Source organism: Brassica napus, chromosome C8 (genome assembly GCF_020379485.1).
Source record: "Brassica napus cultivar Da-Ae chromosome C8, Da-Ae, whole genome shotgun sequence".
Lineage (NCBI taxonomy): Eukaryota > Viridiplantae > Streptophyta > Magnoliopsida > Brassicales > Brassicaceae > Brassica > Brassica napus.
This window is the reverse complement of record NC_063451.1, coordinates 18,556,047-18,628,135: the sequence shown is the minus strand read 5'-3', so window position 1 is coordinate 18,628,135 and position 72,089 is coordinate 18,556,047. Positions and strand designations below refer to the sequence as shown.

General features: G+C 33.4%; 2 protein-coding genes, 2 long non-coding RNA genes and 1 pseudogene across 6 annotated transcripts in view; 2 read left to right on the top strand and 3 right to left on the bottom strand.

Moving 5' to 3' along the window:
• Positions 1-14,982: 14,982 nt before the first annotated feature.
• Positions 14,983-16,834, bottom strand: LOC125591538 (extradiol ring-cleavage dioxygenase-like). 2 transcript variants are annotated; one of them, XM_048765935.1, is made up of 3 exons: positions 15,940-16,834; positions 15,387-15,763; positions 14,983-15,303 (listed from the first exon to the last, which is right to left on the bottom strand). In XM_048765935.1, the coding sequence occupies exons 1-3, from the start codon at positions 16,174-16,176 to the stop codon at positions 15,294-15,296; spliced, it is 624 nt and encodes a 207-aa protein (XP_048621892.1). In that variant the 5' UTR covers positions 16,177-16,834; the 3' UTR covers positions 14,983-15,293. The 2 variants fall into 2 exon arrangements, with proteins under 2 accessions (XP_048621892.1, XP_048621891.1); XM_048765934.1 differs by having other exon boundaries at positions 14,983-15,763; positions 15,940-16,832.
• Positions 16,835-22,115: 5,281 nt separating this feature from the next.
• On the bottom strand, positions 22,116-27,710 carry LOC125591652 (annotated as a pseudogene).
• A 24,867-nt stretch (positions 27,711-52,577) lies between these two features.
• LOC111216056 lies at positions 52,578-54,777 on the top strand. 2 transcript variants are annotated; one of them, XR_002664789.2, is made up of 3 exons: positions 52,578-53,267; positions 54,067-54,153; positions 54,277-54,777. It is a non-coding gene; the product is annotated as an uncharacterized LOC111216056 (long non-coding RNA). The 2 variants fall into 2 exon arrangements; XR_007327884.1 differs by having other exon boundaries at positions 52,616-53,102.
• Positions 54,778-58,266: 3,489 nt separating this feature from the next.
• On the top strand, positions 58,267-62,645 carry LOC106359574 (indole-3-acetic acid-amido synthetase GH3.17-like). Its single transcript, XM_013799248.3, has 4 exons — positions 58,267-58,608; positions 60,214-60,315; positions 60,409-61,244; positions 61,752-62,645. Exons 1-4 carry the CDS (start codon positions 58,313-58,315, stop codon positions 62,330-62,332), a joined length of 1,815 nt encoding a protein of 604 aa, XP_013654702.2. The 5' UTR covers positions 58,267-58,312; the 3' UTR covers positions 62,333-62,645.
• A 4,159-nt stretch (positions 62,646-66,804) lies between these two features.
• The window catches only part of LOC125591777, a 6,891-nt gene continuing 1,606 nt past the window's right edge, over positions 66,805-72,089 (bottom strand). The window contains exon 2 of the long non-coding RNA XR_007327886.1: positions 66,805-71,769. This is a non-coding gene — a long non-coding RNA (uncharacterized LOC125591777). The remainder of the gene's footprint in view (positions 71,770-72,089) is intronic.

Sequence of the window (72,089 nt, the reverse complement as noted above, 5' to 3'; positions counted from 1 at the left end):
TGGGTTCGACACCAGGCCGAGGCGAACTGCTCATCCATGTCACCCACACGGATATGGACCTATGCTTTAGGGCTCATTTGAATATCCAGAGAGAGAATCCGTGGGCTGCACCTCTCCTTGCGGATTAGTCTGGACCTCTCCAGGGATCTGGGACACCCCTAGATTAAAAAAAATAAAAATAGTATAGAAATATTGATGTCAACCCAAAACAAAGACGGAATTCTTTTATGGAACCTGATGGGCAACAATAATAAAAAAAAACTATTTCTAAAAATTCATAAAACAGTATCAATATTAATATTCTTGAATCTCACTAATATAAAATGTCCAATTTAATCTCCAGAGCTGAAATTTCCTGTCACACTCGATCATTTTATGACCAGATTAGATTTTGTGTGATTTTAAATCGATCAAGTAACCGTCCATTACCTTATTTCTTCTTTTCAAACGTGTCACCAAAATTTGCATTGAAAAATTATTGAAAACTTAATATTTTAATTTTAAAATTTTTATTAATAAATCTCACATTAAACTTTTTGCAATTAGCGGTTTTAATTTTTGTTATAGCAAATATACAAATGTTAATAAAATTATATAAGTAAAAAGTATCAATAATAAATATTTATATTAAAATATACTAAATTTTAATTATATACCATATAAAGTGAATAAAATTATTGTTTTGATTTATTAACCAAAAATATGATTGTAAATAAATAAATAAAATATTGGTTTTGATTTATGTGCTTACTCTAATATATATACTTTTATGTACATCAAATTATTTTTTAAATCGGTGATTTCTAATATGTTATTTGATCCTAATAATCCCAAAAATACACTTCTTAAAATCGAAGTAATTTTTAATAATGGAAGCACTATATATATATATATATTATTTTGTTTAGATTAAATATTTTATACCTCATTTTTGTTCATAAAAAGCTTTTAATGAAATATCATGACAAGATTTCAACCACCTCCATTGTTTGTTCGAAGAATGAGAGATTTGATCATTCGTCTGATATTTTTTTTCTCTCTAATACACTATTTAGTTATTATAATTGTAATAATGAGAGATATGAACTATTTATTATAAGTTTTATGGTTTATCATTTAATAAATCAAATAGTTCTTACTTTATACATAGTTTACATGTACTAGAATAGTAAAGTATTATATATATTTTTATCGGTATACTCTTCAGTAAGTAAACCTCAAAAGCGTAGGTTAATAGAATAAGTAATTTGTTTCGTTATCCTAGAGTTAAATGATTTTTAGACCGAACTGGTGAATATATACTAGACAAACATTTATATTTCGAGTCTGCACTTATATTCTATAACATCTTGATATATTAGATTTGAACACTAACATGTGAATAGAGTTTGCCAGTGATTTTCGTCAAAAATTTGATTCTTAGATATGTATCTGGAGTGGAACTAATTTTTACAGAAGTTCATCTTTTTTAATTGACACTTATGTAATTCACCGAATTCACATAAGAAGTTTAAAAAAAAAAACTCATATTAGTGAAACATAAGTGAGAACAAAAGGACAATTTTATAAAAGTAAAAAATAAAATCACTTATGGAGAGTCAATAGTAAACAAATCGAGAGCACAAAACCTAATCATTTCGTCATTTTACAATCGATGTTGCCTACCTGGTTTTTGTGATTTGTGTCAGCCGCAAAACTTAATTTTATTTTGTGCATATGAAGTCTTAAAAATAATTAAAATGAACTGTAATATGTCAAATCTTCAACAACGATGATACATTTAAGAGACCAATATTTGTATGTGTCATTTTACAATTGATAAAGATTGTAGTGTTGCAAAATGTTAAAACTATTTAATGAACAAATATTAGTATAAAAAACCTCATCCACGCAAGCGCGCGGGTTATAATCTAGTATTCTATTATCGAATGATATAATAAATATTTCCAAATTCTAAAAGATAGGCACAACATCTACTATAAATATAAGGTTCATAAATCTAAAGAAAGGGGGTCAACACGTCCATCTACAGAGCTCATCAATTCTACACCGCCAAGGCATGAATTCACACCTAGAAGACCATCTTCGCTGACATGTTTATAACATGCAAATTCATGCGATTACTATTAACCTGATGAAGTTCTATGCTTAATGTTCCACGTCTGCAACTCTACTTACTTGCACAGGCCACGATCTTCTACTCATCGGCAGGAATACTCTATGCTCATTGTAGCATATCGACAAGTTTACTATCTGTTTTGGCCATGTGCCCTCTATAGTAGATGACTCCTATCAACTACAGAGCCACGTGCTCATAAGGCCATGTGCCCACTAGGCCACGTGCCCATCTAGGCTACTGATATCACTCAAATTACCCTAAGGAGTGATTTTATTCTCTCAAATAAGAGGTTGAGTTATAGTACGTAGGGATCGAATTTACAAGGAGCTAGGGCACACAATAGATTTAAACAGTTTGTGATTAAGTTAAGTAAAATATGAAAACAATAAATAGCAAGCAAAGCGAACAAGGCAGTTGTTCAGTTGATTGGTTTGAAGTTTGTAAACAGTTATTAGAAAGCGCTAGATCTAGGGCACGTGGCCTAGTGGATGACTCCTATCAACTACAGAGCCACGTGCTCATAAGGCCATGTGCCCACTAGGCCAACTACAGAGCCACGTGCTCATAAGGCCATGTGCCCACTAGGCCATGTGCCCATCTAGGCTACTGATATCACTCAAATTACCTTAAGGAGTGATTTTATTCTCTCAAATAAGAGGTTGAGTTATAGTACTTAGGGATCGAATTTACAAGGAGCTAGGGCACACAATAGATTTAAACAGTTTGTGATTAAGCTAAGTAAAATATGAAAACAATAAATAGCAAGCAAAGTGAACAAGGCAGTTGTTCAGTTGATTGGTTTGAAGTTTGTAAACAGTTATTAGAAAGCGCTAGATCTAGGGTTTCTTATTCAGGTAATCAGGATTATAGAGGTATGGAATATTTAGGTTGTCAATCCTAAAATTTGACTGTGTAACGATATCCAGCTTTCGCTTGTGAGTCTTATGTTTTAACTAAGTCCAATATCTCAGTTGTCGCCTGTTGATACAGATTGAATGTCGATCGATGTTATGGTAAGAACGTCGATCGATGTTCTCTTAAAGTGGCATTAGCGAGTTGATCGATAGGTTCACTAGTATTGTCTAAATCAGCTTTCGCTTGTTTCTAGCAATACTAGCTCAAACGAATTAATTCTAGTGCACAACCTACCGTCGTAATGGTCAACAATCCTAAGTTCAAAGTTCTAGTTAGCTACTTTAAAACACATGCATTAATAGCAATTCTTTGAGGATATTCATCACCTTAGCAATTCTATATATTGGGCTAATTCCTCATAACCTATTTGAACCATAAATCTAACAGGTGAATTACTCAAACATAGCAAAATAAATCATGAACATAAATTGAATAAAGGGCTTATTTGCCAACTAGCCATATTTTGAAGACAAATTAAGTGAGTAGCAATGATTTTGACATAATGCAGAAACTAACATGTACACCCTAAATCATCCGGTTATACCATTCCTCTTTGCCTTTATCCGGTAAAAATGTGTTTTGTGTGTCCACGTAGTCTATGTAATACATGGTCAAGTATGTCTAAAATATTTCCTCAGAAAGAAGAAAAGTCATCCGGGTTACACCTTTATTAGTCACATACATATTATACCGAATGTTTTATTCCATGTAACCGAAGTAGCATATGATTATAATTTAACCTATAACCTGTAATACTAAACATATCCCAAGTCTAAACCCTAGATACTAAACCTTGTCCCAATCACACCTAAACCCCTAAATACTAAACCTTTATCCATATATAAACCCTAAATCCAAATATAAACTCTAACACAAATATGAATTCCAAACCTTAAACTTTGAAATGTCTATAATTACATGAAAGAAATTAATGATGATCTCAACCATACCCCTTCACCTTCTAATACTAAACCCTAAACTCTAATCACTAAACCCTAACCAAAATATGAATTCCAAACCTTAAACTTTATTTACTAAACCCTAAAATCAAATATAAACCTTAAACCCAAACAACAAATGTAGATGTGGTTACCGAAATTTGTATGAATTTTACACTTATGTGGATCTGGTTAACCAAATGATAAAATTGAGTTTTAAGTTCTTAGTTTTGATCAATACGCATACATTAAGATTCATAGAAATGATACAACAACAAAACATAACTTACGCTTATGCATATTACAATCATATTTATATTCTATGTTTCGCAAATAAAATAGAATACAACAAATAGTAAAGATCATATATTCCATTTCACATGAATGGTCTTTCCATTTTACGTAGACACGATCTATTCCACTTATATACATATTGCACTATTACATATAAATGAGAATATATTCACCAGATGGCTCAAATCCAGTTTCGAACAATCTACTTGGCAGCTTAAATCTTCAATTTGTAACCTGAGAACAAAAGCGAAATATAAAGGTGTAAAGATCCATATAACAAAGTAAATGTAAAATAAATTGTATAGTATAACAATAATGTGGAATGGAAACCATGTAAGACGTAACGATATACATAGCTCACGATCTTAAACCACACATGGTAATATATGTATGAAATCCTATCAACTAATCATGAAACCCTACACGGAAATATGACACTTATTCCACTTTTAACCTCAATCTTGCAATGACGAAATCAATATTCCATAAACTAACTCCTCTCCAATCAGCACTAAACCCTACACAGAAATTTAAACCCTAATACAAGTATAAAAATACGTAAATATTAAATACAAGTATGAATTCAGAAGCTAAAAAAGGTGATATTAAACATTCTAATTTATTCTATTCCAAGTCAAATGGAATATAAACGTCTATATTTTCTTCTATTCCAAGTCAAACGGAATATACCTAGCGGAGATCATGTCATTTCCATACAGTAAAACACGTATGTAACGCATATGCTATTCCATATCGAAACAATATTACTACATCATTTACTATGCATATCAGATAGAACACAAATAAAATTTAAGAAAGACTACAAACAACCAGAAAACCACAACCGAGTATACAGTGTGGAACTTAGTCGCATAAAGCAAATCTGACATTCACCGTCGACGATGTTGTATTTAACATTTATAGTACCCTAGTTCTGAGTATAGCAGAAATGGAAAAGAAAATAACAGCAGATGAAGACAATCGAGCGAAAAAACACGAGAACTTACCATAGTTGAACATATCCGAGAAGAATCGAGTGTGGGAAGTGGAATAGACACGAGGTGTTGATAGGCGTCGCTGCAGCTCTATCGCCGGCGAGGTGCGTCTGATTTTCGAATCGGAGTATCTTAGGCGATTACAAACCACGAAGGAGAAATCAAAATCTGAGAGAATCAGAAGGACGTGACAGTGTTTCTTCTCTCGGTGCCGGAGACCTTTCAACTTCAACGAAGTTATCAAATGAAATAAAAAAGGAGATGTAAAGGAAGGTAAGCCACGATTTACCTTTTACAGATAATAATATTTTTAATTATTTTTTGGTTGTAGGTTTCACCGGTTGCGTTGAAGGCTAGCAGGTTAATATTATATAAAATACACTCTATATCGATGTATGGTAGGGCATTTGGCTATAGAGCTAAATATTGTTTTTTTCTTAGCCATACTGCCTAATTTCCCTTGAATAAAATGCATAAATATAATAGAGTTAGAAATACTGAAGTTCCAATACAAATCTCTGAAGGAGTCTTGGATCTTCTCTCCAAACTACTAAAAAGTATTGTTTCCTGTGAAAAGTAGAAAGTATGAAAGTATGAAAGCGTGTGATGCCTAGAACAATGACAGAGCACATAAATATTAGGTCAAAAGTTGACTAGGGGTATTTCTGTAAATGTGTTATGACTTGGGATTTAAGTCGGCTGGAAACCTAGTTGGGTTTTGCGCGCTTCTCTGTCGATCGAAAGCACAAGATGCACGTCGATCGATGTTTGTCTTTGATCGTCGACCTTCGGACTGGTTCGATAGTCAGCTACGAGGTTCTTCTCATTTTATCTATAAAATGCACTCAAATCATCAATTTTTTCTAAAATACTCTTGAATTTGAAAATGTGCTAAAAAGACTTCAAAACATAATAAATAGTTCCTAAAACACCTATAAACCAGCGCAAGTTGGTATAGTGGTCTTGAGGGAGCAAAAAACCACAATACGGACCGAGTTCGATACGCGCTGGCCACAGAATGACTTAGGCTCGTTGAGAGTACAGGCGCAGGCTTTCTTTTATTCAATTTGATTTATGTTGTAGGTAAAACTACTGCTGCTTCGCCAGACAACATGATTTCCTTTATTCATTTGATTTCACATGTTCCCGGAACAAAGTTACATTTTTTCCGCAGCATTTTCTCACTCTTCCAATACTATTTTGATTCCAAAGCTATTCCGAAATGGTGATATATGTTTGGATGGAGGATTTATGCAGTAATCTGCATTCCGAAACGTCAATCATATTTGAAGAATATAATATGTGCATGTAAATTAAAACTCAAAAACTTTTTTTCATTTGTGATATTTAATTTTAGACCATCTCCTAGGAATTAGTCACATTAAATTGTCCCATCATTTATTTTCTTATTAATAAAACTTAAGGATCTCATTTAATAATCAATCTCTTTTAATTCATGTATTTTATTACCTAAATTACCATTAGATTTAAACTAATCATAAAATATGTATTGATGTCATTTTTGTCTTAAGCTAATATTACACCGAACATAAAATTGTGGGTTGCCATTTATCCAGTAGATTACACATGCTTGATTATATTGCTACGTTTGATATTTCAACGCAAGGAGAAATTAATATTACTTTGTTTAGACATTCACAGTTTATACTAACATTAAATACACTATGGAATTTTTATTACTATCATCCTTACTCAGCATAATTCGTGACATCCGAAATTATAAATTACAAATAGCATAATTTACTGGTTATGTTACATATTCTCATTTCATCTCAAATCTATATTCCGTTAACTCTATATTAAGTTTCATATACTGGCATTAAGTTTACAAAAATACATATTTATTACGGATATATTTAGCAAAATATTAAATATATTCGAAATAAGTGTTTTAAATCTATATCCAGTTGAATAATGTTTTGGTTATTGAATCTTTAGGTTAGAAAAAATAGTTTAAAAATTAAGATTACAGTTATCATTCAGTTACAAAAATATTCTCAAAATATAGTTTAACTATGTGTTTTGCCTGCACTTGCGGACATAAACATTTTATATTTACTTATTAATATGTGCATTATAAATATTGTGAAAGTTTTTTGTACAGTATATTTATTATTAATAAATAAATCTTAGAAATCACTCAATAAGTTTTTTAATTATATAAAATTAAAATTTTTACTTAATTAATATTTATATTTTTTTTTATTGAAATTTAACTTTTATTAAATTAGATTTTCAGATAACAACAAATTTTATATAGTAATTATCTTTTAGTTAAAATATATTTTTAAATTTTTGGATAATAATAATTATTATTATTAAATCACTTATCTAATCAAATAAATTTTAAATTCATTTTTATTTTTGACTAATTTATATATTTTATTCATTAAGGGTATAAACGATATTAACCATTCTAACTTTTAACGTGAGAGTTTGAATGCGAAAAATCACTTCACAAAGTTAAAATATATTTTCAAAATTTTTGGATAATAATAATAATTATTTCTAAATCAGTTATCTAATAAAATAAATTTTAGATTCATTTGTATTTTTGACTAATTTATATATTTTATTCATTAAGGGTATAAACGATATTAATCATTCTAACTTTTAATGTAAGAGTTCGAATGCGAAAAAATCACTTCACAAATAATAGTATAGATGGTATTTTAAAAGAATATCCTAGAAAAATATTAATTTAAAAAAAAAATACTTATCATTATAAACAATGATTCTGAAAATATAGATTACAAATATGATTTCACTAACAAATATTCACCAATATTATATAATTCACTTTACAAGAATTCATGTCATTAGTATACAAAAAAATACATATAATCCGTAATATTTAAGATATTTTTTTATCTAAAATAAAGAATTTACTTATTATTTGAACTTATTTTCATCTTTCAAAAATATGGTTATTGTGTTGGATCATTAAGAGAAACTAAACAAGAATAATAAAATTCTGCCCAATTTAGCTTGACTATTTCAACTTGATTAGAATCTATGCATATATATATATATATATATTGTTTTTTGGGCTTACTATATTTCAAAATTATAAAATAATAACCAATTATTCTATTCATATATGTATATTAATGTTGAATCCACTTGAATTAAAAATATTTTAAATAATTTAATAAAAATTATTTTCATATTTACTGAATTTTTAAAATACAAATAGAAATGTAAAAGTGAAGAACTTAGAGTTTAATTAATGAAATAAAATATCATATTCAAACTATATGTTTTATGTTCATATTCATATGATTTATGACTATTTGTATCTTGATTGAAAAAGAAAAGGTTAAACCATTGATCACAAAATTCTAATCTCGAACTTTTTCCAATTTTAGTAATTTATTGTCGTTTTAAAAAATTCAAAATATAACATATAAGAAAAAATCTAATTTTTTTATTATATGCTTAATGTGATTTTTTAACTTTTTAAATAATTTAAAATTAAACAAAAAAGAGGATACAAAAATTATTATCAAATATGTATTATTAATTATCATTAATTATCACATATACTAGATCATGATCCGCGCGTCCGCGCGGATGTTTGCCTTGTAAAATCATTATATACTCATAAACGATAGGTAATCATTGTGCTTTAGAATTTGTGGTCAACGTTGTTCGATAATTATCGTATTGAATGTATTAGGCATGTGGGTTTGGTTTTCGGTTCCGTTTCGTTCTGATTATTTTGATTTTCAGTTTTTTATTCTAGAGATATATGAACCATTCGGTTATCTATATAATTCGGTTCAGGGTCCTCTTCGGTTCTTTCGGTTCAGGGTCGGTTCGGGTAACAATTCTAAGAACCGACTTTTATCCAATAAATTTTTGTTTCCAATTCGGTTACAATTCGGTTCAGATTTTTTCGGTTAATTTTGGATAATCCAGGGTAAAAACAAAATTTTGGAATGTTTTTGGATATATATATCGGGTTATTCGGATAAACTTTAATATTTTGGATAAAAACTATTAAGGTAATTTGGTTATTTAGAATAATTGGAATAATTTAAATACTTTAGATAAAAAAAAATATTCAAGTATTTCGATTTGTCGGATAGTTCGGTGTATCAGTAGTATGTTTAGAGTTTTTGGTATTTTTAATACTACATATGACTAATATTTTATGTATATAAATGGTATTTTGGATATTTGGGTACCCATTCGGTTCTCGGTTCTCTTACATTTTTGTATTACTAATACATTCAGGTATTAGTTATTTTTTGTGTTTAATTGATAATTATATATGGTACTCAAACCTTAATATTTAAAATGTTAAAATTACTAATTATATATCTATATTATTAATGGAGAACTTATTTTTGGACAAAAAATATATGTCTAAATATTTATTAATTATTGAGTCATATTTATTTTATATCTTAATATGTGTATTAAATGTGTTTTTAGTTCGTATAGTATAATGCAATTAGTAATACAAATTTAAGAAACTATTTGAAATTTAAATTATTTTTATGTCAGATACATAGTATTCATGTACAAAATTATAAATATTTCTGAATTTAGTTATTGTATATAATATAAATGGACTATTTATTTTGTACATGAAAAGTTGATCTCTTTTTAATAAGATATACTAAATAGAAGTTGATATTATACGAGTTAAATACACATAGGATCTATATATTTTGGAAAAATAATATTGGCAAAGTAGTTGATTTTGATTAAAATATTCTAGACCAATTATATGGTAAGATTTTATAGTAGTAATCATATTTTAGATTTATAAAGCAATGTGTTTTTAAATAGGATCGAAATATACGTGAGAGAATCACGATTTGAATATGAAGTTATTAGTATCAGAAAATATGTTAAACTGGATAGATGTTGATTTAAATTGGTTATTTAACCTTATTTATCGTGGTGCTTGTTATAATGTGAACAATTGAATTATTATATTTTAATCATAACGAAGATTGGTTGCAGCGTGACTGTACGAAAATTATAATGGTTCTTTTAAAAATTTGAACGCAAGAATTGTCTAGCTGGTTTAGCAAATGATTCCATTATGACTTATGAGCTAATGCCATGATCAAGGAATTAAATACATTTGATATAAATCGGATCACATTGATTTATAATGGTTTTGATAACCAAACATATACGATTGGTTATACAGTTCATACGAACTAATTAACACGAAAAAAGTTTGTCCCAAATGAATTTAAACAAACGCAAGTAATTTTGAGCCCATTTGCAAAGATTTTGAGCCCAATCGTATGTTATATATTTAATTAGAAAATCTTTAATTAAAGGGAGTGGCATGAGTTGTAAATAATAAAGTAAATCATGGGTTAATTCAAATTTGTACTTCACTTTTAATAGATTAGATTGTCAAAATATGAAAATACTTAGTTATTGTATATAATATAAATGGACTATTTATTTTGTACATGAAAATTGATCTCTTTTTAATAAGATATACTAAATAGAAGTTGACATTATACGAGTTAAATACACATAGGATCTATATATTTTGGAAAAATAATATTGGCAAAGTGGTTGATTTTGATTAAAATATTCTAGACCAATTATATGATAAGATTTTATAGTAGTAATCACGTTTTAGATTTATAAAGCAATGTGTTTTTAAATAGGAGCGAAATATACGTGAGAGAATCACGATTTGAATATGAAGTTATTAGTATCCGAAAATATGTTCTACAGTGAGTAGCTGTGAGTAACAAACCGAAGGTTGTACATCAGTGCACCAACATGAAGGTCAGACATGAGGTTATGAAGCATAGTTTTGCAGCTGATACAAGGAAGAAGACTGATCGGTGCATCAGCAACTGTGTCATGCAAAGCAAGAAGCAACATCAGATGTGCTGTTGATTCTGTGGGAAGATTGGACACAAGAAGGTGGAATGTTTTGCTCGTGAGAAGAGCAAAAACATGGCCAAAAAGGTGAACAAGACGTTCACTAAACCCAAGAGGGTTGCAGAGGTGTCCTTAACCAAAAGTGGCTTACGTGATGAGATAAAGGATGGGACATCAGAAGATGGATGCAGCTCTGGTAGGAGTGATCTTGAGGTTGATCAAGGAGCATCAAGTCTAGAGCCAGGACATGAGGTTTTTTGTGGCACAAAGGGTAAGGAGATCGAAGTGCGTCAGGAAGTGATGCGAGATGATCTTCAGGAGGGTGATAGTGAAATCACTCCAAGACAATAGCAACGAGTGCAGAGGGCACTCAGCGCGGATGGGGAATGGCTCTTGGTCAACAAGATGACACATGAAGGAAGCCAGGTCCTCAACAGAAGCTGGTCGAAGGGTAGTTCGACAGGTGCGTCAGATTGTGATGTAGTACTTGTAATCTATTCTGCTGCAGCAGGAGCTGTATCATGATTGCACATGAAGAAGCAGACGGCTGGGTCTGTAACGCTTGACATCTAAGCATCTGTTTTAGCTTAGTATGCAATCAAGCAGGGAGAGAATGGTGATGTTATGGTACAGAGAATGCATATCTCATGGGGGAGAAAAGCATGGTGTGGTGCACATCTCGTGGGGGAGAAAAACACATTTGGTGTGGAAGTTTCCAGGTGAGGAACGTGGTTGTTGAACCAAAAGATTGTTGTGCTTGATCGGCACACAAAGCTAAAAGGGGGAGATTTAAGATGTAAGATGTCTGCTCTGAAGTAGTCGCTGACGTAGTTGCTGAAGCAGGCGTCATGTTGAGTGGTGAAGACCATGTGTAGTCAAGGTGCTGAGCTGGAGTCGTGTAGACTTGGAGAGCAAGAGAGTATCTTGGAGAAAAAGCAAGAGGAATAAAATTGGGTATCAAGTTCATGACTTAAAGAAAGTGGAATAAATGCAATTCCAAGAAAAGGAATGTTGGACTTATTGTTTTGGAAGATGTTCATATTCTTGATACCTTGGAGAAAAGGTATTGTAAAACGTGGATTTAATGATAAAATAGCTCTGAGAGTCATCGAAAAAGACACAGACACAGAGGCTGATTTTATAGAGAGAGAAAAGCTCTTGAATATGGTCTTGGTCGTGCTGAAATAGTTGCTGAAGTACTGACGGAAGAGAGACATAAGCGTTGTAGCTTAGGAATCTTTCATTGGCGTGTGTTAGGGTGTTAACACTAGACGTGTAAAAGCTGAATTAAGCAGATTTTGTAAGAGATTTTAATAAACCATAAGTATTTGCTTGTAGTGTTTTGTCTCTACTATAGTGTCTCCTTTACATTAACAAGATCAACCAGAAAAAAGATTTTGAACTATAACTTATACCTTCCTCGAAGGAGAGAGACTCTGAGCCAAAGATCAAAATGCTCAATGTGGGAGAACCATGCGATACGAAGAATGCTTGATTCTCCATTGAATATCTCTCTTACTCTGTGTGCGTTCTTGATGATTTTTTTCCTGTAAAATCTTTCACGAAGACCACCTGACCAAACTGAGTGTTTCTGCTTTTGTCCCTCTCATTAGTTAATTATGTGTGGAAGAAAGAACATGTCGTGTCAAAGGGGCTACACTCACCTAACCCAACTGAGTATGAAGTACATAAGAAAATAATAGTGCATCACCACTACCACCTTCTTCCCTCTTATTTAGCTAATGCATTTCTATTTTCATTTAAAAAAACTTCATGCCTTTCTATTATTTCCATAAATATATACACTTTCTCATTTTCGTAATATAAGAAGTTATGCATAAAATAATAAAGATTAAGAAACTTACTTTTCCAAAAAAAAAGAAAAATTCATAATCTATATATATTAAAAATAATCCAACCAATCATAAAAAAATAGATTGAACAGTTTTTAATAAATTTATGATAGTTTACAAATCTTCCAACATTATATATTTTGAAACACCAAAAGCTTTCTAAAATATAATATATTATAAAATGATATATTATAAACTAAGAAAGCTATAAAGATAAAATTAATGAATTTTATTAATAATAAATGTCCAGTTTAAACTCCCAAGCCGAAAATTCCTATCACACAAGCTTCGAACAGTAAAAATGGATTAACCAGTGTGGATGAGCGGATTGGATACTGCGGTACAATTTAACTATGGTTTATATAAAAAAATACATAATGCAGAATAACTGCGGTTCGTCTAAAATAAATGATTTAAAACAATATGAATGGCGACATGTACAACAATCTAAGTGCGGGATAATATATTTTTATATTTTATCAACTAAAAATCATTGATATTAATATAATTTATATTTAATAATTGCATATATAGTATTTTATATTTAATAGTTTAAGATAAATAAAGAAATTTTTACGGTTATATTAAATAACTGAATAATATATTTCTATTTTACAAATTAAAAATAGTTATATTAGTATATTTAAACATGTTTTTTACTTACTATAAACGATTGTATATCTTAAATCGTCACAAATCATATTCACAGGTTTCTTCATTCAACATTTCGTGTTTGTATTAACATAAAAACTGCTTAATTACAATAATGGTTGTTTAAAAATATTAAATAAATTATAAAAGAGAAATTTTCTGTGGTGACCTTAAGAAGTTAATCAAAATATATTCTTTAGGAGTCAAAATGACCAAAATGTTTATTAAATATATAAATAGACATAGTTAACAAATTTTGACTTAGGGCTTAAATTTGAGGGGTGGAGTTTAGGATTTTATTTAAAATAACAAATACTAAAAATAATTAATTTTTTTTTAAATAGTTTCAAAAAGAATTTTCTGATTTCAAAATAAATTTTTTAAAAAATCTAAAAATAAAATGTTCTAATTCAAAAACATATTATTCAAAAATAACTCAGATTTTTAATTATTTATTTAAAAAATTATGTATATTTAAATATCTATAAAGTAAAGGTATAAGACTTTTTTACCTTTTTTTGAAAATATGCATTAGGTATAAATAATATCATATTGATAATTTTTAATTAAAATACCAAAATAAATAAATATTTTAGGTAATCTTAAGAGAGTTTTTTATAAAAAAAATATGAATTATAAAAAATCATGAATTAAATACACATGTATAAATATACATATGTATATGTAGAAAAATATACTAGTATTATTATTAGATAGTATGATTACTTAGAATTTGTAAAAAAAAAAGGTAACATAAATGAGTATTGACACTCAAACAACACCCTATAAGACAAATAATTTAATTGTGAGATATGTGTTTTTTGCATTTTTATGTTTTTTGCATTTTTAAGAATTAAAAATGACAAGAAAAAAATTTAACAAAGCTATTAGCTATGTATAAAAAATATGTCTAGCCACACATTTTGACTATCTTCTCACCAATAAGTGTGGTCTAATATAAATATATCCCGCCTTTCTTTTTCATTTTAATTAATTATTGTTTTGTTTATGAAAATTAATGGAAAAGAAGTAAGGTGAATGGTAACATATATTCATCCCCGCCATGCGTTTTACTCGGATCAAATAATACATTCAAGGCCTTATCAATTTCTGACAGATTCAGTATCCACTGTTTGTGTTTCAAATGTTTACAGAAATGCTTCTGTGTAATGACTAATGCCACAGAATCCAAATTAGTCAGTCTTATACACAACATTTCAGCCATTTTCAAACATCAAAGTGAATCCCATAATATACAGAAACCAATCTACATTAGAGCATCCTCTATGAAGAGTATCTTAACCCAAGTCTCTCACATATATATATATATAAATATTTTTATTATTTGAGAGGAGTTTGTATTTGCATACAAGGATTTGGATTATAAGAGATAGGTGAAATACACAGTGCTTACATTAAAGTAGTCACACAGCAAGTGAAAGGAGGTAAAGATGAAACGTTTCAAAGGGAAGAAGAGAAGCTATAAGAAGAATAAGACAGAGTCTCAAGTTCCCAGCTTGTGTGGATTTGCTCTGCCTTCGCATCATCACCAGCTGCACCCATGGCAACGTGTAATGGGTAGAAATGCTCTGGCCATGGATGTGCCATTTTTGCATTTGGAGCTTTCTCTTCCCACTCATTCACATCTCCATACATGTAAAAACATAAATCATCAATGATTCCTATAAAATTAACCGGAAAAAAAAAGATTCGGAACCTTAACTTATACCTTCCTTGAAGGAGAGAGTCTCTGAGCCAATGATCAAACTCCAAAGCCCAAGGAACTGCTGAGCCATTAGTGATACTAAAGTCAAGCTTCCTCAAGTTATGAGTGGCACTTCCAGAGCCAATGATAAGAACACCTTCTTCTTTCAGTGGAGCCAATGCTTTGCCCATGTTGTAATGGTAAGTCCCGGTTTGAGATGATTGAACAGAGAGTTGACAAACCGGTATATCTGCATCTGGATACATCAACATAAGAGGAACCCAAGCTCCATGATCAAGTCCTCTCTCTGTATCTTCATCAACACGCTTCATTCCTCCTCCCATTAGCAACTCTCTAACCCTTTTCGCCAATGCAATAGCTCCTGGTGCTTCATACTTCAGCTGCACGAATCAAAACTGACCCATTATGTAAAGATTGAAACTTTCGAACCAGTTGATGAATCTTTTAAACGATCAGCTATATGGGTCCGGCTTAGGACAGAACCTTATCCATATTAGAATCAGGTTCAGACAAAAGTTAAGGTTTTTTTTTGTAAGAAAGAGGAAGAGGGAGAGACCTTGTACATGGGATCAGGGAAACCATTGAAATCATGGATGGTAGAATTGTGGAGAACAGTATTGACGGATGGAAACTCGGTGTCCCAGTGAGCAGAGATGACTAAAATAGATTTGGGTTTGTGTTGAAAAACTTTTCCCGACCATGACTTGAAGAACTGTCTTGCCTCCAAGGTGTCATCTATGCTCAACATGGGAGATCCATGCGATAAAAAGAATGTTTGGTTCACTTTCTCCATTGAATATCTGATGTAGCCTACATCCTTATTCCTCTATGATTTGGTTTCCTTTTTGTTTTGTTTTTAGATAAACATTAGTTTTCCTTAATAGATTAGGATTAAGACTTAAGGATAAAGATTAGATTCTAATCCTTAAGGACTTAGGACTTTTCACCTTGTTATATATAGTGATCTCTTGATTTGTAAGAGACACAACTTGATTATTAAAATTTATAAAACTTAGAACTTTGTGTTAACAACTCTTGAATCCTTATTTTCGGGCATTCTTAAGAATTCAACGGTATTAAGAAGGCCAAGATAACGGGTATTCTCAGAATTCAACGTTACCTTTGCATTATCGGTTACTAGACAGTACTTCTGATCCGTCAATTGGTATCAGAGACTTAGAACTTCAATTTTTTCGATTGTTTCGATCTTGTGATGGCTCCTCGACCAGGCAAAGAACCAGCTAACGACTGGACACACTTTCAACAATTCTTGGAAGACTTTCAAGAAAACTTTCATGATGAAATCCGCAGAACTTTGGCTGACTCAATTCAGGCTGGAGTTCAAGCCGGAGTTCAGGCCGCATTAGCAGTAAACGCAGAAAACGCGCCAATTGCGCCACCCCCTCAACGTCAGCGACGCAACAACAACCTGATATTTGAGGAACATGAAGACGAAGACGTGGAAAATCCTTTTGGAGATCAAAATCGTCATCAACAACATCATCGACAACGCCAGAACGACGACGATCCTCGTTGGACTTCGGGTATTAAAATTGAGATCCCAGAGTTTAAAGGAGGATCACAACCGGAGGAGCTACTCGATTGGTTTGTAACCGTCGATGAATTCATCGAGTTCAAAGACGTTCCAGAACAGAAGAGGGTGCCTCTCATCACAACACGTTTTCGTGGACATGCCGCTTCGTGGTGGAATCAACTTAAACTGTCATGTACACGACGAGGGAAAGAAAAAATCACATCGTGGGACAAGTTAAAGAAGCATCTTCGCAAGACATTCATTCCTTACAATTTTGAGCGTCTTCTATTTCAGAAATTTCACAATATACGACAAGGTTCACGCTCCGTGGAGGATTATGCTAACGAATTCTACCAGATGTTGACAAGAGTCGACATTCATGATTCTGAAGATCAGTTGGTAGCTCGTTTTATTGCAGGCCTACGACCGCAGCTACAGAATATGCTTCATAAGTTTGATATGTGTTCTGTCTCAGAAGCACGCCAACGAGCATTACTTGTCGAGCAGCAAACTTGCCTCAGTACAAACCAATGGACAGGTAACTCCCGACCTCGTAACACAACAACATCTGACGACACCAAATCTGCGAATACTCAGACCGCAACAATGACTTCGGGTTCCAAAACCACTACCCACGCGGACGAACAAACAGACGCGCGACCTTCACGCCCTAATGCTCTCAGGTGTTTCACGTGTGGCGAACGGGGTCATATTCAGACAGCCTGCCCAAATCGTGGCCGCAGAGGCTTACTTGCTGCTGATAAAGAACTCGCCGGGGATCCTATTTATCATGAAGAAGACGACCAGTTCGATGATGTGGAGGAGGAACAAGTCAACGGTGATACGGGAACTTTCCTCATGATACGAAGAAATTGTTTTGCTCCGAAAACAAGTGAAGCTTGGCAACGGACATCATTATTCAGCTCTACGTGCAAAATCAAAGGAAAATTATGTCGGTTCGTGATTGATTCGGGTTGTTTAGCAAACGTGGTCTCAGAAGAAGCTTTCCGCAAACTCTCACTCAAACCGGAGGCTCACCCACACCCTTACCGCCTCCTTTGGATGCAGACTGGAGCTGAGGTATACGTTTCTCAGCGCGCCCTGGTATCTCTCTCGATCGGAGCATTCTACAAAGACGAGCTTTATTGTGACATCGCCACCATGGATGTATCTCACATTATTTTAGGCAGGCCATGGCAATATGATCGAGAAGTTATCCACAATGGCAAAACGAATACCCATTCATTTTTATTCCAAGGACGTAAGATCACTCTTCTTCCTTCGCCAGATACTAACAACACGATCAACTCTACTAACCCTGCATCGTCATCAAAACAAAATTTGATGATTATCTCTAAATTCCAGTTCGAACAAGAGTTACAAGAAGCTCGGCCACTCTTTGCCTTAGTCTCGGTCACCCCTACGCCTCCACAACCATCTCCTTGTCCACCTGCGTTTGATCCGATACTCACCGAGTTTGAAGATCTGTTCCCGGACGAGTTACCAGCAGGATTGCCTCCACTCCGAGATATTCAACATCATATAGACCTGGTTCCTAATGCGGTCTTGCCCAACCGAGCGCACTATCGCATGAGCCCGGAAGAGCATGAAGAGCTTTGACGCCAAGTTGAAGACTTACTAATCAAAGGCTATGTGCGTGAAAGTCTCAGTCCATGTGCGGTCCCAGCACTTCTCATTCCCAAGAAAGATCGTTCGTGGCGCATGTGTGTCGACAGCCGAGCTATCAACAAGATTACAACACGCTACCGGTTTCCCATACCACGGCTTGATGATCACAAGATTATAACACGCTACCGGTTTCCCATACCACGGCTTGATGATCTTCTTGATCAAATCGGGAAAGCCTCTATCTTTACAAAATTGGATCTTAAGAGTGGCTATCACCAGATTCGTATTCACCCAGGAGACGAGTGGAAACCCGCCTTTAAGACTCGTGAAGGGTTATTTTTAGTGGTTAGTAATGCCGTTTGGATTATCTAACGCACCAAGCACTTTTATGAGGGTCATGAACCAGGCTCTGCGGCCCTTTATTGGTCGTTTTGTTGTCGTTTATTTCGACGATATCCTGATCTTTAGTACCACGATGGATGAACATCTCTCTCATCTTCGCAACGTATTGATGGCCCTGCGAAAAGAAAAGTTATTTATAGCAAGACAGAAGTGTGAGTTCGGTGCTTCGGAGTTCCTCTTCCTCGGTTATGTCGTCTCCGCGAGCGGTCTCCGTGTTGATCCTCAAAAAGTTGAAGCAGTCGCTTCATGGCCTACACCAACTACAATCTCAGAAGTTAGAAGTTTTCACGGCCTAGCATCATTCTACTGGCGTTTCGTCTACAATTTCAGCGCCATTATGGCACCAATAACCGACTATATGAAGAGTGGTTTGTTCCTTTGGACAGAAGACGCAGCTCGGGGTTTTACTCTTATCAAAGATAAACTCACTTCGGCTCCTATCTTGGTCCTCCCGGACTTTGAAGCACCCTTCGAGCTTCATTGCGATGCTTCAAAATTGGGCATCGGCGCTGTCTTAAGTCAACGTGGTCGACCGGTTGCATACTACAGTGAGAAACTGGCGGGTGCTCGTGGTCGTTACAGCACTTATGATATTGAATTCTACGCAGTCGTCCAGGCCATCAAGCATTGGCGCCACTACCTGGCTCACAAGGAGTTTATCTTGTTCACAGATCATGTGGCTTTGAAGTATTTGGGGACACAAGATAAAATCTCATCTCGACATGCCTCGTGGACATCCTACCTGCAGCAGTTCACTTTTCGTTATAAAACATCAATCCGGGAAACTTAATAAGGTGGCGGATGCTTTAAGTCGCAGACATGCTTTGGTATCTACACTTCGTGTTTCAGTCTTAGGGATGGAGTGTTTTGCAGAACTTTACCAAACAGACCCGTTCTTTTCTCCAATCTTACGAGATATTGACCTGGGTATGCGTCGTGACTACACCTTGGTCGACGGTTTCATCTTTCACAACAATAGGTTGTGCGTGCCAGACTGTAGCTGGCGGTTGCAGATCGTCAAGGAACTCCATGGGGAGGGCCACATTGGGCGGGATCACACACTTAAACTCGTGACTGATTCCTACTTATGGCCTACACTTCGCCGAGACGTAGAATGGTTTGTACGGCGATGTGTTACTTGTCAACAAGGGAAGGGGCACGCCTCTAATGCAGGTCTTTATCTACCATTACCAATTCCAACGCAGCCGTGGAGCGATATCAGTATGGACTTCGTTCTTGGGCTTCCTCGTACTCAGCGTGGCCACGATTCTATCTTTGTCGTAGTTGATAGATTTTCCAAGATGGCGCACTTTATTCCCTGCAAGAAAACAACGGATGCTGTCCAGGTTGCTCAGCTTTTCTTTCGCGAAATATTTTGTCTGCACGGCCTTCCGTCGTCGATAGTGTCTGATCGAGATTCAAGGTTTATTGGGCACTTTTGGCGTTCTCTCTGGAAGTTGTTCAAGACAAGCTTAAATATGAGTTCTGCCTATCATTCCCAAACCGACGGTCAGACCGAAGTTACCATCGCAGCTTAGGAAACATGTTACGCTGCTTGGTGGGCGACAATCTCCGTTCTTGGGACTCTCTTCTGTGTCAAGCAGAGTTCGCTCGTAATCATGCTAATAACAGAAGTTTGGGTTTCAGTCCTTTCAAGGTCGTGTATGGAGTTCTTCCACGGGCCCTCTGGCTTTGTCGGTTCTTCCTCGGCCTGCCGCGTTCCATGGCCGAGCAGTCGAATTGATTGATGAAATCGCCCCTGTTCACGCTCAGGCTCAAGATAACTTGCAAGGTACAGCCATTAAATACAAACGTGCAGTGGATAAACGGCGACGGGAGGTACATTTTGAAGTTGGTGACTATGTCTGGGCAGTGCTTATTAAAGAGAGGTTTCCAGTGGGTCAGTACAATAAGTTGAAGCCGCGTAAGATAGGTCCGGTCCAAGTCATTCAGAAGATCGGTCCTAATGCATATCGCTTGGCTCTTCCACCGCATATACGCACTGCAGACGTTTTTAACGTCAAACATCTCTTCATGTTTGAACTGGATGACGACATCTTATCCGGATTCGTGGACGAATCTTTCGTACCGGGGGAGACCTGATGTAGTGTACATCCTTATTCCTCTATGATTTGGTTTCCTTTTTGTTTTATTTTTAGATAAACATTAGTTTTCCTTAATAGATTAGGATTAAGACTTAAGGATAAAAGATTAGATTCTAATCCTTAAGGACTTAAGACTTTTCACCTTGTTATATATAGTGATCTCTTGATTTGTAAGAGACACAATTTGATTATTAAAATTTATAAAACTTAGAGCTTTGTGTTAAAAACTCTTGAATTAGGGGTGTTCAATCCGGATATTGGTTCGGTTTCGGTTCGGTTTTTTCGTTTTTTTCGGTATTTCGGTTAGTAAAATATAACTACCATTCTAAATCCATATTTACTTCGGTTCGGTTTGGTTTATATACCGCCGGTTTTCGGTTTATTCGGTTTTATGCCAAAACATAATTATTTAGTTTGGGATCATATTATATAAATTTTAGAGTCATATTGTTATCGCAGTCATTTATTAAAAATATATTATATTTTCAAATAAAAGAACAAAAAAATAAAAACGCTTATACCTTCAAATGAAATAATCAAATCTAGAATTAAAATCAAAGCTCGAAATTTTGAAAATAAAAATAAAAAACAAAAGAGAAGAGAAGTATGAAAGAAAATGTTTCCACTCTTTCATATTCAGTGTTCATCAAAGTCATGATTCGTCGAGTGAAACTCTGTTAGTTTATAAATAAAAAAAAACATTGTGAAGAATTTTTTCTAGTTATTACCTATCAAATTTATAACCTTCACTTCAATTTAATCAATGATAAAAGAAAACAAAATGATTAAAAGAAGAAGATTACGAAAATAAAAATCCTCAGTTACGATGAATTGTTATTTAATTATATTTTAAGTGTTTTTCAAATTATGATTCTTTATTACTATAAAAATATGGTAATAATTATTAACAAAAGAATAACTTATATAACAAATATATTTTTCATGTGACGTTACATGTTTTTACTTTTGATCGGTTTTGTTCGGTTTATTCGGTTTAATCGGTTATAAACCAAACCATATCCAAATCCTACAGTTTTTATAAAATCATATCCATTCGGTTTATATGGTATATACCAAAACCATACCATATTGTCTATTTCGGTTCGGTTCGGTATGGTTCGATTTTACCATATTGGACAGGCCTATCTTGAATCCTTATTTCCGGGCATTCTTAAGAATTCAACGGTATTAAGAAGGCTAAGATAACAGGCATTCTCAGAATTCAACGTTACCTTTGCATTATCGGTTACTACACAGTACTTCCGCTACGTCAATATCTCTGTTTTTCTTCTGCTCAACTTCAGTTTCTTCTCTTTGTGTTTAAAAGGTTTGACCAACTGCAATGTCGTTTGTTTATTTTGTCCCTTTTTTAAACGTTTTCACCAACTCGAGTTTGGTTTCTATCTGTCCCTCCCAATTATTTTATTCCCGTCGTGTCAAAGGACCCCACCCACCTGATCCACTACCTAACTCATCATTTTCGACCAGACCCGTCTTCATCTAGGTCTTCTTTTTTTTTGTCAGCATCTAGGTCTTGTTTATTTGTTTAAATCGTGCATTTGTCTTCTTTTCAGGCAAGTGTCAGTGTGTTTTGGTTGGATGTAGCCTTACTTGATTAATTTGATATGAAGTGAATTCTAAATAACCTTTTTAGTCTCATACATGATAGAGGAGGCTTAGCTTGTGTGTGTGTTTAGATAAGGTGTTAAAGGATGCTTTTATATCAATGACATAAAGCTCACATTAGAGATACAACATTTCAGCCATGTTCATACATAAAAGGAAATCCCATTCTTTACAGAAATCAATATAGAATATTTTTCATGTTCTTATCAATTGCAACTCAGCTCTAATGGAAGATCTGTGTTGTTTTCTCATGTTTGGAATAGCTTTTACCAAATTGCTTCGTGAGACAAAACTTAATCTCCTAAACAATCCAGACATGTTACTATAGCTGCTTGATGAAACCTGTAGACTGTAAGTGAAGTTGGGAGGAGGCCTGAAATCGATTTGACCCTGCACAGGAAGTACAATAAGATCACACTCATCACATGCTTCTAAAATCGCTTTAGAAGAGTTTATAATGTAAGGAAGCATAATGTACCAGCACGGGAATGGCTTGCTGGTTTGTGAAGAAGCTATCCTGCACTGGTGCTATATAATCCAGTTGTCCCTAAGAACCAAAACATGACAATCCTTTATCATGTTACATTGATTTATACTTAGCACATAGTTGCGTGATGCTAAGTATAAATTCAAGCATCTATGTAGATATAAATTTCCCACCAGGTTTTGGATGGTTCGTTGGTTTACGTAGTAGCTTTCATGAGGTGGTTCCTTTAAATTTAACTTCATGTTCGAAATTGAGCTGCAGACTCAAGCCTAGCGAATAGCATAAAAATTGGAGATTAATCGGGAATTAATCTAGAATTATTTTTTATAGTTTTAATAAATATATAACGATATATTTTTTTTACAGAAAAATTACGAAATCATAACGGTCCGGTGGTTTGAGTCTGTCTTGGTTTGTAGAAAGGTCGTGGGGATCGACACTAGAGGTGTTTGGACTCTTTTCTTAATATTTTTTTGTCATTAATAACGGATAATTGACGAAAGTATCCCCTTCTTCTTCCCCTCAATTTTTGTCTGCAGTCCAAAATTCCGCCGTCAACAGGTATTCTTCGCATTTCTCATCATCTTTCCTGTTTAATATACTGATTATTATCGAAATATAACAAATCTATCAAGAAAACATGATTTCTAACGCAAAAAGTAAAAAAAAAAGAACTTTTTAAGAGGGCCGAGGTTTTAGCCGAATAACACCAAATTGATGCGTTTGCTTGCCGCCGAGCGTATAATCCGCCGTAAACTCGGCCGAGTTGTCCGAGTTTTTCGAACATATTTCAACTACATCAACATTTAAAACAGGCTTAGCTAGTATAGATGTAAAACCGCTTAGCCAGGTTTATAATAATAAACTAACATAGCATACAAATCCTTGAACGTTCTGTTGAGGTCCATAGTAACCATTGTTGCTCTCATTCCCTCTGAACATATGTTTTCCTGCACAAAACATCACAAAAACCACAGTAGAATGTTTAAACTATAAATCCATCTCCAACATATCCTACTCTTATATCAAATGCAGAAAAAAATATTAAGAAAAGAACAAATGTGAAAGGCAAATGTGAAAAGGAAATGGGCTTATGAGCTCTTAGTAAAAGCCTTGTTGGCTTTAATGAAAGGAAATAAGAAAGTCCCACATCGGTTAAAACTTGAGAAGTTGTGATGTATATATATGGTATCACACTCTCCACGCGCGTGTCGCCGCCGCCGTCCGGCCGGCTTAGGTCGTTAGGCCCAATAAGAATATATTTTATGGACCAAGTTAAGCTCAACGTTTTGCCATTTAATTCCCTAATAAAAATGGCATGCATTTTATTTTAAACAACACGTAGTTAGTTTAAAAACAACATGCTGTCTCTCTTCTTGACGATAAGTTTAAACGAGAAAAGATCTTGCGGAGGAAGTTTCGTAACGCTTCGCCTCCGAGATCCTCGTGAGATTTCCGCCAAAGTGCGTACGTGCTGCATCAGTTACGGAAAGTGGCTCGCCTTCTCCTCTTTAAATACTCGCCTCTTCTTCATTCATTTTTATTACGTTTTACATCGAAACCAACATCAAAAATTTCCTTAGCGTAAGTCTTAAATACGAAAGTGTTTCGTAGAGTTTATAGTTCGATAGGGCGATCACGAGTGAAGTGTGATTTGCCTGCCATGGTTGTATCCTGGGACTCGGTATTTGTACAGTTTCGTACTAACGGAGCGAATATTTAGAGTTAAGGAAAGAGATTATATCTCGACTCCATGTTCATTTGCGAATACAATTTCTTATCGTTCTTGTATTCGCTCTTTACAATAGTTTATTTCCTTAATATATCGCTTTTATTATATCGTTTATTTCAGTCCGGTTATCCGGTTTCTACACACATAATATGTGAGTATTTTCTTTTAAGCCATTGAAACTAAGAAAATGAACAAGCATTACAATAAGTAGCTTTAGATTGAAGAGAAGTTTCAACAAAAGACCTAACTTTCGTTTCCTAACAACAGTCTTCTTTTTTGTAGCTTTGACGCCTGCTATTACCTGGTAACTTATCGATTACTTGTAAACCACGTAACAATGTCGATTACAGATTCCCTAAGCACTCAAGAGACAACGATGATCCTCACACACGAGTACACCGTTACTCTCATACGAATCTCCTAAGAGATCGCCTCAAGACACTAGTCTCACTAGCTTACAACAATCTGATTCTCGATACCCTTTTCCAACAACAATACAGAGTATTTATTTATTCAACTATCATAACTGCCAAAGACTCTCTCCCTATCCGAGTCTTTGCTCCTTCCTTTCCTTCCTAATTTGCCTTTGAAGGACCACGTCAGCAGTATCTGATTCTTCCTTTGGCCCAAGCGTATCTATCATCTTCTTCTTGAGAACCATTAATAAGCTGGCTATTAGACTCAGTGATATTGTTTCTAGCATTATTTAAATCAACACAATTTTTCAGGGTCTCAACCAGTGTGTGTAATACGATCTTGTATTTTACTTCTGACACACAACCTTCCTCAGTCAATTCAATGGCTTGACTGCACAAATAGTTATACAGATGAACTCCTTAACAAAATTTATCAGTTTTTAAGATGAATAAGGGAACGAGAACTTTAATGTTTCTTCAAAATGCATATACTATTGTCCAAGTCGGAAAAATAATCTGACAATAGGCATATAGATATATGTCTACATAATTGACAATAGGCATATAGATATATGTCTACATAAATGCATATCAAATACGTCAGACAAATACGAGTTGGCATGTTTTTGAACCTCTAAAAGAAAGTGACAAATCTTGTTTCGCCATCTCAAGTTTATCCTCTTCTTGTTGACAAAACGGTGGCCGAAACAAGATTTTAGCAGCCTTTAAGCAGCGAGCATTTCTCAAGATATATTTCACCAGATCTATCTCTTCATGTGATCCATACACCACTGTCCACTTGAAAGTTTCAAGACTTGCTAATAAACATGTAGGAACACAATCCAGTTGATTCTGCCAGGAAACTGGTGCATCCACTCTAGAATATGTATGATCCTAAAATTGAAGAAAAGAGTTTTGTCTTAAATACTACAGTAAATTATAACACCAAAAGGATAGGTTTCTATCGAAGAAACTTACGTCATTCAGATATACCTCAAGGTCTCGTAACAAAGGAGAATCTTTGAGTAACCGGACAAGTACTTTTGACCAATTTGAACCACATGAACATAGCTTTAGATGCTGAAGCTGGTCAAAGACAATACCCTCATGATATAAAGCCTGCACACAATAACAAAGGCTTCCGCGTCAAGAAAACCTGGTTTGATGTTCTAAAATGAGATTGATAGATGGATGGAAACATGTTAAACATGTTACCTCTTCAGTATTGACTCTAATGCATAATGAAAGCCTCTTGACAGCTCTGATTGATCTAACAAACTTGTTGATATCAGGGTATGTCGATTCAATATCTGCCTCCTCCAACTTAGGCGTATCTTCAAGATAGTAGGAGTAATTACTATCATCATCACGTGCATATTCTTCTACATAATACAGAATATTGAAATACTTCAAAGAAGGAGTGTTTATCACAAGCCCTTCAGAATGATCAGATCCTCTAGATATCTTTAGGGTTAGTGTCTGCAGGGACGGGACAATTACACTCAATGTAAACGGCGTATTATTGTCATCCTTATTATGTTCCACAACTAGATCCTCAAGAACAGGGCAGTGAGAAATTAAGAAGTTGGTGAAGAGATTTTGCATTTGAGTAGAACATACGTCGAAGGATCAAAAATTTAAGGGAGGGGAGAAAAACCATACGAGGAAAATTCACGAAAATCTTGCCCGTAAGTTCCAAGATCACCAGCGATTTACAGGTAAACAAACTACTCGGTAATCCAGCTAATTCATAATGCATAGATGCAAGTGTGACACTTAACTCATGGACGCATCTAGACACTGCAGTTAAAACCCACTTCTCGATATCGTCACTGTAGATTGGATCAAATCTGTTGCATACGTCAAAGTTGAGACGTAAGCTTTCTATGACTGGAGCTTTATGTAATGGCAGACTGAAATCGATAAAGGAGTGTAATTTGTAGCGTTCTTCCTCTGAGTATTCGCTATCATCGTACTCAAGTTTAGGCAACCACATCCAAAGAAACTCCCATCGCTTAGATAAAATACTTGTGCTTACGGCAACTTTCGTTGGAAGAAACGATAGTACCTTCAAGAGCAAGTCATCAGGTAATTGACTGATCCTGTCGTCCATATATGACTGTGGGCTGAATAATACTCATTAGATGTAAATGTTACAATATATATAGCTATTACAGAGAGCTTAGGTTAGAGCTAATGACACTTATAACCTTAATTACATACTAGATCTCGAACCGCGCAACCGCGGGTGTTTGTTTTATTATATATATATATATAGAAATTTTGTTTTTATATTAGAGAAATTTTTACCACTTTCTTTGTACCATTATTTTTGTTTACCATCACTAAATATACATTTTCAAAAATACATTCTATATGATAAATAAATATATATAAAATTAAAATAAAAAATGAGTAATTCCCTAGGATAGATCTAAAAAAGTTTTTATCACATATATAGACATTAAAAATAAAAAATGACTAAAGTAGACTTAAATGTTTTATCAAAAGAAGCAAATATATTTTTATATCCCTAGAGTTAATTAATCTAGACATTAGGGTTTAGAGTCAAGGGGTGGGGTTTAGGGTTTAAGGTTTAGGGTTAAGGGTTTAGAGTTTAGAGTTTAGGGATTAGAGTTGAGGAGTGGGGTTTGGAGATAGGATTTCAAATTTAAAAAAATTAAACACTTAGTATTAGTTATTTATAAATATGAAAAATAAACTATTGAATATTAAATAAATAATATTGATATATGTTTTTAGTATGTTAGGTTTGAAAGTATATTATTAAAACATATGTTTATATCATTTACCACCCGCAAACGCAAGTTTTCGGTTGGTAGCGGTTGTTGGTGTTTTGTAATAATAACAAAAACATTACAAGTTGCTATAAACCTCTAAAATTCAAAAGCTGGTTCGAGGTAGCGTTTGCGGTTGCAGGATGATAATTTTTTTTTTTTAACTTTCTAGATATAAAAAATAAAATATTCAATCAAAATTTTAGATTGAAATAATATAAGTATTAAAATATAACTATTTTAATTTATATTATATTATAAAAACTAAAAATATATTTTCTATACCTTTATAAATATAATTTTAATATAAATTATAATAATATGATTTTAAATATTTTATAATTATATAAAATATAAATATTGTTAATTTATTATTTAACCACTGCTGCATTTGATAGTGAACCAGTCATAAGTATCCCGCAAACGCATCAGTTTATAATCGTTTTACCAGTCGTACAAATCTCTTAATAATGTTTATAATCGTAGCCATTTGTATCCGCAAACGCCTGCAACCGATGCGGTCATGTCCTTGATTCAAACATTTATACTATTAGGAATGGACTTGATATAAATATGAGTACACATCTATGTTCCTCGTTTACGTATATATATATGTATATAGAAAATCATGAAAGAATATATTTTGAACAGATTTGTTTTTCTTTTTGGAACAAATTTTCCTTGAACTATAATTTTAGGTTTCTACTTAATGGAATGAAATCACGTGATACATAGAATATACGTACAAACAAATTAAAAAAAAAAAAAAAATCATTAACGATATTTGCTTAGATTCAAAGGTATTGTTTCGAAAGATATGGAGGATTTATTTCCAAAGATATGACTTATAATTAATTAACTTTTAAATGTATTTTCGAAAAATAAATGTTATGAATCGAGCATTTATTTTCGAAAGATACATGTTTTTAGGTAAATGAATATACCCGTATTTTGTGGCCAATAAATTATGATATATATATATATATATATATATATATATATATATATATTATATATATATATATATATTATATCCGATTTTAGTATTCACCATCTTCATCTTCTCCAAATGCTTACTGCGTTTAGTTTATAACGTAATAATTTTTTTTACAAAAATAGCAGTGTTCATGTCTAATACTAATTACAACTTAAAATTTTATTCGTTGTTATTCTTTCTTCTAAATTTTAAATAACCCATTATTAAAAGAATATACGAATCGAGCAATTTGTGAATTTAATGAATTGAGGCACGTCATGGTGTAAATATGAACCTGACAATACATAGAAGAAACATGTCAAAGGCTAACAACCCACGAAACTTTTTTTTACAACCCAAGAAACTTGTGGATGCTGTAAATATTACTCGATGTTGTTTATGTTCATAGAAGTCTGTTTAACGCAGTGTATAAAACAGGAAAATGACAAAGACATGAATTATGACACAAATCAAGTTTATAAAAGAACAACTGATGTTGTGCAAATATTAAGTGTGTTCGTTTATTTTGTATTGACTAAAACATAATACACGACTTTGGTGTATATGAATAAATACAATACATCTACTAACAGTTGTTTATAATGTGGGGTTTAACGTAATAATAACATTAATGATACTATTAAATGTAATGAAACTCTAGTGATTGTTCATTTATAAAAAAAATCACACATGAGTCAAAGTTGTGACTTCTGTTTTAATATAATAGATTATCTCCTATACACTCCCTCAAGATGGAGGTACTTGAGTAACACCAATCTTGTTCATGATCTCTTTAAACCGAATGCTCGTAAGTGGCTTGGTTAAGGCATCGGCTAGCTGGTCTCGGGTAGACAGGTGTGTAACACGCAAAGCTCCAGATTGTACGTTGTCGCGAATGAAGTGAAAGTCCAACACAATATGTTTCATTCTGGAGTGGAAAACCGGGTTTGCAGCCAAGTGTGTAGCACCAATATTATCACAGTAGATGACAGGTGTATCTGGAATGGAGACACCAAGCTCAGAGAGCAAGGAACAAACCCAACGAAGTTCTGAGGCCGTGTCTGCGACCGCCCGATACTCTGCCTCCGTGGACGAGCGCACCACATCTTTTTGCTTCTTTGAAGACCAAGATATCGGATTGCCCCCAAGATAAACAACATAAGCAGTGGTTGAGAGATAATCATCAACATCGCCAGCCCAATCGGCGTTTGAGTAAGCATGTAAGATAGTTGGAGAGTTGGCGCGGATGAGAATACCGTGAGTAGGGGTGCCTGCAAGATACCGCAAGATTCGTTTGACAGCTTGCCAGTGAATGTCTGTCGGCTTATGCATGAACTGGGACAGTCGGTTAACAGCATATGCAATGTCTGGTCGTGTGAAGGAAAGATATTGGAGACTGCCAAGAACCATTCTGTACTCACTTGTATTGATAAGAGGCGTGCCTGACGTGAGAGATAGCTTCGGTGCAGGAGTCATTGGAGATGAGACATGACGAGCTTCAAGCATGTTTGTGCGCTTGAGAAGATCAATCACATACTTTTTCTGAATCAGATGAAGCCCACATGAGTTCCTTGTTGCCTCCACACCGAGAAAATAACTCATATCACCCAAGTCTTTCAACGAGAAACGTGAAGCAATAGCGGTGAGAAAACGTCGGAGAAGAGTGTTGTTGTTTCCAGTTATGAGCATATCGTCGACATAGACGAGAATGTACAAAACATCTGTACCATGTCGATAGATAAATAGTGACACATCAGCAAGAGAGTTTTGAAAACTTTGGGTGACGAGGAAGGCACGAAGTTCCTGATACCAAGCTCTCGGAGCCTGCTTGAGACCATATAAGGCCTTGCGCAGGCGGCAGATGTGGTGTGGAAGATCCTGATCAATGAAACCAGGCGGCTGTGCAACATATACTTCATCATCAAGTGTTCCTTGGAGGAAGGCATTGTTTACGTCGATTTGACGAATGGGCCATTCTTTTTTGACCGCAACATGTAGAACACTTCGAATGGTGGTCGACTTGATCACCGGACTGAAGGTTTCGGTGAAATCAAGACCATATATGACTGTAGGCTGAATAATACTCATTAGATGTAAATGTTACAGTATATATAGCTATTACAGAGAGCTTAGGTTAGAGCTAATGACACTTATAACCTTAATTACATATTATCTCCTATAGTCCATATATTCACAATGATCTCAAAGGTTCTCTTATCGTTCGGAGAATAAGAGAGCTAGATTTTGTCCGAATAGGCAACAAGCAAGAGCAGACGCAGACGCAGACTAATATAATAGATAAAGGAACGGACGAAAAAATCTTAAAATCGTCTTCACCAGGGATGGATGTAATATATTTAGGTCAGAAAATGTATTTAGGCCTTCAATTATTATATTCTTATTAAAATTAAGGAAACTTTCCTTGGGACATTTTAACTTAATTATTTTGAGGGATGAAAGTATAAAAGTCCAAAATTAATAAATTAGGTTTCTTTTAAATTAATGACACTAGATTATTATGAGAATATAATCTTTAGTTCTGTATTTTATTATTCACATATTATCATTTAAATTATTAAATTCTATTTAAAGATCTGTATTTAACAATTCAAAATTATATTCTTTTGTAAAGTTTAGAGGGATATTGATAAATATGTATAATATCTTCATAAAATTTTGGAAATTTTTCATAAATGTGTATTTAAAAGTATATTCTTAAATGTGTATTCATGAAAGCTTTCATGAATATATATCATGAATACATTACTGAATTTGAATTATTAACAATTATTAAATATGTATAACATCTTCCTAAAGTTTTTTCGAAGACTTTTATGAATTTGATATCTAAATTTTATAAAGATATTATACATATATAAAACGCATCTTTGTAAATTTTCAAAAGATATTATATATTAAATAATATTCTTTTTAATTTGCATATAAATAAAATTCACGAAAATGTCTTACACATTTATGAAGAACTTCCAAAATATACAAACAAGTTACATTCAAGAAATTGATTTACACATTTATGAAGACATTGCTAAATTGAGAAAAATGTTTTTTTACAAATTCAAGAAGATATCATATAAGTTCAGGTACGTGTTCGGTGGTTTTAGTTTCTTTAGCTATCCCTTGGTTTGTTTTCTTTGGCTTCTGCGGTTAGGAGGAGCCAGCCACTACAAGAAAACATTAGTTTAATGAGGATGGTTTTTTTCGTGAGTTCGTCGTAAAAGAGGCTTTACTAGGAATTAGCGAGGAAACACGTTTCGTCGTTACTCGTTCGTCGTAACACATATTTCCTCGCCAATTCGTCGTAAATTAGCGAGGAAAATATTTCGTCGTAAAGACGAAGTAATCATTTCGTCGTAAAGACCACGTAAATATTCCACGTAAGGAGATCGCTATATTTCCTCATAAATACCTCGAAAGGAGTTCCTCGTAAATTACACGTAAATATCTCGAAAGTATTTCCCCGTAAAATTCACGTAAATACCTCGAAAGTATTTCCACGTAAAATACTCGTTTAACCTTCCTCGTCATTTCCTCGTAAACTTTCCACGTAAATAAGTCGTAATTTAGCTACGAATTTTCTTCATTTTTTTATTTTACAGAATTTAAAAATATAATTAAAAAGTTAATTAAAATTATTTAATTTATTAATAAAATTATAATTTAAAATAAAAATCAATACGTAAATATTTTATATATAAATAAGTTTTGAATTTATAATACAACACGAAAAAAAAGAACTAAGGGTCGTTCATCGCCTGGTAGAATTCCTCACTCCTCCTCCCAACATCCGCCTCGTTATGTGTGTCGGATGACTCGCCTGGAATGGGATGTTGTTGTCGCATGTTCCTCAAAATGGACTCCCATTCCGGATTTGTGGCCGCTATAACGTCCAAGAAGCACTCGACTCCACCCATACGAGCTTTTGTCGAGGCCAACTCGTTACGCAGCTAAGTGACTTCATCATCCCGTCGCTGACAATAAGACGATGTCGCTCTCGGAACATCGTTGACGGAACCAGTCCCCAATGTCCGTCCCTTTTTTTTAGGGACAACCTTAAAAACAAAAAATAAATATTGTTAAGAAAATTTAAAGTTAAATTAAATGAATAATAAAAAATTAAATTTTTAGAAAATTTACCTCCTCGTAAATCTTATCCACCTCAAGTGTGGATAACGTGACGGGTAATCCGTCGGTAGACTGCTGGGTCAGTTGGGTCTGGCGGTTTTCAACCCGAGCAACCACGTTGTTGTAGATTTGCTCGGACTCGCCATCTACAAATACGCCCGCCTTGTTCTTGTGGGTCCTCTCGTAAAGTTCCATAAGAGACGGGAGATGTCCCGTCTCTTTGGCCTAAAAAAAAATTAAGGAAGTTAGAATAAAAATATATATATTAAAAAAATTATTTAATAAAATATTTAATTACCATTTCCATACGGACACCGGCGTGGGGTTTTTGGCCCGTAGTATGAAGCATCGGTCCGTTCCCGTGCTCATCGACCGTGTTATGGGAGTTAGAGCAAGACTGGGCAATTCTAATGGAATCAGGAAGACGCCAATAATGGATGAGGCCATCCCACACATCCGCGGTGAGCTCAGCGGGTTTGTCACGCTCATACCCCTTCACGATCCAGTCACCCTTCCAATTGGAGACCGTGTCCAACAAGCGAACTTTCGACTTCGCGTAAAACGCTTTCCTCACCCTCTCAGTGACCCCCAAGGCCCAATGATATTTTTGATGTGGAAAAAATTAAATAAATTGTTAGTTTTTTTAAAAGAAATATATATAAATCATGAAAAAAATAAAGTATATATAATTAATTAATAGAAAATTACAACGTAAATTTTGAACCACGTCTATCTGACGTAGTGAGGCGTCTTACTCCAGTTCGGATGTGGCATGGAGAAGTAACTTTTGATCGTGTCGGTTACGTCCGATGCAAGACATCCGTCAACCCCAAACCTGGAAAAAAACAAATTTAAAATAAATTATTTTTTAATATTATAAAAGAATTTTAAACGAATTAAAAAAAATAATGTAACATACCACAGAGTTCCGTCCGGTCGGTCGGGGTCGATGACTGGTAAACCTTCTCTGCCTGGGAGACAGTGTACTGCGAGTAAGGAGCACTCGAAGGCACCATCAAATCGAGATGAACATCGGCGGGCATCGGTGGAGCCATCGGAGGAGGCACAGGAGGAGGCATCGTCGGAGGAGCCATCAGAGGAGGCACAGGAGGAACCGATGGTGCACTAGAAGAAGGCGACCGAGAGACTCTCTGAGAAGGCTGAGTCTCGGGGACAGTCTCCGGACCCGAAGAACCGGGAGCTGGGAAGAACCGGGAGCTGAAGAAGACGACGGGTCTAAACGACTACCAGGCTCACCGAACATCTGTCTGTAATGGGGAGTAAGTCTGTTCTTTCGAATCGTCTGGAAAAAAAATTTAATTTTTAAAATTAACATCAACAGTATAATTCCCTACATTATCCACCTAATCAACACTAATTAACATAAAACATGTAAACCTATCTAAATTTCCTATACTAACCACCTAATCTATACTAAACTAATCAAATTAGAGGGAAATTAGAGAGACTTACCATTGCTACGAAATAGAAAGGAAGTGGAGAGGAAAGAAAGATTGAGCGCTCGGGAGTATATATAAGATTACTTATCCTCGTTATTTTCTCGTAAAGTTACGAAGAATTACGAAGGCCCGTGTTTTATTGTATGAGGAAGTAGCGAGGAATTACAAAGGCCCGCGTTTAGCTTTACGAGGAATCACAAAGGCCCGTGTTTTATTGTACGAGGAAGTAGCGAGGAATTACAAAGGCGCGTGTTTTATTGTACGAGTTTTTACGACGATTAAGCTTACGTGGAATTTACGAGTCAACCTTTTACAAGGAATTAGTGTGCCCCGCTTTTCTATAAATACCTGCAACTTTTCTTCTCAAACCACACACAAACTCACAAATCACACACAAACTCATAAATCCCACCCTATCTCAAATCACACAACTCAGCAAAATGCTTTTCAAATTAGAAATATTTGAAAAAAAAAGGAGAAGAAGATATTGGAACACATGTGGGCTAGACTTACGTAAGTCTCGCCACATGTGATTCCAGTATCTTTCTTCTCTTCTTTTTTTTTATAGTTTTTATTCTACGAGGAATTAGCAAGGACAGCTTTCTTATTTTTTTGGTTACGAGGTATTTAAGACGATTTGCGCTTACGTGGAATTAACGAGCCCCGCTTTCTTTCTTTTTTCGTCGTTATTTCCTCGGTGGCTTACGAGTGCTTTACGACGATTTCTTCTTACATGGAATTAACGAGCCCCGCGTTCTTTATTTTTATATTTCGTCGTAATTTCCACGTTTATTTATGAGGAATTAACGAGTATTATGTTTAAATCCCTTAAATCCGAAACCCCAATCCTTAACTATTAAACTTAATATATTCTTTCACCTCAATCTATTCTTTCTATTCCAAACCCCATTCCTTAACTTATTATCTCAATATCTTATTTATAAAACAAACTCCCACATTACCTTACACAAAATCAAATACATCAATCTGATACATCGACATTCTCGTCATCACTAGAAACATCATCATTTTCATTAAACTCGTCTTCAACAGCTTTCTCTGTGGCATCGTCGGTAAGATCTTCGTACTCGTGATTATGCGGATCAATGAGAAGGATGTCATCAATTTCTTGTTCAGGTTCCTGGACTTCATTTATCTGCTCTTCTTGCAAAGGTGGTTTTTCTCCACTGATGATTCGTCCTCGAGGTGTAACTTTGATCACGGCTAACCAATTTATACCCGAATCTCTCATCCCAGGGTATGAAAGGAAGCTAACTTGGTCTGCTTGTGAAGCTAAGATGAAATGCTCGAATTTGTTGTACCTTCGTCCACCGTTGACAGCAACTACACCGAATTTGTTAAACCGAACACCTCTGTTGACGACGTGGTCGAACCATTCACATTTGAAGAGGACGCATTTCAGCTTCAATATCCCTGGAAATTCGACTTCAATAATCTCCGTCAAGATCCCATAGAAATATGTTTCCCCTTTCACACATATTCCATAGTTACTGGTCGCCCGCTGTCTACCATACCCATATGTGTGAAAAGTATAACCTCGTGTGAAATACATCTGTTATGTGGTGACCTTTACAAGTGGAGATTGAATTATTTCGTGTAACCACTTAGGATAATCTGCATCGTCGTCATAATCAACCTGCAAAAATAAAGAGAACGTTGAAATACAGAGTTTGAGTTAATTAATACCTGATTCCTCAACCACTTAATAAAGTGTTGATCTTTCCTTTTGCCTACGTCACTTGTGGATATACCAGGAAATATTTCTTCGACTTGAGAAACAAATAGGCTGTAAAATCACATTTTATATGAATTAATCTCTCGCAATTATATAATTTATATTTATATGTGTTTAGAAGTGTCCATATATGTTACCTTTCAAAATAACGCATCAATGGATCCTCGCAATTGAGTAGAATATAGGTGTGTGCACTATGAGCGTCTTGTTCACTCGACCACCAAACCTCTTTTGACTTCCCTCCGAGTCGTCCAATCTGGCTAAAGAGATCTGGAACACCAGCAACTGCATATGTTGGCGCAACACCACCATCATCATATCTTCTTGGAGCTCTTCTCCGGGTACGTACTTTTGACGCAAAGTAGTACGATGTGAAGTGAGAAACTTCTTCCGTCAAACTTCCAGCAATTATAGAACCTTCAACTTTGGCGAGGTTCTTTGCTTTTCCCTTCAAATATTTCATGGCTCGCTCATACTGATACATCCATCTGTAATGTACAGGTCCACGAAGCAACGCCTCATATGGGAGGTGGACAGCTATATGCTCCATGACGTCAAAAAATCCGGGAGGAAATATCTTCTCCAAGTTGCACAAAAAGATGGGAATGTTCTCCTGAAACTGTTCCACAACTTCGTCTTTAAGAGTGTGTGTGCTCAGATCCCTGAAAAATGCTCCAATGCCTTTTATATTCCAAAAAAAATTAAACACATTGTTAGTCATATATTATTTTGCAAACCAAACCGTTATAAAATTATTGCGCTATAAAACACTACCTGCAAGTACTTCATGTACGTTTGTTGGAAGTAGCTCCGCAAATGCAAAGGGCAATAGTCGTTGCATAAAGACATGACAATCATGACTCTTCATCCCAGAGAACTTTTGACCCGTTTCAACACATCTAGAGAGATTTGAAACATACCCATCGAGAAACTTCACTTCTGATGCCACCCAGTTGAACAACACCGACTTTTTTTCCGAAGACAATCTGAATATCAGAACTGGAACTTGTCCATTGCTTTTTATATGTAACTCGCTTCTTGAGCAAATATCCGGCAAGTCCAACCTTGATTTTATGTTGTCTTTTGTCTTCCCTGGGACATTCAATATTGTATTCATGATGTTCTCAAAAAAAATCTTCTCCATATGCATCACATCGAGGTTGTGGCGCAGAAGAAGATCCTTCCAATATGGCAACTCCCAAAATATACTCTTCTTGTGCCAGTTGTGATGAACACCGTAAGAATCAGGCATATTACGAGGGACATGCCAATTACCACCCCAACAAACTGTTTCGTTAGCTCAGTAGTAGTCGATTTGCGCTTCAATTTGTTCTCCGGTTAGATATGGAGGAGGAGTGTCTCTCACAACCCTTTTGTGCCTAAACAAATTCTTGTTTCTTCGGTACGGATGACCAATGGAAAGAAATCGACAGTGACAATCAAACCAACTTGTCTTCCTACCATTCTTTAGTTGAAACGCATCTGTCGTTCCATTACAATATGGACATGCTAATCTCCCATGTGTAGTCCATCCAGACAACATCACATAGGCAGGAAAGTCACTTATGGTCCACAAAAGCATCGCTCGCATCGTAAAATTCGATTTCGTTGAACAGTCATACGTCCTCACCCCTGTTGACCACAAATCCTTCAACTCTTTTATCAGTGGTTGTAGGAAAACATCTAGGGACCTTTTTGGATGGTTCGGACCAGGTATTAATATGGTCAAGAATAGCAACTCCCGTTGCATGCACATCTCCGGTGGCAGGTTGTATGGCGTAAGAAAGACTGGCCACAATGAATATTGTCTCCCTGACATTCCGAACGGACTAAATCCATCTGTGCATAATCCGAGATACACATTTCGGCTATTGCTAGCGAAATCTGGATGTACTTTGTTAAAATGTTTCTAGGCTCTTGCATCTGATGGATGAGTCATCTCACCATCCATCTGAGTATGCTTGGCATGCCATCTCATCTTTCCAGCTGTCTGCTCTGATTGGTACAATCTTTTCAATCTGTCTATAATTGGTAGGTACCACATCTTTTGGTACGGTACCCTATTACGTCCCCGTCCTTGCGGCTTGAATCGTGGCTTCTTGCAGAATCGACATTCTTCTAACTTCTCATCATCTCCCCAGTAGATCATGCAGTTGTCGATGCAAACATCTATCATCTCCGACGAAGGCAACCCAAGACTATAAACCAGTTTCTGAATCTCATAATAAGAATCAGCAGACACATTGTCTTCCGGCAAATACTCTTTAAACAAGTCTGCCCATTCGTTCATGAAACTTTCAGATAGATTGTGATCAGTTTTAATATTCATCATTCTAGCAGCCAACGACAAATTAGAGAGACCTTCTCTACAACCACTGTAAAGTGGTTGATTTGCCGCGTTTAACATTTCGTAAAACTTTTTTGCATCTATATTAGGTTCTTCGTCTTCATCATGAGCTACGAATGCATCAGCTACCATATCATGAACCCTATCATAATCTACCGTCTCCTCCTGATGGTAACTATGTTCATTATGCAAATGATGATCAACCGGTTCTTCCTGAAAATTGCTATTACTACTACTAGCTTCATTCTGATCATAATTATAACCTTCTCCATGTTGAAACTAGATATAGTAATTTGGCGTAAAACCTCTATTTATTAAATGTTTCCAAACATTTTCACGGTTTGCCAATTTTGAATTGTTGCATTTCCGACAAGGACAGAACATCTTACCACTTTCTTGGGCGAGCTGTGTTGAATCTGCTTGATGCATAAATGTCTCCATCCCCGCAAGGTATTCTTTCGTCACTCTCCCGTTAGCATCTCTATGCATATACATCCACTTCTGCAACTCGAAAATATTCCCGGAGCCAGCCATTTTTTTTTCTTTCACGTTTTTTTTTGTTGGTGTGTTTAAAATGATGTTCAAACGTCCCTATTTATAGAGAATTTTCGAATCTGGTAGTTGTAATTTTCCTACGAATTTACGACGAAAATTAGTTAGGTGGCCGAAAAAAATGTGTGACAAACAAAGTTGGTGGATTCAAAATTTCGTCGCGAAGTAGACGTAAATTATTTCCTTGTAAAGACCACTCTAAGTTTACGTGGAATGTACGAGGAAATACGATTTCCTCGTAAAAACCACGTCACTTTACATCGACTTTACGACGAAACTGTTTCGTCGTTACTTTACGAGGAAATAACACTGATTTTATTTTTCCGCGTTATTTCCTCGTAAAGTCGACGTAAATTAACGAGGAAAAATATTCCTCGTTAATTTTCCTCATTAAGCTTGTGTTTTTTTGTAGTGAGCCTTTGGCTAGCCAATTTCTACCGAACCCGTGAGTCCTTAACAAGGAATCTTAGTGCGAGCTGTAATAAAGTGCGACCATTTCGTTTCTCCTTCTGTCTTGCTAGTCGGGTTTAGCTTAGGTAATTATGTCTCATTCCTCATTTGGTGTGTTTTGTTTCTTTAGCTTGTTTGTTTCTTTCTTCTGCTACCAGTCTCATCACTTGTAAAAAGCGATGTGTTATTCTATATAGTTTATGTTTGTTTGTAAGTTGGCTGATAGCATGTCCTAAGCCTTGTCAAATTTTTTTCTGTGTGATACCCATAATCAGGCCCGTGCCTCTTATTATAAGGCAGCTAAAGCTTTAGCTTTAGGGTTAACTTGCCAACTAACCAATTTTTTGGATCAATATTAAGAATATAGCTACGATTTGACATAATTAAATGGATAGCACTTTCTTCTTTTTCCTTCCGGTTTTAACCTTTTGTCTTGCAGGTACACGGTAAAGAAAATAATTGATGACGTTGAAATTGAAAAGAAAAAAAATAGGAGAAGATAACGAGACATGGTTGATGATAGTGATAAAAAAATGGTGACGGTTATGAAGCAATCGGTGATGATAATGGTTTTGATGTTACAATGGTGTCAGTTATCGCGGCGATGGTGATTATTGCATCAGCGGTGGTGGTGATTACGGTAGGGGAAGCTACGGATCGTGACGGTGATGATTATCGTAGTATCATAGCAATGGAGGTGAGTACGGTGGTGATGGTGAAACGGCGATAATTTGAAATATGTAAAAGAGACAATGAGATAGGTGGTGGTCGTGGTGGTAATGACAATGAGATAGGTGGTGGTTACAAAGAAAGTGACAGACATGGATATGTAGGAACCAATGATCTTTTTATAATATAGATTAGAAATAGTATAAAACAAACTAGATGGTATAGCAAGTATTAGTAAAATTATTAAATAGAATGGTATATTAGAAAATGAATCGTGTTCCCTCCTCTACATCTATGGATGATTTCTCACCCAAACCGAAGCACTAATAACTAAACCCTAAAAAAAAACATAAACCCTAATCCAAATATCAAAATATGTATGAAGCATAATCAAAATAAAATAGTAACAAATGAAATAACATAGTACTATTGTTCAAATTTTGAAATGTCTATGATTAAAGGGAAGAAGGTAACGTTTACCCCAATGTTAACTAAACCCAAAACACTAATCACCAAACCCTAAAAAAGAATATAAACCATAATCCAAATATCAAAACATGCACATTGTGCATAATATGAAGCATTATTTAAACATAATAGTAACAACGAAATAGCATAGTACAACCTGGAATTTACAGTACATACGAGTAGTGGTGGTTATGGTGGAAGAGATGATGACTGATATCAAATAGATAGAGTTGTTTTGAAAGATGCGATGGCAAAAGAAAGCGAAGATTACAGATTTTAATAATTAAAAAAATGATGAAAATAGCGGTGGCCGAATGACAGAATAACAGAGTTGATGGAGGCGGTGGTGATTATGGAGGAAGAGATGATGGTTGATAGGATTGTGGCCTAAAAAATATAAAATACTGAACAAAGATTACAGATTTGTGGTGATTGTAGTGGAAGTGGCGACAATAAAAGAGACAGTGATGATTAAGAAAGAAACAACGGTGGTGGCGATTGGTAATTAAAGAAGAAAGTGTTTGAGATTTTAGTGACCGGATACTAAAGGCAATATAGTATATAATATAGTAATAATGGTGCCTCTTTTTTTTTAGTTAGATTCTTAAATATGTTTTAGTTCTTAGCTTTCTAGCCTAATTTCCCTAAGCTTTAGGCCACCCTTTTAAGAAAAATATTTAGGCCACATCCTATGTTTTGTTTGAGTATTTTTCATTTTACTAGAGGTTAATCCGCGCTAAGCGGGGAACTATTTTGATTTTCAGATGTTAACTATATAATATAACTATTATTTTGGACGTTTATCTGAAATTGTATGTTTGTGTGAATACATGGTGATTTGTATTTATGGTTTGCGTAATAGAAGGTTTTTCATATTTTTTAGGTTAAAATTATTGTATTGTAATGTTGATGTGAGCATTCTTTGCGATGTTTCAATTTTATTGTTGTTCGTGTGCTTAACCTAAGTTATATTGGGGTTTAACTATTATTTTTTTCTGGAAATAGAAAATAATAGCACAAGGAGTAACATATATCAAAACGTATCTAATTACACATATTGTATATTTACACATATATCCTTACAAAAAAACAATACATTTTATGATAAATGTAGTTTTTCATTTTTATATTGTATATTTACTCATTCTTTAGCTTTTCCTATATTGTATATTTAATTATTCTAAATTTCCTTTTTTAATATCAAATGATAATATTACAATATATGTTTAATGTAATATTTTTTCTTATATAGTATATTTACTTATTATTTATTTGTTTTTATATTTTATAATTATTTATTCTAGTTACGATAGATGTTTAATATAATATTATTTTTCTTATAAAGTATATTTACTTATTATTTATTTTTCCTATATTGTATATTTACTTAATTAAAATATTTAGAAATAATAAAAATGTAAAACTATATTTTTTGCTGATATATGTGTAATGTAGTTTTTCTATTTCTTATATTTTATATTTACTTATTATAGCTTTCTGCTTTTATATAAAATAATAATAATATGATAGATGTTTAATGTAATATTTTTATTTCTTATATTGTATGCTTGTTTTTCTTATTTATATTTACATATAAAAATATTTGGAAATAATAAAACTATATAAACCTATATATACATTTTTCATATAGATGTTTAAAGTTGTTTTTCCATCTCATATATTGTATATTTCCTTGTTTTTTTAAATGGTATAATTACTTATTCTGATTTTTTTGTTATTATATCAAATTATAATATTACGATAGATGTTTAATGTAATATTTCTATTTATTATACTGTATATTTATTTATTATTTATTATATTATACATTTTTGAGATTGATGTTTGATGTAGTTTTTATATTTCTTATATTGTATATTTACTTATTATTTATTTTTCTTATATTTTATATTTACTTATTCTAATATTATAATAGATTTTTAATGTAATATTTTTATTTCTTATATTATATATTTACTTATTATTTATTTTTCTATATATTTTAAGATAGATGTTTAATTTAGTTTTTCTATTTTTATATTGTATCTTTACTTATTTTTTAATTTTTAATTTTTTATATTGTATATTTACTAGTTCTAATTTATTTTGCTTTTATACAAATGATAATATTACGTTATGCGTTAACTGTAATATTTCTATTTCTTATATTGTATATTTACTTATTATTCATTTTTTCTTATATTGTATATTTATTTATTATTTATATTCTGTTTTTTTATTAATAATGATACGTGACATCTTTCAGGAGAAGTTTTTTTGCTGATGTAGACGTTTTAAGGAACTTCAAAAAGTTTCTTTTATTAGTATGAAAGATTTTACTAGTTTCCATTTTTATTGCTATAGTTTTCTACCCAATATTAAAAGGAAATTTATTTATTTTTGCCAGTTTGGATTTTTTATAATGTAGTTATAGTAATAAAATTAAAAAGAAATCTAATTTCTTGTTAAACAACAAAAACTTCTAGTCGTTACTATAAAGAGCTTTAACTCTCTTATGAATACTCTCATATAATTTGCCTTTGAATTGTTCTGTACCAATTCACTACCTTGTTTACATCTGATTCATAACATATCAGATTTTGATTTAGCAATTTTGGTATTTTTCAAGTTCTGTGTTTTTTAATTGTTATCTTATTCTTTATTTCTTTATTTAAGTATGAAAATATCTTAAATCTTGTTAACAAGTTAATACTATTGAAATTTATCGAATGATAAATTTAAAATAAATGTTGTATTTACAAAAAGATTTATGTTTGGAGCTGAAACTTCTAAGAATGGTAATACAACCAGAAATTAAAAGAGCTGCTGAGATATTGAACTATCTGAATGGAAGACTTTATCAGAATTTATGAATTGTTTATCGAATTTTGTTAATAATCTCCGTTAAGGTTGCTTCTGCAGAAAGAAAAATAGAAGTTGAAGTTGATAAAAACCTTTTTACGATCTACTGTCACAAAAGAGATTGAATGGGTTATCAATGATATTTTTTAATGAATGATAAACTTAACTACAAAAAGATTATAAACGAATTTGCTAGAAGAAAAACTAGAAGATCTGTTTTTAACAAATTCAAATTTCTTGCTACACTATATTTTTGTCATTTTCAAACTTTTAATATTATTTTATTTATTAGGGCCACAATTAAAAAAAATGCTTTAGACCACCTAAATGTTTAGGACGGCACTGCCCATAACGGCCATTACAACCTAAAGAGCAATGAGTGAGGTGCCAGCTGGAGCTTCGAATGATGAGAAATGCCTAACATGTAATGTCCCTCGGAATCTGCCACGACCGGGTTTAGTAGTGGAAGCTCCCTCGGTCTACCATACAAGGGTGCTTGGTGCACTCCTCTGAGAGTATCATTTGCTTTTCCACGAACTCTAAATACATCAATATCATGTAGCTTCAACGTGAAACTCTTTACTTTCATTGCAGGATGAAGTAAGTATTCCTCATTTGGACCCTGGAATTGTTATGTAGATCCATATGCAATATAAGGGAATAGAAGAGTTTAAGAACTATGCTGTAAATACTATTAGTCTAAATCCAACTGTCGTTTCTATAAATTGTAAATTTCTGTACAATATCAATATACAACATTCCATAATATGGTATCAGAGCTACGATACTAGAGACCTAAATTTTTTTTTTCGTAGCCGCCTCCTTTCTTCTCATCTTCTTTTACTCTTCTTCTTCCTCTTCACCTCGACAATGTCGTCCTCTTCCATAGACACCATCAACGTCTCTGACAACATCACTATTCTGAATGTCAACATGATGAACGTAACAAAGTTGACAAGTACCAACTTTCTGATGTAGAATCGCCAAGTCCACGCATTGCTTGACGGGTATGATCTCGCGGGATATCTCGACGGCTCAATCATCATACCACACGAAACCATCACTACAAATGGTGTCGTTGCTGCAAATCCAGTCTTCACGCAGTGGAAGCGTCAAGATAAGCTGATAAATAGTGATCTCCTGGGTGCTATCTCTGTGTCTGTTCAGCATATTTTCTCCACAACAACCACCTCAGCCGAGATCTGGAGCCTTCTCGCGTCCACCTACGCTAAGCCGACTCGAGGTCATGTGAAACAAATCAACCAACAACTCGAGAATTGGACAAAGGAAACCAAAACAATGGACGAGTACGTTCAAGGTTTCACAACTCGATTCAATCAACTTGCGTTGCTTGGCAAGCCTATTGATCATGAAGATCAAATTCATTTCATCATTGGCGGGCTACCAGATGAATACAAGACCCTGGCTGATCAGATCGAAGCTCGTGACACTGCTCCATCGATCACAGAGATTCATGAAAAGCTCATCAATCATGAACACAAACTCCAGACTCCAACCGCTCCTGTGGCGGTTCCTATCACTGCTAATGCAGCATCGTACACACGCCAAGGTGGAAATGCCAATCGTGGAAACAACCGTCATACTCCACGCAACAACCAAACATGGCAACACCAACAATCCACACTCAGTCCAGGCCCAGTCAGAATCAAGGTGCTGGCCGTGGGTATCAAGGTCGATACCAGTATTGTGGCGTGTATGGACATAGCGCTAAAAAATGTCCTCAAATCCAGTCTGGTGGTTCTCAGCAGTACTCCTCCACCATGCCATGGCAGCCACGTGCTAACCTTGCCAGCATTCCCCAATACAATGCGGCAAACTGGATCCTCGACAAGGCGCTACCCATCACTTGACATCCAACTTAGCCAACTTGTCTCTTCATCAACCCTACACAGGAGGTGAAGAAATCCAAGTTGCAGATGGTTCCGGACTCCAGATTTCCCATACCGGTTCTGGTTTACTTCCTACACCATCTCGTTCTCTTACACCTAATGATGTCTTATATGTGCATGATGTTACAAAGAATCTCATCTCTGTTTATCGATTATGTAATACTAATCGTGTCTCGGTGAAATTCTTTCATGCACACTTTCAGGTGAAGGATCTCAACACGGGGGGTCAAGTTACTCCAAGTCCGAACTAGGAATGAGCTCTATGAGTGGCCGGTTAATATCACTGTGTTTGCCTCATCAACAATCACAAAGACCGACCTCTCCTCGTGGCACTCTCAACTTGGGCATCCATCACTATCTGTTCCCAAAAATGTTGTTTCGAAGTTTTCTTTACCTGTCTCGCAATCTCATCAAACCGAGTTATCGTGTTCTGATTGTTTCATCAATAAAAGTCACAAGTTGCCATTTCATTCCAACACGACTGTCTCTCATCGACCTCTTGAGTATCTATATAGCGATGTCTGGATGTCGCCTATTACCTCTGCAGACAACGCAAAATATTACCTTCTCATCGTCGATCACTTTACAAGATACTCTTGGATGTATCCGTTGCAGCGCAAATCACAAGTCAAAGAAGTGTTTGTTGTGTTTGTCTCTCTGGTCGAAAATCGATTCCAAGCGAAGGTCAAGACCCTATACTCTGACAATGGCAGTGAGTATATAGCTCTCCGGTCTTATCTTCGAGAAAAAGGGATTTCACACCTCACTACTCGACATCATACAAAGGAACATAATGGCGTATCAGATAGGAAACACCGGCATATTGTTGAAACGGGTCTTACACTTCTCAGCAAGTCTTCGGTTCCAAAGACCTTCTGGCCGTTTTCGTTCGCAGCAGCAGTTTATCTCATAAACCGTATGCCGACCGAGGTTCTCTCTGGAACATCTCCGTATGAGAAACTGTTTCAACAACCTCCGAACTACATGAAGCTCAGAGTGTTTGGGTGCTCATGTTATCCATGGCTTCGTCCTTATACGTCACACAAAATGGATGATCGATCAACGAGATGTGTCTTCATGGGATACTCTCTCACGCAAAGTGCGTACCTCTGCTACGACTCCATCACTGGTTGTATGTATACATCGAGACACGTCAAGTTCAATGAGACAGAGTTCCCATACAACTTACCTTCTACATCAAGTGAGACAAGAGACTCAGAGATGGATGTCAGCCCAAGTCAAAGCCCTCTACATACAGTCCTGCCTGTGACTGCTCATTCCCCGGCTCCCCTGTGTCCTGAGACTTCTTCACCGCCAGCTGCTTCGCCACCAGCTGCTTCGCCACCAGCTACTTCGCCACCAGCTGCTCCGTCTCAAGTGTCGCCAACTACAATGCCTCTGCCACAACAGCCCTGACCTATCTCTCAATCACAGTCGACTACACCTACATCTCCCTCGTCATCAAACCCACATTCATCATCTCCTCAAATCTCAGTCGCGCCACCAAAATCTCCCTCACAACCAGTTATACATCCTTCACCTTCTGAACCTCAAAACCATCATCCCATGACCACAAGAGCCAAAAAAAAATAATCCAAAAACCAGCCAAAAAGCTCAACCTTATGGCACAAACCGCAAAACAAACAATCAAAATCCCAACTTTCGTGGCAGAGGCACTCAAGGATCCAAATTGGCGTAATGCAATGATTGAAGAAATCAATGCACAAATCAGACATCACACATGGGATTTGGCCTCGCCTGTTACAGCTATAAACGTCATCACTTGTAAGTGGATTTTTACTGTAAAATATCGTGTTGATGGTTCTGTTGAAAGGTACAAGGCGAGGCTTGTTGCTAGAGGCTTCAATCAGCAATATGGACTTGATTATTCAGAGACCTTTAGTCCGGTTATCAAGCCCACCACTATTCGTTTGGTTCTTGATGTTGCGGTGAAAAATAATTGGAGCATTCATCAACTTGACATCAACCATGCCTTCTTACAAGGCACCCTCCAAGACGAAGTCTATGTCACTCAACCACCGGGGTTTGTCGATCCAGATCGGCCCCACCATGTATGCCGGTTGAACAAAGCCTTATACGGCCTCAAACAAGCGCCACGCGCCTGGTACAATGAGCTGCGATAATATCTTCAACAAATGGAATTTAAAAATTCTCTAGCACACACATCGCTCTTCATTTATAAACAAGGCTCACAATGTATATACGTCTTGGTATACGTTGATGATATTCTTGTTGCAGGTTATGCTACCATAGTTGCAGCTTTCAACAAGGCTCTAAGTGATCGTTTTTCACTCAAGGATCGTGGTTCGTTGAGTTATTTTCTGGGTATTGAAGCAGTACGCACGTCGTCGGGGCTTCACTTGATGCAAAAGAAGTATATCACCGATCTTCTCAGCAAGATGAACATGAGTGATGCAAAGCCCGTAAGCACTCTGATGCAATCAACTCCCAAGCTCTCGCTCCTCTCTGGCACAGCATTACAGGATCCGAAAGAATATCGTATGGCACTTGGGATTTTTCAATATCTGTCTCTAACCCATCCTGATATTGCCTTTGCCGTGAATCGCCTATCACAATATATGCATCGTCCGACGGATCTCCACTGGCAAGCTATCAAACGTATCCTACGTTATCTTGCTGGCACTGCCTCACATGGTATTTTCCTGAGCTCCAACACACCTCTCTCTGTCCACGCTTTCTCAGATGCAGACTGGACAGGAGATATTGGCGATTACATATCGACCAATGCGTTTGTCATTTACATCGTTGGGAGCCCTGTCTCATGGTCCTCGCAGAAACAAAGAAGTGTTGCTAGTTCCTCGACCGAGGCAGAATATCGTGCTGTCGCAAACACGACATCTGAATTAAGTTGGATATGCTCATTGCTCTCAGAGATTGGCGTCGATATGAAGCAAGCACCGGTGATACACTGCGATAACATTGGTGCTACCTATCTATGTGCAAACCCAGTATTTCATTCACGGATGAAACATGTTGCACTTGACTATCATTTTGTGCGTGGTAACATACGAACTGGCGCCTTACGAGTTCAACATGTCAGTACCAAGGACCAGCTCGCCGATTCTCTCACCAAACCGCTGCCTCGTCCACGCTTCATCGAACTAAAGAACAAGATTAGAGTCAAGCAACTGCCTCCATCTTGAGGGAGGGTATAAGGGAATAGAAGAGTTTAAGGACTATGCTGTAAATACTATTAGTCTAAACCCTACCGTCGTTTCTATATATTGTAAATCTCTGTACAATATCAATATACAACATTCCATAATATGCAACAGACTCAGAAGAGAGGGGTTAAAAGATTCCAAAGAGAACTGTCAAAATTAGTCCTTAGAAATTCGCATACCAATTAAACGTGCATGCGTTTCATTGATGCTTCAAATCTCTCACTCCAAAGTTGAGTAAGGAATATCTTATTACTCCATATATTCATCCCCTATCTTTTTATTATTTTTTCGCAAAACGGTCCGGATATTTTACCTCATATCAAAATAAAATAATAATATTTTTATTTTTACCTGAACAGAATATATTGAACTGAAATATATACACACAGAAGTAAGGAGTTTTGGTAAAAATTAATAATAAGCAAAATAAAATATATTGAGAATATTTTTTAGAAAAAAAACATTAAAGGAATTCTGGACTGGAGAGAAGGTCAAATGCATTTGAAGTCATTCCATTTTTCTAAGAAGTAATGTGTTGACTGTGAATATTTTATTTTAGAAAACAAGCTCAGGTTTAGAGTGTACTACACTGGGCAGTGGCAGTTATAAATTTACGTAAATGTTTGGAAATTTAAATTCCATATATTGTACACTAAGTTTTCTAATCCTGTTATTATTAATATATATACTAGACGTTTTTCCATCACTTACAAACTTAGTGAGTTTACGAAAATTTGTAAAAAATATATTCTCAATTCAAAGCTATTAAAATAAATTATTTTTTTTGCATTTGAAATATTTAATAATTAATTTAATATTATTTTTTATATATGATAAAAAAATTCTATATTAATAAAATATCTTTTATTACTGAATTTTTTTTTAAAACAGTCATATATACATAAATTATATACAGATATTTATATTTATTTTTTAAAAAGTATGATGTAAATACTTTTGGATAACATTGTATAGAATTCTTTTAGATAATGATGATTATCAAATTAATGAATTTTGTTTTTAATTATGGGTAATTATATATATTAACAAATATAATTTATTTGTTTATTAAAGTTAATAAAGACTTCAAAGGCACTAATTTTTAACGTAAGAGCAAAACAATCATTGGCAAATAATATTATAATATTTCAGAAATTATTACAATGAGTGATTTTGACTATCTAAAGAAATTATCTGAATAGATTGATGATTCATTATATCTTATGTGATATCTATATTATTAAAACTGAAGTACATTTTGGCACAATTTAGAAATGTGATTATCAGTAAAATGAAATTGTTTGGAAACATGGAAAATCAGTATTTTTAGTAGTTTCTTTTATTTACACATTTAGCCATTGCATTACAATAAATTAAATACTTTTTGTATTTCTTTTTATTTACAGATTCTACCACTTCATTTAAAACTAATTTAAATTAATTAATTACAATTCCAAAGTTTATCTACCTAACCAAATCAATATTCATATACTGGCCATTATTAATATTATATGAATCCCCTATATATTAATTGAGAAGCATTTGAAAAATTAGAACCTTAATTTTGTATTAATTAAAAAAAACCTCAAATCCTAGGTGACACTCTAAATGCCTTCTAAATTCCATTTCAAAGAATTCTAGAGCATCTAATATAAAGTATAGTTTAATCTAATGGTGTCACATTATTCCATAATTATATAACACTAGAGAACATTATATTAACCTAAAATATAGGAAGTGTTTATTTTTTCCTTAAATAAAAGCTACGGAATTACCTAATATGATTTACATATATGTGGCAATTAATGATTATGAATAATAAAAATTTGATAACAATTTTTGCATCCTTCTTCCTTTTTGATTAAATTTATATTATTAAAAAAAATTAAACAATCACATTAACCATATAATAAAAAAAATAGATATTTTCTTATATGTTATATTTTAAATTTTTTAAAATGACTTTAAATTACAAAAATGAGGAAACCTTATATGTTATATATATATTTTAAACGACTTTAAAATACAAAAATGAGGACACCTTATATGTTATATTTTTCTTATATGTTAGAATTTTCTTATATGTTGTATTTTGAATTTTTTAAAACGACTTTAAATTACAAAAATGTAAGTTTTCCTTAAGTATACGAGTAAAAACATTAAAATGACATGTATCATTTCGATGGTTGATTTAAAAGCTTTCAAAATCATATGAAAGATAAAAGTCAAAATAATTTAACTGTGAAAACAATATTGTTCACTTTTTTCAAGAATGTGTTCGATAGATAAAATAAGGTTTTTATATCATAATTTGTTTAATGTCCACTAGAGAACATTATATTAACCTAAAATATAAGAAGTGTGTATTCTTTCCTTAAATAAAAGCTACAGAATTACCTAATATAATTTACATATATATGACAATTAATGATTATGAATAATAAAGATTTGATAACAATTTTTGCATCCTTCTTCATTTTTATTTAATTTTATATTATTAAAAAAAATAAACAATCACATTAACCATATAATAAAAAAATTAGATTTTTTCTTATATGTTATATTTTGAATTTTTTAAATGACTTTAAATTACAAAAATAAGGAAACCTTATATGTTATATATTTTTTTAAATGACTTTAAAATAAAAAAATGAGGACACCTTATATGTTATATTTTTCTTATATGTTAGATTTTTTCTTATATGTTATATTTTAAATTTTTTAAAACAACTTTAAATGTAATTTTTCCTTAAGTATACGACTAAAAACATTAAAATGACATTTATCAGTTCGATGGTTGATTTGAAAGCTTTCAAAACCATATGTAAGATAAAAATCAAAATAATTAAACTGTGAAAACAATACTGTTCACTTTTTCAAGAATGTGTTCGAGGGAAAAAATAAGGTTTTTATGTCATAATTTGTTTCATGGCCACTAGAGAACATTATATTAACCTAAAATATAAGAAGTGTGTATTATTTCCCTAAATAAAAGCTACGAAATTATATAATATGATTTACATATATATGGCAATTAATGATTATGAATAATAAAGATTTGATAACAATTTTTGCATCCTTCTTCAATTTGTTTAATTTTATATTATTAAAAAAAATAAACAATCACATTAACCATATAATAAAAAAATTAGATTTTTTCTTATATGTTCTATTTTTAATTTTTTAAAATGATTTTAAATTACAAAAATGAGGAAACCTTATATGTTATATTTTTTTTAAAACGACTGTAAAATACAAAAATGAAGACACCTTATATGTTATATTTTTCTTATATGTTAGTTTTTTTCTTATATGTTATATTTTGAATTTTTAAAAACGACTTTAAATTACAAAAATGTAATTTTTCCTTAAGTATACGACTAAAAACATTAAAATAACATGTATCAATTCGATGGTTGATTTGAAAGCTTTCAAAACCATATGGAATATAAAAGTCAAAATAATTTAACTGTGAAAACAATACTGTTCACTTTTTTCAAGAATATGTTCGATGAAAAAAATAAGGTTTTTATGTCATAATTTGTTTAATGTCCAATCCGATCAACGTATGATGTATTAATTATAGTTTTGTTCCATTATTTTTAATAAAAATTGATCTGATCCATCGGAAAGAAATTATATAATAAAAAAAAATATTTTATGTATATAAATAAAATGATCAAATATATAAAAGAAACTATCGATAATATATACAAATAAACTCACCCTGCACAAGGCGCAGGTCTTATCCTAGTTTATAATAAATGAGACTTTTCTAGCATTCTCGTATAGGCAATTTGTGACACTTTTCCTCTCTTTTTTACGTGATCAGCGTGAGTTTTTTTAAACTTTTTGGCCTACTGATTTTTCTTTTGTTTTGTGGGCTCTTACTAGCTGGCCCATCTTCTTTAGGGTTTCTAGCTCCTGCGATCAGGATTGGGCTCCTCCCCCTGGCTCTTCGTCTCTTTGAAACTCAGAGGAGAGCCTCTGTAAGTTTTAACGTCGTCCGTTTCTTCCTTCAGTCTCATCATTTATTGATTGCCCACTCATCCCACTCTCTCTGAATTAAACATCATCATTATCATCAAAGGTAGCCGCTTGAGACTCTTCTTCACTATAAAACGGTCTCTTCTCTGCGATGAATAGCCACAGTTATACGGGATCCCTAATATGCTTTTCATGGATGAGAAGGTAACTCCAGCGAGCTCTGTCTTCGTTTTCCCCACGAAGACTATGTCTTTGGTTTTATTTCTATCTAAGTCATATGGAGTTTACATCTCCGACGTCGTAACGCTTTTACTTTTCCGCCATAAACCACCATATGTGCACCTTCGACGAGGTTACAATTATATTTCAGTTAAGTGATTGCTCTTAATGACTTCATTCAATCCAAGCAGCTCACTATTTGCTCATCTTTATCTTATTTGCCTTCATTAGAAATTTTATTCAGTATATATATTCACCCGTAGGGCGTCTTAGCCACAGCTCATCATTTTGCAGTCTACCTTTCTAACCATTAAATCATTAGTTCTAGATTTTTTTTTTTTGGATTTCAGAGTCCTAGATTCTCATGTCCTGCAAATTCCAATTGTTTATTATACTCCTGTGAAAAAATGAGACTGTTGATTTTTTTGAACAAAAGCTTCGCAAATAAAGTTTCAATCTTTATCCTTTTTTCTCTCCTTAATACTATCGATATGGCTTTTTCTCCAAATTAGTAAAATGATGCTAAATGGTCACGGTAGCGGTTGATGCATCTTTTTCTATTTTATTAAGGCTTTGTTTAATTAGACTTCATGATGATTTGTGTTTGGACTTGAGGAAAGAATCGTTCACATGTGCGTGACTGCCCAAAGTTATGTTATGTATCTAAGCATACATAGAATATTTTTCCCTCAAAGCTTGGTTTGTTTCCGTCACATCACAATCTTCCTGTCCCATTTCTTCGTTGAACAACTCTTCTATCTAAGTCATATGGATCTCGCGTCTCTATCTACTTTGAGAGTCATAGATTGATATATATTAGATTAACTTTTTATTCCATCCTCTAGAATGAATTTACCTTATACAGTGATACTTGTCTCCTCTTCATTTTTGTTCTCAGTTTCTTTTTCTGTGAATCAACTTGATATAAATTTTTCCTTTACACATGTAGATTGGTTTTCTGACTGGTGCTTGAAGATATAGCTCTGGTGTATTCAATTCTCTTTATGCAAGATTTACTCTCTTAAAAGGATAGCAGGTAAGATTAATTATTTCGATTTCAAGTATTCTTAGTTGTTAAATCTTTTAACTGTTTTTTGCGTTGTAGCTTTAAAGGCGTTGTCGTTGCATTTTTAAGATGAAAGGGTTTTTCAATTTTCAGACAAAGGTCATGCGGTTGGAAACTCGATAGAGAGTTGCAAAGATGAGTCTAAGCCTCGAAACTGTTCTGAGTAGAAGTGGGAAGATGCAGAGCCAAGGTCCCAGAAAATAGGAAGAAGATAACAATGTCTGTGAGTAGTTCTATGATACAAGAACCAGTGAGGACTTGGCAAAATAAAATGATGGAAACCATTCTTGTGGAGTTCTGATTGAGACTGGAAAGAAGCTACGATTTTATAACATCAATGGTAATAGTTGTTCTCCTGAGATAGTTTTCTGTCGTTTTATATGGACAAGCATGTTATAAGGAGAACACTTATCATGTTGTGGAAGGACATGTGTCGATGAAGGCGTGACAGTCCAGGAGAAGTTCAATATTCGTTGAGAAAGATTCTGTGTATTTTGCATTTTTTGGGATTTGTAATATAAAGCTAACATATTCTTTGATTATTTTATTTCATTAAATTATGTAATCTATATATGTTTAACGAAGTTTTTGATATTACTATGTAATAAAAACTGAGAAGGGAACGTTTGATGAGATATGAGTTATAGGCTTTCACTCAATACAAATCCAACACAAATGTTACAGGATAGATTCACTATCGATGAAAAGAAATGCAAATTTCAGTGAACATGTATATCGGTATGGTTCATCTTGATTTCTAGATTATTAGTGGTTACATTATATTTAAGTTTTTTTCGTTTAGTTACGTTACCGTTTGGCTCATATTAATTTTTTGATTAAATTATTTGATATAAAGCGGTACGTAACTAAAGTAATTAAGAAAAAAGCTTCCAACAAATAATTTGTTACTATTAAACAGTTTGGCTCATACTTTGAAGTATCATATTTTATTAGTTTATAAAATACTAATTTTTAAAAATATATTAAATATCAGAGAAAAAAATTCAACATATAATTTTGTTATTAAATAGAGATCATCAAAGCTTAATAATTAACAAAACATAATCAGTAAAACATTAATTGACTTTTCATTCAAAATATAATTATTCTCTCAAACAAATATATATATATTCTAAAACATCATTTGCTGTTAAACTAAAATATACTAATTATTATTTTTGATATTATTGAAACTATTTATATAGTACCTAAAATAGGTTTAATTATTTTATTAAATTTATTTTTATTGATTTAGTTTGCACGTGGATTAATTTTTTATTCAAACCAAAAAACGTTTATTGAAAAAACAATATGTTCTAAAAACTCTGTTTATTATTTGTTAGTTTATGGCATTGCTTTTTATTTAGAATAGTTTATATAATGTTTCATAAAATTTAAAAAAAAATCATATACTATCCCGCCTGTAGGGCGGACCAACCACTAGTATTAACTAAATGGCCTCTATTAAAGGGATATAACCTTTTTAGTATGATCAATTTAGTTAATATTCGTACAATATTAATAATGGGTAATGCAACAAAAATTATTTTTTTTTAGTATGGTGCTTTCATTTTAAAATAAATTAACAAAAAAAATCAACATATTAATATATGAATAGCAGAATTACATCAAATTGCATCAAGTTATAAAAAATTTAATATAATATTATGTACAAATAAAAATAATTATTATCAAACAGCTATATTATAAAGTAATATATTTTACTTTATATGAAAATTACAAAACATAAAAAATATGCATGGAATTTTCTTATAAAACCAGTGGTTTATAAGTTTACGTTAAACACAAGTTAAATCAAACACCCGCGCGGAAGCGTGAATCAAGTTCTAGTATATATTAAAATAAAGCTGATTAAATGTTACTAAACCAAATATAATATAAATATGGACTTTTAGTGATTTAAACCCCAACTATTTTTAGATCGGACGGAAAATCTTCGACTAAACTCCATGTTTTTAAACCTCCTACTATTAACCTGTTAATTTTGTTAACCTTCCGTCAACAAAATCTTCTTTTATGAACAGAGAAACGCCACGTTTCATGAGATGCTTAAAATCCCTTAGGTTTTAGTGATTTAAACCCTTAACTATTTTTAGATCGGATGGAAAACCCTCAACTAAAAATTTATGTCTTTAAACCTTCAACTATTGAAACGTTAGTGTATGTAACCATTCATCAATGGTGCTGTCTTTTCTGAACAGAGACCCATTAAATTAAATGTGACGTTTCATTTAAGCACGTAGATGTTTAAAAATAACACAAATGATGTAAAAACGAAATGGTTTTTTGAACCCGATTTTAAAATCCCCTTATGCGACATAACTCCTAGAAATCCCCAACTCAAAAATCCCCAAATCAGTAACCCTAATTGCGAAAAGACTTCTGTTTCTGAGAGTTTTGAGAGGTTGGGCTTTGTGGTTGAATGTCGCTCTTTATGTTCACCACATAACGTCTCAAAACTCTTAGAATCAGAAGTCTTTTCGCAATTAGGATTACTGATTTGGGGGGTTTTTGAGTTGGAGATTTCTTGGATTTATGTCGCATGAGCGTAGTTTAAAATCGGGTTCAAATTTCATGCCGTTTTTACACCAATTGTGTTGTTTTTAAATATCTCATGTCGTTTATATGCTTAAATATCTCATGTCGTTTATGTGCTTAAATGAAACACTGCAAAAAATCATGCCATTTTTAAATAGACGGAACCATCGATGGAGGGTTACAAACTTAACATTTCAATAGTTGAGGGTTTAAAAACATAAAGTTTTAGTTGAGGTTTTTTTTATCCTATCTAAAAATTGTTAGGGGTTTAAATCACTAAAATTTCAAAGAGTTTGAAGCATTTCGTGTCATTTCTGTGATGAATGAGACGCGACATTTCAGTTTAACAGGTCTCTGTTCATAAAAGACGATTTTGTTGACGGAAGGTTAACAGCATTAACGGTTTAGGAGTTGAAGGTTAAAAAACATAAATTTTTAGTTAGGGGTTTTCTATCCGATTTAAAAATAGCTTAAGGTTTACATCACTAAATATAATATTTGTAAATTAAATATAATATTGTAACTATGATATCTTTTAATTATTCACAAAGTAATGATAAATTATCAACTAAATAACTAAAATTATTTATTAAGATTAATAACTAAGCATAAAATATGACTAAACCTAAAATTATGGAGATCTTAATAAATAAGCAAAATTATCTAAAATTATGTTGAATATGGCAAGTAATAAAATTCACTTATATCCTAAATATCATAATAATAAGTGTATATATTAAAATATATTTTAAAAATAATAGTATATATCGGTTGAATAGGTTAATATTTATTAATTATCTTAAATATAATGATATATATATATGTATATATTAAAATAAAAGGTTTAAATAATAATATTAATTAAATTAATGATTTATCCTAAAATCATGGAAAATGTAACTAGTAAGCAAATTCACTTCTCAAATATTGTATAGATTATTTCAAATCTACATCTTCTTTTTCTAATCTTGTAATATATGTTTTCAAGTGTCATTGAGTATATTATATTATATTTTCATTTAAAATCTAATTAGTACGCTAATATGTCAATATACTATAATTTTTTGAATATATATATATATATATATATCCATTTGTTTCAGATATAATTTTCAAGAAAAATTGAATAAACAAATATATTTACGTATATTTAAAAATGATCAGAAACTGAAAAATATATTGCCAAAAATTGGAAAAAAAAGTCCTTATTTTTTCCTTCAACAAATAATGTATATGTTTCCTTATTTTAAAAGATTTTTTTCTTACTTCCATGTTTTCATAATTGTAAAAGATAATTTCCTTGTTTTTTCAACAAATAATGTATATGTTTCCTTATTTTAAAAGATTTTTTCTTACTTCCATGTTTTCTTGGATAACAAATTCGAATTTACTTGTTATAATTAACAGCTAAAATCGAAATTATTTAAATATTCTTATATTCATCATTTCCCAAAATCTTTCCACTACTATATAAGCCATCTCTTGCCTCCCTCTACTCGTACACACCTTTGAGAGTATCTCTCAACAAAAAACAAAGTCTTCTCTGTTAAACTATCGTTGCAACAACAAAATGATACCAAGTTATGATCCAAACGATACAGAGGCTGGTCTCAAGCTTCTTGAGGATCTAACCACAAATGCTGATGCAATTCAACAACAAGTTCTTCACCAAATACTCTCTCAAAACTCAGAAACCGAATATCTCAGGTCGTTTATTGATGGAGAATCTTGCAGTATTCAAGAAATTTTCAAGAACAAAGCCCCTGTGGTAAATTATGAAGACATAAAGCCCTTCATCCAACGAATCTGTGATGGAGACTCATCCGATATCCTCTCTGCTCAACCCATCACTGAGCTTCTCACAAGGTAATTAAATGACATTCTGAATATGTTATCTATATAAATACAAAGAAGATATTAATTACACACATGATGTTATCCTTATATGTCACCATATTATGTTATCCTTGAAACCTTAGAACAAAAACTTATTATTCACAAATCTTTTTTTCATCTTACCACCATATATATGTTTACAAAATTATTTTAAAAAGTCACTTTTTTGTTTGAGTAATTTTTTATTACAGATTTAAGCTTTTCAATATTTAAAAATCATGTTAGAAAATAAATACCAAAATGAAAATAAACTAAAAGACTATCCATATATATTTCTACATGATCTTAATTAACAATGTAATACAAAGAACGGTTAGATATTGTTATGTGGTTTTACATTACATTCCCATATAACTAGATAATAGTTTGGGATCCGCGCTTCTAAAATATGAGATTATTTATATATATATATATATATTTTTTTTTTTGCATATAAAATATTATTATAAATTAATTTTATTTTTATTTATGGTATACATGAAAACTGTATATAAAATAGTACTTAACTTAACAACTTTAACCCATTTTATAAATTTTTGTATAGTGAATACTATCATTTGGCTTAATATTAGATATATATATATATATATATATATAGATGTATGAACAATATAAATATTTATTTATTTAAAATAAAAATAAAGAATTTTAATCTATAATTTTATTTTAGTTTCTTTACGAACTGATTTTAATATTTATAAGAATACAGAGTAAAAATGATTTTTATAAGATTGTGTACAACAAAAATAAATATATTTATAATTAAATTAAAAGTATATGAAAAAGATATGCAATATTCTTGTTTGGTTTAATTTTTAATTAATTAATCAATCATTTTCTTACAAAGATATTCTTGATATATTTCATGCTGGTAAAAGATATTAATGTTTTAACATATTATTCTATTAAGATAAATTTCTAAGGATGGTACACTAAAAAATATCACACATTAAAGAGTTTAGACACTATTTAGCATGTACATTAAAAACTGTATAAACTAATAGTTTTGGGACTACGATATTTTATTATTTTATATACAAAAAGAATTTTATTTCACAATATTATGTATATTATTTAAACTTTATATATTTTAATTTATTTATAATTTAATTAGAATATTTGATACATTTTATGTATGTTAAAAATGTATGATAGAATACAAATTCGTTTATATGTAATTAGATAAAATAACACCAAAATATGGAATAAAAAATTAGAGATGAAATTCATTTTGAATACAAGTTAAAAATCCTTTGATTATGTTAAAATAAAATCCTTTGATTATGTTGAAATAAAATCCTTTGATTATGTTGAAATAAAATCTATATATGGTAATTATTAGTTTATGATTTAATGGGACCATATATTGAGTTAAGAGTTTTCTAATTAAATATTTTTATCTTATTATCTTATCGAATTATGTCATATTTTACACCGGCCCGATTTGAAAGCGGATAAATTTATTAATTTATGGTGTTTATTAATTTATTGAGTATTAGTTTATAGAATTTCTATGTTATATAAAAATAGTGAAATCTCTAAGTTCTTGGCTATTGGATAAAATATATGATGCAGCTCGGGGACTTCGGGTGGAAAACCAAAATTGATGCCTTCTACAGCTGAAGAGTTGGATAGAAAGACATTTTTCTACAATATGCTTGTGCCCGTCATGAATAAGTAATATTACTAATTTCTCAATTTAAACCAGATCTTCTTACAAAAATCATAAACATTGTAGTTCTAATGGATTAAATGTGGGTTCATTTGTAGGTTTGTGAATGGGCTTGATGAAGGAAAAGGAATGTACCTTCTGTTCATAAAACCAGAGATCAAGACTCCATCTGGTCTACAGGCACGTCCTGTGTTGACCAGTTACTACAAAAGTGAACAATTCAAGAACAGGCCTTTCAACAAGTACAATGTCATCACTAGCCCTAACGATGCCATTCTTTGTGAAGACAGCCAGCAAAGCATGTACTGTCAGCTTCTTTGCGGTTTAGTCCAGCGATCTCATGTCCTAAGACTCGGTGCTATCTTCGCTTCCGCCTTTCTTCGAGCGGTCAAGTTCTTGGAGAATCATTTCACCGAGCTGTGTGCTGACATTAGAACCGGTACTGTCGCTAGCTGGATCACTGACTCGGGCTGTAGAGACTCGGTTTTGTCGATCCTTAACGGTCCTAACCAAGAACTGGCTGATGAGATCGAGGCTTTGTTCAATGCGAAGTCGCGGGAAGGAATCTTGAAAAGGGTTTGGCCTAAGACGAAGTATATTGAGGTGATTGTGACCGGATCGATGGCTCAGTATATTCCGACACTCGAGTTTTATAGCGGAGGTTTGCCTTTGGTTTCGGTTATGTATGCTTCCTCTGAGTGTTTCTTTGGTCTCAACATCAATCCTCTGTGTAAGCCATCCGATGTTTCTTACACACTTCTTCCTAACATGGCTTACTTTGAGTTCTTGCCTGTTGATGATAAGTCTCATGAAGAGACCCAACTTGAATCGCGTTCTACGGATGATGTTTCCCTTATGGACAAAGACCGTATTGTCGATCTTGTCAATGTGGAAATTGGACGGTACTATGAACTCATCATCACAACATTCGCAGGTCAGTTATCTCTTGACAATTTTGGTTCGTTCAGGTTTAGTTAGGGTTTGAAAAACGTATACCAAACCCACAATTTGCATTTGGTTCAGTTCGTATTAAATTCATTTTAAAAAAAAAATACATCGTAGGATAAACATAAATAAGCAAATTAGTGTTATTTTCATTAATATTCATCTGTTGGTATAATTAGATGTATTTTTGTATATATTTCAACTAAATATATAAAAATCTATAATATGGAGCAATGTTTTATTTTCGACATACCTTAATGTGCTTGAAAAATATTATTACAGTTGATATAAGAGAAGGTTTAGCAAGTATTTACCTAAACGTTTTCCTAAGAACATTTGTTATATATTTTAAAACTAAAACTAAATTGTGGTATTTTTGAAAATGTTAAAAGTTTTCACGTTCAGATTATTTGGGTGTCTAAATGTCCAGCCCTAATTCTTTCACGTGATGAGAGTAACGTGTAACACAAGTAGTCTTGGGATCTTTCCTAAACACGTTTATACAGATACAGAGTTGGAGATATCCTAAAGGTGACAGGTTTCCACAACAAGGCACCCCAATTCAGTTTCGTGGAGCGAAGAAACGTTGTGTTAAGCATCGACACAGACAAAACCAGCGAAGAAGATCTCATGAAGGCAGTGACACAAGCCAAACTCATCCATCTCCAAGGTCTCTTGCTCACCGAATACACGAGCTATGCGGACACGTCATCAATCCCAGGGCATTACGTGCTCTTCTGGGAGCTGAAGCCACGTTACGACAATGACCCACCAATGCTAGACAAGAAGATGATGGAGGATTGTTGCTCTGAGGTGGAGGATTGTCTGGATTACGTGTACAGGAGGTGCAGGAACAAAGATGGATCAATAGGGGCTTTGGAGATGAGAGTGGTGAGTTTGGGTACTTTTGATGCCTTAATGGACTTTAGCATCTCACAAGGATCTTCAGTGAATCAGTACAAGACACCAAGATGTGTTAAATCTGGAGGAGCTCTTCAGATTCTTGATTCCAGAGTTATTGGGAAGTTCTTTACCAAGAGAGTTCCTCAGTGGGAGCCACTTGGTTTAGATTCTTAGCTTTACTCTCTTCTCCTTCTTACTAAGTGAATCTTGCGCTGCGCAATGGTTGTTGTCGTTCTTTTTGTTTTTCTTTTTTTGAACACAAATCGTTATTTTTGTTTACACAAGGTTTTTAAGAGGATTTGAGAATCCTCCAGTGCAACTAGAAATTAGAGAGCTTGATATAAGTTATTCATATAAGAATTTCAGAATTATGAAAAACCCACAAGACAAAAGATCTTTGTATTTTATTTTTGATAAAATATATGTTATATATTAAAACAGAAGTAACAACTTTGATTCATGTGTGATTTTTTTTTTAAAAATGGACCCAATAGACTTATTTCTAAAAAGTCATGTTACATTTAATCTCTAATCTTATCATTTAAATTTTGGGCATACCTAAAATTTTTATTGGCTATCAATAATTGGATTTAAAGAATAGATGATTCATTGGATTTATAGATAGTATAAATTAAATAGATATAATTTAATGTTGTAACATATATATGTTAAATATTTAAATATTTGTTGATGTCAACTTTTAAAATTATAAATATTTTTTAAAAATAACAAAAATCATATTATCTAACAATAATTAATTTTCACTACCTTAAACCAATGAAAAAAAATTTTAAACTATATAGTTTATTTTAAAAATTAAACAAAAACTAAATGCTTAATTATTTACTCGATAATATAAATCTATGAAGTAGAAAATTTAATTTTTTTTAAACTTTCTAAATTTGTGAAATGTTACAATATCTATCTATGAAGTAGAAAATTTAATTTTTTTTAAACTTTCTAAATTTGTGAAATGTTACAATATCTATGAATATGACAATAAAACAATATTTTACTAATCTTTATATATATAGTTACGATTTTAATAATGAAATAATAATCCGAAAATATATATATAGAAGAAGATACAAATACACGTTAAAGTTTAAAACAATCTATTCAATGAAAAAAATATACTGTAAACTTATTATGTTTTAAAAATTGATAGACACATATATTATAATATATATCAATTTAGAATTAAAAACAAAATATTTATATAAAAATAAATGAAAACAAAAATCCGTGCGGTTGCGCGGGTCGAGATCTAGTTTATTTTTATTTTGTTAATTCCATGCTGGACAAATAAAGTTTACCAACAACATTATTTCCTAGCTAATAGACATAGAGTTATAAGAAGAAGTCAATCGAGTTGCTCAAAAAAATATATATATAAGTCAATCAACTTCTTCAGTTTTGCCTTCTTTATTCTGAAGCTTTATACTATCTTTCTCTTGATTCTCTTTTTTTCGTAACTATTCAAATCTTCCTAGGAAGAGATCCCTGCCAAGGCGTACATTTGATCGGTTTAATCTTGAGAACTCAACAAATTGTCTTTCTCATGATCGATCCAACACGAACGAGAGATGCGAGATTGTTAGGGTTTAGTGGGTCGATTCTGTGTTTCTAAGTGTCATTTTGATGTTCTCAACAGTGGTGGACCTACGTGCCCCCGGTTCATTCTTTGTTTTCTTTAACCAATATTATATGAAAATGCTTTCTAACTAACTCAAATTTTATGATAATGCCCCCAGCTAATTCAATTTCTAAGGTAGTACCCCCAGCTATAAATCCTCCTAGATCCGCCACTTGTTCTCAACATAAAAATTAATATCAGAGCTCAGGGTCACGGTAACATTTTGAGGTGGATAAATAATAAATGTAATAGTAGATGAGATTTCTCTTTCTTTGTAGAAGAGAAATATACTGCCATAGATTGATGTCTAATATGAGATTAACCAAGAAGATACACAAGAAGCTCCACAGAAGAATACGAATGCCAGCGTCATTTAGTCCCGAGTCAAAGAGATCTTTTTTTTTTTTTGGAACACCCCGAGTCAAAGAGATCAACTGATAAGAAAAGACAATTGACGAACCAACTGATTTTGAAATGAGATAACTTTAGACAGTATCGTCTTATCAAAGTCTTTACCATACTGAGGTTATCTGTAACCTCAAGAAATTAATTGGAACTTGACATGTTGGTAAAATGGCACAGAAAGAGTGTTGGTTGACATGGTTCTTTGGAATTTGACTCGTGCATATTCAAAAGTGTGAAATCTGGCATGTTTATGTTGTGTTACACATGAAAATGAAGATGATGTGTACCACATCTACGTGGACAAAAATAACTATGACGCGTGTGATGCAGAGAGTTCTCATCAGTTCATCTTGTTTGAACGTGATTAAAGAACTCGAAGATACTCAAATCACAAATTAGAAGATGTGGTGATGCTATTTTTTAGGAAAAGATATATTGCACAATAAGAAATATTGGAATCATATATATATCATAGCTTAGACTTAGGAAAAAAGTTAAGTTTTTAGCGTAGTATTCTCACCGGGACATAAAAAAGGTTTTGGAGTTTCAGAGGTGAGTGAACTGGCGACGTGATCAACTGGTGTTGTCACGCAAAAGGGTAGATTAATAATTGGTTTATTTCAATCTGTATATGACATTCAGTAATTCAGATTAAATAAATGTGTAAGATTGTTTAACTGATTCTTAATAAGAAGAGACACATGGATTCTAATCCCTTGTGTTCTTCCTGGTTTTGCTTGGTATAAACTTTTCATTTGGTATCATAGCAGGTTGCCTCGTTGGATTTCCTATCCACATACATGTTGAGGTCCTATGGAAGTCTTTGAAACCATGAGAGAACTCGTAATTCTACTGAGCCCCTACATGTTGGATGAAGACAGTTTGGTCATTGGAAGGCTTGTCTGAGACATATAATCCGTGGATTCGACGAAGATGCTTGGACAGCGGTTTAACTCAGATGGACTGCACCCACCGTTCACATGGAAGTTGATAGGTCTCAGAATTTACCACTATTAGGATATATCATAGGCCATATTTAGAGTCTTTATTATGTACTTTGAGTCTGTTTTAGATCCTTTACAAGTCTAGGTGTGTTTTGGAGTACGTCATGGATTATGGAGCAAAATGGAGCTTAAAGAGAAGAAAACTTGTAGTTTTACAGAAATGAGAGTCAAGATATGATGTGAGCATCGATCAATGCTATAGTGCGGTTTGACAAGACCGACGAAACTTTGAAGACGCCCATGAATGTGTCAAACCTATATATATCTATTTTTTAGGTTAAGTTTTCTTTTATTTTTAGAGAGTTTTTTGAAGAGAATATCAGAACTCCTTTGGAGATTGATTAAACCTCTAGTATTTCTTACCTTTATTCTTTATGCAATTATTTCATATTATGATTTATGTTTCTACTATAATATCTGAGTAATTCACTTCTTAGATTTAGAGATTTTCTAAGGTTTAATGAATTTGTTATTTGATAGATATGATACAATAATTATTTTAAATTGAGAAAAAATAAATACTAAATAAATTGTGACCACAAAAAATGTATTCAGCAATACTCAGAATTTATAAAATGAAAACAGAAACTTTTTTTATAAATGTTTCACCCCGTGCATGACAATTCATGTAAAATAGATAATATATGTGAATATAACTATATATATATACTAGATTTTGACCCGAGCTTTCAAAGCGCGTGATTTTTTCATATTTTAAATAGACAAATATTTTTTAGTTATAAGATTATGTGTTTAATAGTATAGATACATTTTTTGTTTTTTATATCTTAAAAATATTCATAGATGTTATAAATTATTCAAAAAATTGTAAATTTTTCCTCATACAATTAATTTTGAATAATTAAAATTTTTTATAATTTTACTGTATTAATTGTGAAAAATATTCATATAGCTCCCCTCTAGTTTTTAATATTTTATTAAACTTAAACCTATAAAAAGATCAATATGTATCTTCATATTTAATTAACAACCAAATATATGTTTTGTCAAAAAAAAAACAAAAATTTTATGTCTTAAAAAAAAGCCTCTCCAATATTTAGGGAATCTAGTTCAGCATATTCAAAAATATATATACTTGATAGATATTATGAATCAAAATATAGTTAATGATCCAAATATTTTCTGATATCATTTTAATGATGAGAAATTCAGTGTGATTATTTTGGAAACGTATCTTAATAAATAAAATTAACTTATCTGCTTTCTCCTGCGTCCACATCATCTGGAAAGTAAGGGCTTTTTGTGACACCTGACGACTCCTCGTTACCTCAATTCTCTTCCTTCCATCGTTAACAAAAAAATCTGTGGGCCATCGATTTGGTTCATATAAACAGAAAATATTTTCTGTTTGGGCCTTTTAACAGTCATTTTATTAAAACCCAATATCTACAGAGTTTCATCATTTTAGGAATATCAAGCTTTGCCGTCGCTTTCTTTTTCTTGAGCTGTTATGCCTCTTTAGTTCCTCTTCAATGCATCGGTCTCATTGTCGTCTTTAATAAGATAAGAACTTGAGAAAGACAATCTTTCTAGAGTCCCTCTTGCTACCGTCCAGTCTCCTCTTCGAGATGCCAAGTTTGTATGCTTCATGGAGATTTTCTTTTGATATTTTCTAGAGATTTACAGGTTAGTTTTTTCATCTGGGTCATTTGATTTAAATGAATCGATGATGAAAGAATTTTTTTTTTTTTTTAGAATTCTATATTCTGGCTATAAAAAAAAAGAATATGTATTTGAACTCTCTTTGGTATATTTATTAACAAAGTCATTTTTTCTCTCTGTTGAACACACTCAGTATATCGAGAACTATGAGTTTATCTTTTGGGCACTCATATTCCATGGGAAGATGTATTTTCGGCAGATATCTCCACTTAAAGGAGCCTCCCGTCAATACAACATCTATGATATTCTCGCTGGTGATCATTGAATCATGTCACAACCTGATCCCTCTTGCGTAAAATCTATATCTATTAGTTCCTTATAATCATATATTTTTAATATTTCTATCGTTTGTTCATGATCCTATTTTATTGATTGGCATGAGAAACTATGCGTATTTGATATGTTCAATAGATTGTCTCTAAGTCACTGAGTCTGAAACAGTTGCAGATTTGGCCCTCACTAGAACTCTTCATCATAAAAAAAACGTCTGCAATCAGGCAGTCCAACATCTAATCGTACAACAACCATCAGATTCAACCATTGAATAATCAGTATCATTTACTACAAGAAACAGTCCTTAGGTGACTCTATCTCTTACCTTCTCTCATTGCTGCGATCATGTTTACTTCTCTTGAAATGAATTCATCACCTAGACTAAAAGAGTTCTCAACATCAGTGCCTTCTTTGACTAAAATATATATGTCTTTGCTTAATGATCTAGAGCAGGTTTGCACAAACATATTTTAGTCATTCACTTTGTCTTAGGTGATTTGGCAAGGAAGAGTCTAAGACTCACGGTTCAGAGATGGAGAGCTAAGAAACAGAGGAGGCTCACCATTAACACCAGAAGAGATTCATTTACTTCTTTTAGCTTCAGGTTTCTCCTAGATATGTACTCTACCAGAGCTTTTACTCTCGATGTAGCATTAGTATGTTGCTTCTTGACGGGCGAAGGTACGTTCTACTTATTAGTTAGTTTCAACATTTGGTTTGACCTTTTCTTTTATGTGAGTAACATTTTATTTGAGTAATCAATTTTTTCTCATAGACGTTGATTCAGCATCAATAAGTGTACACCGGATTAAATGGAACTAGCCAACACAAACACTCATTTACCAGGTCAAATTTAAATCCAAAACCCAATAATTTTGATAACATTTATTTGATTTCTCACTTACTAGCTTAGCGTAAATGTTTTCCAATAGATATTGTTGGGCACGTAAAGGGCATTAGGACTACTTACAATGAAGACTAAGAGTACACAACGCATGATGATCCCCATGAGCATAAGAATGTATAAGCTAATAGTGTACCTTTATTTTCTTTTAAAGTAATGCTTACGGGAGGTTTCAAAATCTTTACATGTCTTAAATATTTATGTGATGTCTTCTCATACACTCAAATCTATGCCCAAGTGTTTTTTAATGGAAACCTGTTGCGTAGGGGTGAAGTACTTAAGATCACTCCAGTGAAAAATGGTGACTGTGGAAAATGATGATGTTGAAGGTGGAGAAGGTGAGGCCACGGCTTCAAGTCACACCTCTGTTGATGGAAGGGAGACAAGCGAGGAGGAAATTGTGAATGAAGTTGGGTGTTCTGGCAAGTAGGCATAGTGTGAGTAACATCCAAAGCACAAGGGGAGATTAAGTTACAGGACATGAGTGCGTTTAAGTTGCATTAGTTTTTAAATTACATTTCCAAGCAGTATGAAACCTGAGTACTTCCAAGCTTATAGCTATTTTGTTTTCTTTTTCTTTTTTTTTCTTCAAAATGTTAACCTCCACAGTCATTTGTACTAATAAAATAATAAGATCCTAATCCTCCATTACTAACAAAGCACAGTTAAATTTTGAACATTAAGTAGAATATTGATTAATGTGATCTGCATAAGCATGACAATTGACATGCTACATATAAACTACATTACGAGTACCAGAAAGGTACATGTCATTCTCCTTAGCTACGCACAAAAAAATCTCCACATTCAGCCGGTTAATAAATACTTTAATCCTCTAACAAAGTTATTCCATCACTCTTATATATTCATACATAACTAGAACAATTGTTCGTAGGTATTTTGTTCAAGTAGTTATATACAAACAAAACGGCTGATTGCTCATATACACATCCTCTAATAATTGTGTCAGACGTTACAAATGATCCGAACATACACAAGCCAGTTACATCCCACAAACTCTCACGCAGCTCAGTAACTACCCAACCAGAACCACATAACTACACAATAAAATATACACAATCACTCTCACATAACCAAGTTTCATAAAGCTATATCGACAAGTTCCTTGCTAAACAATAAATGCCAAAACATATACAAAGTTATATAAACATTCATCCCTATACCACATTCAACCTATTAACTAAAAACATCATCACTGCACCACACAAACAAACGCACACATTGCTTTATTACAGAACAAAACAACTGAGCTCCACCGTAATATACAGTATCAGGTAAAAATGAAACAACAACACACACAATGGTCAATACACAACAATTAAACTACTTCAAAATAAACATTAAAACATTCGAAGTTTCAAGTGTTCTATAAAATTAAAATAATTTTAATATAAAATAATTTTAATATAAAATAATTTCATTATAAACTCACCTGCCCGTAGGGCGGGCCAACCCCTAGCATTATATATTTTTCTACTTTCTGATCATGTTTTAAATGAAATTGAGATTGTTTCCAAAGTTAATATCTATCTTTGCTATTAACTTAAACCTAGAAGAATATTCCTAGTGTTCATATATTGTGTTTTCCCGATATTTTATCATACAAATCATTTATTCTCCTTGTATTAGATATTTTAGTTATATCTATACTTAGGGATGTTAAAATGGTACAACCCGCCCCATTTAGAACCCACCCCATTTAGAACTCATACCCGTTTAGACCCATTTAAAAATAGGCCTATTAGAGGTACCCATTTAGAACCCGCGAAATTTAAATGTACCCATTTAAACCCATTTAGACCCATTTAAATCAGATTCTTTTATTTATTTTTTGTTTTAATTATGTTTGTAAAATGATTTTACAAACATAATTACCTTTTTCATTTTTTAACCTTATGAACTCTAACTAAATTTAGTTAAACAAATAAATTATTTATCAATAACTTTTGATATGTATTTTTTAGAGCAAATTTTTTTCATGAAATGGACTTTTCAAGGGTCCTAATTCAAATCATGTAGTATTAGTGATCAAGATAATTCAACAAACTCAAAGAAAATGGATTTAAGATTCAATCTTTTTCTCCAAAATGGTCTTTGATTTGATAGATAATCAGATAAGTCCTAATTTTAAGTTTAGAGAGTATTTATAGTACTTCTAAAAACCTAGTGGGCCTCAAAAAAAAGTCTGAGAAGGCCGAGCAAAACATGAAAAAATCGACCAAATATAAATCTTGCGCGCGGGTTCGTGACCCCGCTTTGGTGGGTCGCTCCACCTTCACAGCGGGATCGCCACCTCGCTCTGGGACGTCGCTCTGACTTCCTTCACACTCCATGGATTTGACGCGCGATGTACCCACCTCGCTCCGTCCTGGTCGCTCCGGTTCTCGAAAGTTGTCGACGGGATGTTGGGCCCAGAGCGGGTACGCTATCTCGCTGCGAGAGGTCGCTCTGGTACAGAGTGGGTGTCATACCTTGCTCTAGTGGGTCTCTCTACACTTCACTCGTCTAGAGCGGGTGCATCAGGTCGCTTTAGCACCTCGCTCTACTACTCTCTTAACATTGAGAGCTCAATCGAAAATTCGAAATCCTCATCTCACCAAAAGGAGAAGCAAAGTGTCGAGTCTGCTGCATTGAAAACTTATACAGCTTACCTTCTTCAAGACAAGTGTGCAAGTTTCTTCTAGCAATATCACAGTGCTTTTCCACAAGCCATTCAAAAGTTTATATATACAAAGAGAAGCAGCCTGAGATTTATTTAAACTAAAATAAAGGCATAGGATTAATAACTCAACTAGTAGTTTCATGTTTTCAGAATCTTTTCATAAGATGCTACTGTGGTGATAGGGATACTCAGTATATCGCGTGCCATCATCGCCAAATCACCAAATCGAGCTTGGTTTTCCCTCCAATAGCTTAATACATCCAAATTGCGAAAAGACCTTCTATCTAACTTCTTCTCATCCAGATACACATCTAAATGTGTTCTTGTGTTTCCTACATTACTCCCAAGGCTTCTTTCCAATTCAAAGAGATCATGTAATATATTACATTGTCTAAATCATCTTCAAAGTAAATGCAAAATAAGAGTAAAGATGCTTGAAACTTACATTGTCTAAATCATCTTCAAGAGGTGATTCAGTAACAAGATCATGTGGAGCTGGTGTAGATGAAGTACCAGAAGAACTGCCCCAAGTCCTGGCTTGATACTCTTTATAAAGTTTAGTCAAATTAGTCCTCAGCTTTTCAGTTTTTAAACTAGAAGTAGAAGGATCCATTCTCTCATAAGCTTTCACTATCAAGTTCAGGATGTGCGCACAACATCTCACATGTAAACACTTGCCATCCAACAATAAGCCATAACCACTCATCATCTGAAGCTGTCCCTTGAGGATCCTCTGCATACTGTCGTTATTATTAGCATTGTCTAAAGTAATAGAGAATACCTTCTTCTCTAAACCCCATTCCATCATACACTCCAGAATCTTGTTAGCAATCTCTTCTCCTGTGTGTGGAGGCTTCAAATCGCAGAAAGCAAGAATCTTACTCTGCAAGTTCCAGCCATCATCTATGAAGTGGGCAGTAAGACATATATATCCCATGCTATTAGGACGAGATGTCCAAAGATCAGAAGTAAAGCAAACCCGAGCAGTATGTCTAGCAAACACTTTCCTCAGCTCTTCCTTTTCTACTTCATACCGCTTATAAACATCTGCTGCAGCCGTTTGTCTACAAATGGGCTGACACTCTGGATTCAGATACTTGTCTCGTTGTCTAACCTTCTCGTATTATACGTATCTGAACGGAAGATCATGATAAATGATTACCTCACTAACCATCTCACGATCTCTCTTCTGATCATATGCATCCTTATCTTCCTTTGGAGGCTTCTTTGGACAAGTTTCCAAGTGGCGTTGTAGATGATGAGTTCCATAGCTCACATTCTTTTCATTACGTGTCACCAACTTCATACAACAATGCAAGCATCTGGCCCTTTCTTTGCCATCA

Bases quoted from the DNA above. Each gene is read 5' to 3' on its own strand.
- LOC125591538 (XM_048765934.1), bottom strand. From the start codon at position 16,176: ATGGAGAAAGTGAACCAAACATTCTTTTTATCGCATGGATCTCCCATG. The intron at 15,764-15,939 runs GTCTCTCCCTCT...TGATTCGTGCAG, and splicing joins TCCCTGATCCCATGTACAAG to CTGAAGTATGAAGCACCAGG.
- LOC106359574 (XM_013799248.3), top strand. From the start codon at position 58,313: ATGATACCAAGTTATGATCCAAACGATACAGAGGCTGGTCTCAAGCTT. The intron at 58,609-60,213 runs GTAATTAAATGA...TATATGATGCAG, and splicing joins ATCACTGAGCTTCTCACAAG to CTCGGGGACTTCGGGTGGAA. The intron at 61,245-61,751 runs GTCAGTTATCTC...TTTCCTAAACAC, and splicing joins CATCATCACAACATTCGCAG to GTTTATACAGATACAGAGTT.